Source organism: Gastrolobium bilobum, unplaced genomic scaffold (assembly GCF_033153095.1).
Source record: "Gastrolobium bilobum isolate Gb01-03AN ecotype WA unplaced genomic scaffold, APGP_CSIRO_Gbil_v1 utg157769, whole genome shotgun sequence".
NCBI classification, from domain to species: domain Eukaryota; kingdom Viridiplantae; phylum Streptophyta; class Magnoliopsida; order Fabales; family Fabaceae; genus Gastrolobium; species Gastrolobium bilobum.
In genome coordinates, this window is record NW_026899373.1 from 3,324 (window position 1) to 75,412 (window position 72,089).

Consider the following 72,089-nt stretch of genomic DNA (forward strand, 5'->3'; position numbering starts at 1 on the left):
GAGAAAACAACACAGATCCAGAAAGAGAACAAGGAGACGAGAAGAATGGTGGTGGTCCGGTCCAGAAACACCGCCGGACGCGCCTCCACGCGCCGGAGAAAGCAGCTGCGCGTGGGCTTCACTCGCGGACAAAGAGGCGGCGCGTGAGAGCGCGTGGCAAGGCTTCTCCGGCTGAAATTTTTCCGGTGTGGTCGTCCGGTGAGCGCGCACCTGTCTGTGGGTGGTTGCGGTTGAAAAGTCACCGGAAAGGGTTCTAAACGGTGAAGACAGAACTGGTTGAAGGCGGTTGGAGGTGTTTGGGTCGTTTGTGGCGGAGGAACGTTGCGTAGAATGATAGAACGAAAAAAAAAAGAAGGTCAACAGTGGTCCCCTTGGTCTAAAAGGTCCCCGGAAATTTTTTTCCGGTGGCGGCTGATGGCGGCAAGAGGCAAAGAAATTAGGGTTTTGTAAAAAAAAAAAAGACAATAGGCGCGGAAGCAGAGCCCTCAGGATCGAGAGCTCTGATACCAACTTGAAAAAGAGTTATGAAATATTATTGATTTGTATTTGAATCTGTACATAGGGGTCTCTATTTATAGAGACTTCTTGACCTAATTTTGACCTAATGGGCTTGGCCCAATATACAAGTAACGGACTAAATAAATACAAATAAATGACTACATAATTACTAATAAATGACTACATAATTACTATTTACAACATTCTCTAATATAGATGAAGGGTTAATTTTGGTGCGTTTTCTCTGGGTTTGGACTGGGTTATTGGCAGATTTGGTACATCAGCTGGGATCAGTTGGATATCACTATCCCACTGAGCTTTTGATACAGCATGCTAACCTACCATGATCCCAGCAAAGCAAGTTTTGAGCTGGGATCGGGATCATTCAAGCTTGCAGAACATGCATAAACATGTGTTTCTAAAAATCTGACTCAGGATCTTGAGTTGACAACCATGATGACATCATAATTTGAGCCTAACATAACACTGACGATTTGATTGGATGTTTTAAAATTGAAGGAAGCCTTTATTAATTACTTGTATGCTTTCAGATGATAGGATATTGTTCCCCATTCTTTATCCTTGCATTTCAATAGTATCTGAAACTACTTCCAGAACCATATTTTAGGAGTGTTACAATCTAATGTAATTTTGACGAAACAACAGTAGCAAGTTGGAAAAAATTGCGATCTAGCTGCTAATGAAAGTCAACTACCTCTGTAGAATTACAACTAACCTATAACAAGAATTGAGCTTTCTCATTAAATCCCATACTTTATTCTTATGGGGCAGGATATTGTAACAACTAAGTATAGTTACTACCAATGTTACTACCAATCAATTTTACCGTTAGATTGGTTATTTTGATCCGACGGTTCTGATTTGATACTTATACAGCCACTTTCTCTTCCCTTCTCTCTCCCTTTCTCTCTCTTCCCTTCTCTCTCTCATTATACTCTCTGCCCATCTCCGCCGCCGCTGCCCATCACCGACTCCGCTGCCCATCGCCGATGCCCTGCCGCTGCCCATCACCGCTGCCGCCGCCGCTCCCCTCTCAGATTTGTGCGCCCCTCTCTCTTCCCTTCTCTCTCTACCGCCGCCTCCGCCCCTCTCAGATTCCCGCACAAGAAACATACAAATGGTAATGCAGTTTGGCCTTCAGCCTCCATTGGCAAAATCAAATAAACCCTAATTTATTCAAGAAGTCATGATTTTTATATTAAAATTCAGTAAAATAAGCTAAAACAAAGACAGAGGCTGCTATAACATCATATCATATGCTGGAACAGGAATATAGAATCTGATTTCGTTAAGATAAATACAGCGCGCATCTAAAAATTGGCATCGAATTCTGACTGTTTGAAATATAAAGAGAATTCATCAAGTGACATCTGATTTCCTTAGATTATATACATGGGATAATACTGGGAAAAAAAAATTTCTTGTCACGCCCTTTCTAATTATATACTCAGAGGGATTAACGGCGGCAATGAGGCGGTAGAGTGAGAGGGGCGGCGGCGGCGGCGGCAATGGGCAGCGACGCGGAGTCGGCGATGGGCAGCGGCAGCAGAGATGGGCAGAGAGTATAGTGAGAGAGAGAAGGGAAGAGAGAGAAAGGGAGAGAGAAGGGAAGAGAAAGTGGCTTTATAAGTATCAAATCAGAACTGTCGGATCAAGATAACCAATCTAACGGTGAAATTAATTGGTAGTAACTAACTAACTATACTTGGTTGTTACAATATCCTGCCCCTATTCTTTTATGATTCTGTCAAAAGGCCCCTTTGGCCCTATCTGGATTTCGTACTTAGTTCCATTATAAACCATCATATCCACTAGGAGTTAATGAAATAATTTGACATGGCCTGAGATTGGTTCCCTCCATTGCTTTACATTTTTGTTTATGGCACACTGATACAGTCATACAGCAGCCTGGCTATTGAACAAGCCATCTCATTGTCTATAGCCCATCCCTTTAAAAAGGATTAATTGGTATTTTATTTGAGGGCAATTATTACCATATGTAGAACAAACTTGTGATATAAGTTTGAATTTGAGCTTAATAGAAAGAGGTAAGGTAGAGAGGTAAAGTGTAAACAGGTGTCCTCGGAAAGTTAATTAGCATCTTTAAAAAATTACAAACCCTGGTTGTACTTTAATACCGTGTTCTTAAAATTTCCTAATTTTTTCCAGGCGGCGTCATTAAAGTCATCCTGGTTATTCAATATTTTTCTCACTGTTTGGTTGAAAGAAAATAAATGTTTGTTCTTTAGGGGGCGTTTGGTACGAGGTTTTTTGTAGGATTTTCGGGAAACTGAATTTTTCTAAATTTTTAATTTTCGTATATTATCGTAAACTGAATGTGAAAATCATATTTCTGAAAATCAAGATTTCTGAACAAAATTTTTTTTTCCTCTACCAAACGCCCGTTATGGTCTATGGACAATGGAGGTTTTTGTCCTGTATGTATTCTTGTAGTGGTCGGTATAATCTCCATGTATACGGATTGCACCCTTGCCTGTACTTATGGTTACATTTTCTTCGATTTTTTCCTGTTTGAAGCTTCACATGCACAATGCTACTTTTTCCAGATCTTTAGTACTTAAAGCTGATAGATTCCTATATTATTTTCTTTGTATCAGACACCCAAAGTATATCCATATGACAATCTGCGAGTGGAGCTTGGTGGTGAACCATAGGTAGATCCAATGCAATGAGGGGACGGGAACATCTTGTTTGATATAATTGTTCTTTTTCGTTTATTTGTGAATGTAGTTCAAAATAATGGATCGTGGAAGACTTGCTGAAACCAACTACCGGAATGCAAGAGACCGAAACTGGTTTTGTTGTTTTAATATCATGCTTATGGTGGCGCTATTGTGAGGACTCAGGAGTGACCATTATTATGCTCAATTTCTGTACTCTTTTCAAAATTAAGAGTATAATCTTACAGATGCCCCCCCTCCTCTTTTGTTGTTTGTGATCTTTAAAATCCTCACCACTTTGATGAAACCTTGCAACAACACGGCCTAAACATGCTGGACCAACAATAGTTTTTTTTTTTCCCTTTCAGTGGGCTGGGTTGAGATTAAGGGTGAAAATGTGCTGGGTTGGGTTGAGCTTTGTCTCGAAAAATTTTAGAGTATGTCAAAATTTTTTAATTTGACATGACCCGATAGCATAGTATAAGTCTAAGTGTTACTCTGGCCTAGCCCATTTATAAAAACCTAAGTTTAACTGTTAGCCTGTTAATTTTTAACTTCTAAGCCGAATATGAATCAACTTTGCAAAATTCTTAAATTCTGTTATTAAAACAAAAATCACAATTTTCACGTTTAAATAAAATCATGAATCATAATAATAATTTATTACAATTTGCATTTAAGTCACTTTCACAAGTAAGATGCTCAAAGTAAATGATATATATTTTTTCAGATCTAACAATTCAATCCATATTATGTAAATTAAAATAACTGTATGAATCCAACAAATGTATCATGATGCTTGTAGTACCCATAAACTTCTCATAATCTTTTCTTCTATGCAAATACAATTCTATAAGTTGGCAAACAATTTGTAAGTGTAGAAAACAAAAAAAAACAAGATTAAAGGATTGAAAGAAAAAAAAGATTAAAAACAATTTTTTTTATACCTTTTTTTTTTCAAACCATACTTATTATGTAACTAATTTTCACCATATATTAAAGTTTGGATGGTATTTTCAGTCAAGGTAGAAGAACAATTAGCATTAATAACTTCTGCAACACTAAATGTAGATTCTGTTGTTACTGAAGAAATTGGTACAGATCTTATACCACTTCCAAGGTCGTATTGGTGGGGATCGAACTTAGATCCTTCTATTACTTACTTAGCTCACACACACCAATTGAACTAGATATTACTATGAATAATATTAATTAATTGAGAATTTGATTAATGAGATTGAGATAAGATTGAGTATTATATTTAAACTAATTGATAAATAATTAATGATTTACATCAATTATTAAATATACATTTAAAATTTCAAAACACTAAATAAATAAATAAAACTGCGCATTGGTAGACTTGTCATAATATTATATTAGATTGCGTATATTTGACAGCAGAAAAAAGAGTCATGCACTCTTGATGGTTTGTACAACTTGGCAACTGGCAAGATATTAATAATTATATGTCTAGTATTTTCGAAAATGGATTTCTCACGTGAAAATATATATGACATGATCACGTGAAAAGATCATAACTATATAAAAGTGAATCAATGGTTATGATTTGGTAATTATTTATTTTAATATTTTTTTTTTATATTTTTTTATTATCATTAATTCACCTTTATATGATTATAATTTTTTACATGATCATATTTTGTTTTTTTTTAACATGAAAGGATTCCATTATTTTCCATTCCACGATTATAAATAGACAAATTAATGTGCCCCACAACGAATGCAAATTTCGCTTTTGAGGAAATTACTGAAAGATTGTCATGTACGCGTGTCATACGACTTCTTGTCTGTTGTATGTATAAAATTTGACAATTAGTTTGAAAGAATATAATTTTAACAGTGCTAAATCAATTGGCAATATACCCGGATCGGTCAAATGAGCACTATCTGGATTTTTTATTTTTTGGGTGGGGGAATTTACATTACTGGGCCAGATCAAACTCATGTTAATGCTTGCACTATTGGTTGAAACCTTATTTTAAAAAGGAGTTCGGTGGAAGAGAATGAATATCACGAGTGCACAACAGTAGTTTGGCGTGATAATGATGGCAGAGAATGAAAATCATGATCATATATAATCCGCATAAAAAGTCAATATTACAATCTAATATTCGATATTTACGGGTGCAATATTATAATCTAATATATTTTTAGCACCGGCCGGTGCTGCCATTTTCTTTGACACTGGACTCTTAATTCGATCCACATTTTCAGCGGAAAACAAATGATTAGTCAAATATGATTATGACTCAACTTGAAAATTACGTTTCACCTGTTTTGATTGATCCCCCTCCCTCGTCCTGCATGAAGCTGGAACCATTCTAAATTTTGTCCGGACAAAGGAAAAACAAATGATAATGCACATTAATTAAATATTTAACAACAATCTTATTTGATTACAAAAGTTGTTATGAATGATCAATAACCAGTTATGATTAGAAATAAATAAATGAATAACTGTCACTTATTTTACTGAACTCTTTTCTTAAGTTGTTTTATGAAGAAAAAAAAAATGTAACTATTCTCGACCTATTCTATGAGCTCATATCTTAACAACATAATAAAGTAATAGACTAAAGAGATAATCTCATCATCATGTCACTAAGGGATAAAGGGTAAACTAATTATCTTATCCCCCAACCAACACACTCCTAGATATCAGGACTCTACACTTACAGGTAACCCTTTCTATAATAAAGGATTAAGCCTCTCAGTTACATACTCTGAATTCACTGCTCTCTTGTCTATCACTATGCATACATCTCATGTCTTTGGTTATATGCCATTATTATTGTGCATAGTAATCTGTTACCCCTTGAGGTGTCTCTTTCAATAGCGGACCTAGAAATTTTTTTTAATATCTGCACACTTAGAATAAAAGAATTTTTTTTTAAAATATATTAAAATACAAAAGAATATAAAAAAAAGGAAACTTTAACTTAATATAAAAAATGTAATCAAGAGTCAATTAAACTGTTACAATAAAATATTTTGGGTCCTCAACAAAAATTACGGGTCTCAATTTAATCTCTTGGAAAAAAAAATCTACTTGTGATCTCTCAGAATTCAAAAATAGACCTAGATAATTAAAATCATGGTCCTCTGAAATTCAAAAAGACCCACATTAATCCCTCAAAAGGACTAACATGAGTCTATTTTGGAATTTAAAGGGATCACTAGTCGACTTTTTTTTAAGAGATTAAATTGAGTCCTGTAATTTTTGTTGATGACCTAAAATATATTTTATTCTTTTTTTTTTCAAAAAATTTGTGTGTGCACTTGCACACACTTGCACATACACCGGTCCGCCACTGGTCTCTTCCATAGACTCCCATGAGCATACCGATTAAAGATACAAATGCCAACCTTTGGTTGGAAATTCATCGAACATTGGCACCATCTGTGAGAATCAGCAAACTCAGATTCCCACCCAATCATTATGAATATGTGAAACATAGTGAACAGCTAGCCGCTGCCACCCGGCATAATGGTCTGCAAGCTTGATATAACACCCCGTGTGCACCCGGTGTATTAAACATATAAATGGTAATAAGCGCAACTCTGATAAATGCGGAAGCTAAAAATTTCAATTATGAATCTTATCATATTAACTCAGTGAAGCTTTTTCAAAAATCACATGTATGTAAATTGCAATAAATAACTAAACGGAATAACCTCATAATATAAATAATGTGTCAAGTCATGGAACTACAACACATAGACCAGACATGTCCTGATACAATAATACAACTTCAGTTTGAAATAAACACAGCTTCTTCAAATGTGGCATGGACAATCCTCATGCTCACCAAATAAAGCAACAAAGTCAGCTCATGTCTCAAATACAATAACCATAAAGGTATAATAGCAAGGCAAAAATCATAATAAAATAGCAAGGTGCATGCATCATCTCAACTCAACTTTGACCTCCTGCCGCTAGAGGTCTCAATCTCAGAAGTACCTGTACCTATAAATGTGCCCCACATGGGGTGAGATCTCAAACAAGAAATGTCAGTAAGACAAGGGATTCTCAAGGATCTCTCCTCCCCAAGCTCATTTACATGTGCAATATAAGTTCAAAAATGATAATAATAGTAAAATGGCAAAATCTGTGTAATGCAGCATATGTCCATGTCATGTGTGCATGCATCCTACTGGCCAGAGAACAAAACGTAGGTATTACATACGTCTATAACCGACAGCACAATGAGTCCACCATGTACCTCACACACGGAGTTACCATCTTGCATGTGACCCGACATGCTCAGGGATTACCGTCTTGTGAGGAATACCTCACATACATATACATATGACAAATGCACTATAATAATAATCCAGCTCAACAACATATTCAATATTCATCATGTAAACAGATATATTTTCAGAAAAACACATTATGCATATAAACCATCCCTCCATGAGGTTTGGTGGAACCATCAATGGGTAAAACCTAGGACACGAAAGCTTACCTATAGTGCCAAAATCCCTATCCACAGGTTCGGTATACACAGAAACACCAACAGTCACATAATCCGACAATTGCAATCTGTTTTATATCAAGAACATTATTAATTTTTAGAATCCCAAATTTCACATCAATGGAGCAATGTTTTCTTTTTCGTTTAGTTCCTCAAGTCCCTCTTAAAGCCATAATTATAGCTTATTAACCCTCTGTATTATTCATATTCACATTTTCAACTCTAACACTGACTTCTTAGGGTATCATACCCTAATTGAGGCTTTCCTACACATCAGAACTTGTTTCTGGTCTTTCTGACAGGGGGTAATTGATTACCATGAATAGGGTAATCGATTATTCCACATGGTAATCGATTACCATGTAGAGGGTAATTGATTACCATGCGGGTAGAACACGAAAATTGCAGCTTTTTCTGCATAATCCGCGGGTTCCATGGCTTCCATGGGTCCGAGATCCAACTTTTCTTCAAACAGAAGTTCAAACCACATGGTTAAACACATATATACCATATTTTACATGAATCATTAAGGTTTTCCCTTTTCACTTCACAAAATAGCCATTTTCAAGAAAATACAAGGAGAATGGTTTATAGTTACCTATGGACCTTTGAAAACAGAAAAATGGGGAAGCTTTGAAGACTTTGTAGATGCTCCAAGCTACTGACTTGGTGGTGCACGAAAATCACACTCAAAGGTAGGTTCTTTCTTTACAAAGTTTGGTTCTTGGAGCTTCCAAGAGTGTAATCATGGTTCACACTCTAAGAAACAAGTGGTCAGCCCTCCCTCTTATGCAAACAGAAACTTAAACCCTCAAGACATGATTTTTCCCTCACAAGACTCAAGTTTTACAAGGAATGGTGATGGTTCAATGACCTAAGATTAGATAAATATGATGAAAGGTGGATTCTTGGCTAAGTTTCATGCACAAAGCTCAAGTTTTCATGAAGGAAGAGAGGTGGCAGCCAAGGGGGATCCGCCTTGGGATCAGAAAACTGACCCAGGGCTTTGTGACATTGACTATTTATATAAGTGTGCCCACTAATCAACAATATTAGTTCTAATAGTTCCGCTAATAATTTTTTTACCAAACTTTATATTCTGAACCTAGACATTTTTTTAGGAATTAAAATATTTTTATTATAATTTTTCTAAATACTTCACGGGTACGCGTTTTATATATAGCCGATATTAGTTTTGAGATCATAGCTCATTAATTTTACCCCAAACTTGATATCCTTGACCTAGATATTTTTCTAGGAATATTTATATTTTTATTATAATTTTTTGAAATACTTCGCCGGTACACATTTATCTCGTGAAGCTGAACCGATATCTGCACGATGAAAAGCGATTTAAGCATTACTTGACCTTCTCGATAATTATTCTAATCTTTCTATATTTATCCAAAGTTAATTATAAAATTATTTCATAAACTCTTAATTAAATTATTTAAATTCAAAATTTAACGGTGCATGTTCTTACACTTAAAAAAATTTGATCCTATAAGATTAGGGACAGATTTGAAAGCGTGGCAGAGTGCATTATCGTTGTTGCGATCTATGCTTAAATTTTATTCTTCAAATACAAAACCTGTCTAGTAAAAAGCTTCCCATCATTGTCTAATTGGTCGATGTTAAAGGACCTCCAAGCACGATGACTCATGGCATGTTATACAACACAAGGAGAAGAATAAGAAGCTAAATTTCATACCACCTCGAGCTCGAGAACAATATTATTGTGCATAGTGATACATTAGCCCTTGTGGTGTCTTTTCCATAAACTCCTACAAGCATACTAATCTAAGATATAAATACAACCTTCGGTTGGAAATTCCGATCCTATGGTATCGAATAAATTCCATTTAGCATTCTTTAATATTGTTAAGATATATAAAATCATTAATGTAACCTCACCCAATAGCTTAAGTTTTTGGGTCGATCCTCACCGTTCCTACTTTCTTTCTAGTAGAATTTCTTTCTTCGCACAGATAGATGGACATGTATATTGTCCACCCTTCAAGCCCACTCATGTGAAGGGGCGTGTTGAGATATATAAAATCATTAATGTAACCTCACTAACGTAACCTCACCTAACAGAACTTAAACTTTTGAGTTGAATTGGTTCTTTACAAATATTTAATCCGCCATTTTAGAGGTCAACTTTAACTACTGAATTTTGTCCATTTCTTTTTTGCGAACAACATCAAGAATTGACTTCTTCGAATTTACGCGTCTATGCAGGGTACTAGCTAGCTAGTGTCCTAAACTTCTATACAGAGAGTTTGATGAAAATGATGGTTCCTCTTTTCGTTTGATAGCACATATATTGGAGTGTCATAGATGGATATATATGTATTGAAGAAATGCTATATATTACTAGGCTAGTAATAGTTTGCTTTATATAGTTCTTATTAATTTCATCGTTTTCTTCGAGATACGCTAGCTGATCCTGCCGACAGGTTTGCCAATATACTTTGTCTTTTGTTCACGTGTATTGGCAAGATACTAATCCGCAGTCTTTATGGAAATTAAGAGTTTACTCAAAACCATGTATTGAAGTCGTTCGTTTACATTATATTAGAAAAAAAAGATTTTTAATGTACAAAAAAAAAAAAGATTTCTACACACAAATTTGTACGCAGTCGCTTCCCCAACTAATAATGTTTTAATTATGGATTAATAAGTTAATGTACTAATTAGTTGTTTCTAAAGTAGGTCTTGCTGTTGTAAGCTTTAGTATATAAACCATACAAATCAAAACTCATATTTCAATGTAAATCATATATCCTAAGGCTAGAAATCTCGAGCCCATAAGCACTGAGTGTTTTCTAATAAAGTTGATAAATTCTAAACCCTTTAATTATTAATATCAATAATTTATAATTATGTCGTTATTTATTTTGTTGCTAAATTCTTCAAAAAATAGAGATAAAATAATATCCCTCGTTACATTGCATTGGTAATTCATTAGTTTCTAGTAATATAAATTTGTCATTAGCAACTCCTAGGGAGAGTGACTCAAACTCGAAATTGAATTTGTTGCCGTAGAACTGTCAAAATGGGTCAGCTCGTCTCATTAGGTTCTAAAGAATGTGGGTTAGGGCTAAAAAGCCAACAGAGTCAAATGACCCGCAATAATAATAGCTTGCACAGGCCAAAAGCTCTATGAGCTAAAATCAACCTGCAAACCATCCAAAATTATAATTTCAATTTTTTTTTTGTATCATATTGAATACATTCAAAATTATTTTAACAAATAAATATTAACACTTTTATAAAATATTTTATACAAAATATAAATTTTTCATAATTTATTTTTAATAGAATAATATTTGTACACAAATATATAAGTGAAAATGTAAGCAAAATTTTAATATAAGTAAAAATTCAATTCAATTATCTTTGCTAAGTTTCGTTGTTAAAGAATGCCACCAAATGAAAATTTTCTCACTAGGATTGATAACAACACTATTCCTGATCAACTCTAGTAAAATTCTACTAGAGTGCTATCAGGAATGGTGCAAGGAGCGATGAAAAATGAATCTTAATACTAGTATTGAACATCTATTCTTAGTATGTTATATATTTAAAATTTAGATCATTGATTTTCTTTAACTACTACTATTATAAATTTCTTACTTATTATTATCCACAAAACTACATACCAAGGTGCATTGTACATAGTATGTTTTAGTGAAAATTTGGATGTATGGCATGCTTAGACATCAATAAATTTTTTTATTTTTACTTGTGGGTAGATGAAATTCTTTGTTGAAATGTATTATCTTTGCTGAAAATTTTATTTTTACTTATATTATGTTTATAATTTATTTTATATTTATAAATTTTTACATTTATATGTTTTAATATAATTTTTTAAATATTGAAAATTTCATGCTTAGACGTCAATAGAAAATTTAATTTTTATTGATGCATAAATAAAATTCTTTGCTGAAACATATTATCACTGCTGGAAATTTTAATTTTACTTATATTATGTTTATAATTTATTTATATTTATCAAGCAAACATTTGAGAGAGTTCCTTCTAGAGAGAAATAGAGTTCCACCACAAAGATGAGAGATAAAATTATTGTAAATCATCCTTAGTGGATGAAGTATTTGTGTGCAAATTAACCTCTTCTCTTGCACTAGAGAGATCATCTTTGTAATCCTACTGACATAATAGAAGTTTTCGTGGACTTATTGGTCTTGTGATTTTTACTCTTCACATTGAGGGGTTTTTGACATTTAAAAATTATTTTTTGTTCTCTATGTATGCTTTTGTGTACTTCATTATTTTTTCTATCTTGTGAGAGGTTTACTTCATTTTCACAAATAGAAGTTGCTCCGAACCAATCTCCTTAACCCAACACTACGGACCTACGGTGACATAAGATACTGAACATGTAATAATCCAAAAAATAAAATAAAAATAAAAAGTAAACTTATACACATACACACGTATGTGTGTTGAGAGAGATTTTGTATTTTCATAAGCGTCTTTTAAATTTGACGTGTAAATAATGCATTAATCAATTAATCGTAGAGTAATTCTCATTTTATTTTAAAAAATGATGAGGCAATAATTGAACACATATGGTCGAACTTTATCTGCGGCAAAGAATCAAATCTTTATGATTACATGTCTACTGGTGTCAGGTTAACGAAAAAAAGTGTTTATCTTTTTAAATGATACAATTTATATTTTTTCACTCTCACAAAGAGGTGGGACCCATACCTTTAATTTTTTTTGTCAACTCTTTTTTTTTTCTTTATTTATCTCTTTCTCTCTTAAAATGACACAACTTTACGTCCTTTAAAATGACACACACTTTACCCCAGGTTAATTTTTCCATAAAGCTAAATTATTAAGTATAGGTATCATTTTTTTACCTTTACCGGTTTACTATCAGTGACTGACCATATCAGGTTTGAAGTTTCCATTTTAAGGCTAAGTGATAATTGTTTTGCAGCTTTCACATGATCAGCACATGGCCTTCAGATGGACTTCTGCTGCATTGTTAATCACATTTTAGTTCAAAAGCTTTCAAATAACACCAAATATTGCAATCCCGTGTTTTTGACCGGGCTCAGGAAATATTTTACTTGTACATCTTCGCTCTTCAGCTGACATGTATATGTTGCGATTATAAAAAGGTAAATATAAAATAAAGAATAGTAAAGAATTTTGTTCAGCACTTAAGCTAAGCGTGAATCAGATATTGTTGGATTTTTCTTGCATATTCGACACCGGGAGATGAGCTGTAAGAGACAAATACAGAGTAATAAGAACAATCTTGAGCCCTCGTGTATTCGTTTTCAATAATAGATGAAAAATGACAATTACTCGTAATATCTTATGCTTTATTTCTTTTGAAATAAGGCAAACAAATGAAAATTTTAGAACGATATGCATGAAATGATTTCATCGAATATTTGAAAACAAACAAGAAGATGGTTTTAAACTTGCAGGGACATGTTATATTTACAAACTCTTATAAACTACACTAAATACGACCGGGTCATACTTTAATCATGCAGTGTACGACTGGTCGTACTTAGTGTAATTTGCAAAAAAAATTTATAAACGGATCCTATCCCTTTAAACTTTTATATATATATATATATATATATATATATATATATATATATATATAAATGGTAAAATCATATCCAAAGTTGTTATACGTGCAGCAATGACAAGTGTATGATTATGATTCTCCACATGCTTTCATCTTTTGTATGATTATAATTCCCTACATTAAATATTTTAACCTATATATATGAAAAATTTGTCTCTACTACACGTAAAGCGTTTGCAGAAAAATAGAAGTATATATATATATATATATATATATATATATATATATATATATATATATATGGGCTTATCATTTCTGCAGCCGCCGTAGATAACATTCTCTACAGCTGACACAGAAAAGTGGGCCCCACGACGTTTTTTTTTAAAAAAAAAGGATCCGGTGCCGTATCCTAGGATCCGCACGCGGATCCTGGCTAGCTGTAGGTGCAGCGGCTGCAGAAATCATTTTGCCTATATATATATATATATATATATATATATATATGAGATAAGATCCGTTTACAATACGATCAGTCGTACACTGCATGATTAAAGTATGACCGGTCGTACTTAGTGTAGTTTACAAGAGTTTGTAAACAAAAAAGTTTGTAAGTATAACATGCTCCATATATATATATATATATATATATATATATATATATATATATATATATATATATATATACACACACGGATGTAAGTTAAAATCACTCTTACACTATTAAAATAAAATTTTATTTTATCTTAAAATCAGTCATTGAATACAAGTTTTCATATCATATTTATAAAATTTTATAATAATATTAAATTATTTAGTATTCTTCGTTAATATATATAAAATTAAAGTGATATATAATTTTGAAAAATATGAAAGCAAAAATAGTTTGATTATTTTTGAATTATTGCAGTTAAATTTTTGCAGCATTTTGTTTAAATAATCAAGCTAATGGATAGTTATAATTTGACAGTTGGATCGATAAAAATATATATTGTATATAAAATTATTAAATGATATACAAATCTTAAAATCTTATACCAATGTGAAGGGCAAAAAAAATTAAAATAATGTATTTAAATTAAATAATTACGCATTTAATGTTGTTTTGTAAAAAATTACACATCTACTGCACAATGTGACGCCACTTTTGGGCGTCACATGTGTGCTCTATATATTTCCCCACCCCCTCCATTCAATTCACACCTCTTCTCTCACTCTTCATATCTCTCTTCTCCACCAACATTCCTTTATCTTTAATTTAGTATTTGAATTTTAGTTCTAATTCTATTTAAAAATGAGTTCAAATCCTGATTATGTTCGTGTTGTGTTATATTACAATGGTAGGAATGTAGAAGGTCGACGAGGTGTCATATTCGAAGGTGAAAAAAGGCCGACACGTATCCAACGCAACACAACCATTGGCGAACTGCATCAGAGAATTCGGCAGAAGTTAAGTCTTCAAGACAACCAATGTATCACTGAGATCACGACAAGGGTGTGGCAAAGTGATAAATACATTAGTTTGAAAGTGCTTGACGATGAAGACTTGGAGATGACAATGGAAGAATTTTGCAACCAGTCAAGGACAGATTTTCTAGAGTTGTATGTCGACATCGTCGCAACCGAGAATGCTCTCATACCGGTGAGGTCAGTTTATTTAAATTCTCTCCGTCTTCCAGCTTCTCTTGCCGCTCATGCGTCTTCAGTTGGTAACTTTTCTGAGGGAGATGAAAATGATCCGACTTGGGAAATGCACGACGAAGATGACGATGACGACGATGAAAATATGGCAATGGAAGAACATCTTCTGGCGGAGGATGCTAGTGCTTCAGACGGAGATGAATCTCGTGAGATGGGTGCGTCTGAAATCCCAATATTCCATCAACCAGTCGTCGCGCAAATGCCGCAGTTGAATGACGTTGCGTCTGCTCCGTTTGGTATTCCACAAGAAGGTAATTGATCTCATTTGTATAATGCGTGAATAAATAACTGATTTAATACCTGAAATAGTAAGTTCGTATTAAAAAATTATAATCCGCAATTGCAGGTGACACAGATGTTATTCCTTTTTGGGAATGAATTCCGCATTATTCTTACATTGATTGGAGTTATCAGAGCGAACAAGAATCATGTACTGATGGTTCGGTGTCTGGATCGGCTTCAATACAAGGTCCGTGGCAACTGGGTGACATGTTATTTGTCAATTAAGAAAAATCCTGTATAGCGAGGGAATTGCTATGCAAATTTCGTCGCTAATTTCATCCTCGCTACTACTTTCCCTCGCAAAATCGTTTGTGAGGGAATTTGTGAGGGAAAGTAGTAGCGAGGATGAAATTAGCGACGAAATTTTCATACCAATTCCCTCGCAATACAGGATTTTTCTAGTAGTGGAATTTGCGACAAAAAAAGATGTCCAAATGACACTTAAGCACAACCTTATTAGAGAGCATCAAGAAGCCATTGTAATTGAGAGCACGCCTGCAAAGTTATCCATGAAATGTTGTGCGTACGATCAAGGTTGTCCGTAGCGCGTAAGGGCGATCAAACCGGTGTTTCGTGAAAATTGAAAACTAACGAGATGGGGTGGAAAGTGGGGTATATATAGGTTGCACATGAGACGCCCCCTTTGGGCGTCACATGTGACGCCCCAATGGGGCGTCTTCTCCAAGGGAGAGACGCCTCACTGGGGCGTCACATGTGACGCCCAAAGAGGGCGTCTCATTGTGCAACAGATGTGTAATTTTTAACAAAACAGCATTAAATGCGTAATTATTTTAATTAATTACATTATTTTAATTTTTTTGCCCAATGTGAAGTGATCTCTACTATAACATGCATGGAAAACACACAAGTGAAAGAGCTCCCATCTAAAAACCGGAAAGTAGCAAAAGATGAAAGTATCAATCATGTTGACTTAGGAATGCTGGATTGACTGGTCTATTCTAACTGTGATTGGATTGGATGTACACATATGTAAATATATATTCCCGCACATTTAAATTAAAGCATATTTCCTTCGTCCAAGTTGATCTGCCAGCTTGTGTTGGCTATTCCAATTTCCATCCAATGGGCTCACTCATTCACATGTACTCCAAATAAATAAATTATTTAATTAAACCTTCAAACACTAAGAAACTCACCAATCCCTCCCTATAAAAACCCCATCTTATTCCTCTCTAAATCCATCCCTCACACACACCAAATCAAAGTAGCATTTTAAAGTTAGTAACTTTTAACATCTTTGGTGAAATGGCTTCCAAGACTGCTCTTCTCCTATCTCTCAATCTCCTCTTCTTCACTGTGGTTAGCTCCACCTATGTTCCATGTCCTCCACCCCCCAAAGGTCACAAACACCCACCTGTCCCAAAGCCACCTTCTTCAAAGCAACCAAGTTGCCCCAAAGACACCCTTAAGTTCGGAGTGTGTGTTGATCTGTTGGGTTTGGTGAACGTGCAGCTTGGAAAGCCACCAAAGACACCATGTTGCTCCCTCGTTGAGGGTCTTGCTGATCTTGAAGCTGCTGTGTGCCTTTGCACCGCTCTCAAAGCTAACTTGCTGGGTCTCAACCTCAATGTTCCAATCAGCTTGACATTGCTACTCAATTACTGTGGAAAGGGAATCCCCGAGGGATTCGTGTGTGCTTAAATAGGGCACTTCATCGTATAATATATAGTTTCTTCAAGTTTAATAAGTATGTCATAAGGTTCTATTTTGCCATGTTCGTTGTTCACCGTGCTTTGTACTTTGTACTTTGCTATCCTCTCTGGCACGTTCCATTTTGCCAAACAACATTTCCTTCGTATTTGATTATTATTATTATTGTGATGGTTGGAACTTGAAGACTTCTTGTCTTCCTCCCCAGCCTCACCACCAGTGTTTTGTATTCCATCTAAGAGAAATTTCTACTAATAAAATTATAAGTTTAAGCAAAGATTCATTATTTCCTCTATCAATCATTTTTCCTTTCTTTCTCCTATATATTACCTTTCTTAATTTCCATTTAAGCAGTGAAAGGGTAAATATATCTGCTGTAAAATTCTAAGTAATAAAGAGGCAGCGGCTGTTGAGTAAAACTATTCTTCAAGTCCTTTGTTCTTTTTTAAATTTTGAATCCTTTGAAAGATTAAAATGGATGGTTTCCCAAAATCTTTCATATAAAGAAGAGGGATAAAAAAAGAAGAGGGATGAAAAGAGTGTTAAATAGAACTGAAAATTTAACTAATTTTACGTGAGAAATATGTTCCAACGAATATGAAATTCTCTAATAATTACGAATAGATTGGTTGAATTTAACTAATTTCAGAAACTCAAATTAAGAAGTATTTTTTTTATTTTCATTTTTTTTTTAATTTTTGGAATTTTAAATTTTTAAAAATTTAATACAATAAAACACTTGCAATAATAAAAAAAGTCATAATATATTAACTTTAGTACGATTATAAAGGCAACGGCTTTATATATATATATATATATATATATATATATATATATATATATATATATATATATATATATATATAAAGATAGCTAGATAAATAATTTGCTATTTCGTGCGCACTACAAAGTCACTTTTATTTTCATGGCAATTTTAGGTCCAAGGTCCTATGATATTTTCAAACGGTTTCATATATGGAAAAAACATTAATGACCAGGTTAATTAATGAATGCGTTTAAGTAATCAACTAATTTTACTTTAAAATTTTTAATAATAGCATAAGGCTCACATATGTTAGTTAGATACATAAATCCAACATATATTATATATGAGAAATAATTTTCTTATGTTGTAGGAAAAAAGTTATTTCATGTAGTAAAAACAAAGTTATAAGTGGGGCCCACATGTAAGAGGAGAGAGAAAAAATAGAGGTGAGACCCACCTATCTTTTGTGTGTGCTGAAAATTTATTTCTTTAATGCAAAATGAGATAAATATAACTCATTATATATATGAGATTAACATTTCTCTAGCCACTAGAGATAAGCTTATCTCCAGCCACTTTTTTTAATTATGTATTCCCGAAAATACATAGTTATAACGTTAAAGTTGTTTTTTTCCCTTCTCTCTTCGGTCACTTTTCATAACTTGTTGGCTAACATGGTGAGAGAAAAGCAACTTTAACGTTAATTACATATTCTCGAAAATACATAGTGAAAAAAGGATGACTGGAGATAAGCTTATCTTAAGTGAATGAAAAAAATATTTTTCCATATATATATATGAGAAAAACAAATATTATGTTGCAGGAAAATTCTTAGGTCATGTCATAGAGACAATCAATTGTGAGGACCACTATTTTTAAAATAAAATAAAAGTAAAAGAATTGATGGGCCCACTTTTATGTGTCTGTAGAAAAATTGGTTGTGTCATGTGAAAAATATTACCCTATATATATATATATATATATATATTATCTTCTATTATAAGTATATGAATTTTATAAGAGTTATATTACAAGACAAGTTAGTATGCCATGTTACATAGATTCATTTTCCGTGCCTACTTTTTTTTGCTTCATAAATTGTGGGCCTGCGAAATGTTGTATTTGTAGGAAACTTACTTCCCTCTTTTTCAATTGCAGGAAAAACGAAAACCCCTAAGTATATATTGGAGGATGGAGTACTTTCCTGCTTAAAATTCTTATCTCTCCATTCTTTTGCTATGATTCTATTGCAAGGTATGATATTTGGAGTTCCACGTCGGAAAGATAAAGTTCTGATGTAAGATTTATATAGAATTTGAATTCTCCTACTTTACAAATTAGCTTTTGGGGTGCGAGGTTCTCCCAATATTAATATCGATTGGTGTGAGAGCTGGAGCTCCGAAGCGTGGTTGAATCTTACGAAAGGGATATGAGCTTTGATCTTTAGCCCGAAATCTGAGGGTTATTGTCCCCTGTTCCCGTTTTCCATTTTCTAACATGTCCCGATCGACGGGGACCTCAAAATATAAAGCAAATTGTCCAAAGAAATCAAGGCGAAGACAATGAGCCATTTGTGTGGATATGGATATACACACAATTTTTCGTTTAAAAGTCTTTTAAAATTTTATTGTGAATAATCCACTGATCAGTTTGAGTAATTCACCTTTATTTAGAAAAATGATGGGGCAATAACTCAGCATATATATATAACTTTGGTCAAACTTTATTTGCGGCAAGAATCATATTTTATGACTACATCTTTGATATCATGAGTCAGCTTAATTTTTCTAAAAAGTTAGTGAGCAAAGGTACAAAATTGTTTTTTGACCTTATGTGTGAGTTTCTCTTGACTCCAATTACCGGTTTACTATCAGTGACAAACCATATCAGGTTTCAACTTTCCATTTTAAGGCTAAGTGATAATTGTTTTGCAGCTTTCACATGATCAGCACATGCATGGTCTTCGGACTTCAGCTACATTATTAATCACATTTTAGTTCAAAAGGCTTTCAAATGAACAGCAAAGTGGCAAACTATAACAAGCCCGTGTTTTTAACTGAAATTAGGGAATGTTTTACTTGTACATCTTGGCACTTCAACTGACACGTTTATATATGCATGTAGTCTTGTAGGGATCATTAACGAGATAAAAGGTAAATAACGAGTAATAGAGAGTGTAAAACTTTGTTAAGCAAAGCGCAAATGAGATGTATGTTGAAATTTCTTGCATATTCGACACCAGGAGTTGAGCTGTACGAGACAAATACAGCGTAATAAGAACAATATATCTTTAGCCCTCGTCAGTTCGTTTTAAATAATCGATGAAAAATGACAAATAATTGCAATATCTTAAGCTTTATTTCGTTTGATATTAGGCAAACTACCGAAAATTTCAGAACAACATGCATGCGTGAAATGATTTCATCTAGTTGACAACTAACCACACTACAAAAGGAGATGCTTCCAAAGTTACGAATAAATCTTTGGTACTACTGTTGTACCTAGATTCAGTGCATTTTATGAATGAGAGCCTTACACATCAGATGAGGGAGAAAAAATTTGACAAAAAAAAAAGTATTTTAGCTGACCTGTAATATTTTCATTGATGGAATGCACTGAATCTTTGGTACAACAATAGTACCAAAGATTTATTCCAAACTTACATATATTGAAAAAAGATGTATCATTTTAAATGACACATTTTACATTCTTTTACTTTCACAAAGAGGTGGGACCCACATCTTTAAATTTTTTTTCCTTACTCTCTCTCCCATGATTACACTTTCTCTGACTTAAAATGACATAATTTTATGTCCTTTAAAATGATATACACTTTCTCCTATATTTATATATTATTTCATTCCGCGGATTTCAAGCATACTTAATTCTTCGACCAAGTTGATCTGCCAGCTTGTGCTGGATATTCTAACTTGCACCCAATGGGCTCACTCACTCACATGTACTCCAAATAAATAAATTATTTAATTAAAACTTTAAACGCAAAGAAACTCACCAATCCATCCCTATAAAACCCTCTCCCACTCCATTGCTCACACACACCAAACCAAAGTAAGAGTAGCATTCTAAAAGTTAGTAACTTTCAACATCTTTGGTGAAATGGCTTCCAAAGCTACTCTTCTACTTTTTCTCAACCTTCTCTTCTTCACTGTGGTTAGCTCCACATATGTCCCATGTCCACCACCCCCCAAAGGTCACAAACACCCACCTGTCCCATGGCCACCTTCTTCAAAGCAACCAAGTTGCCCCAAAGACACCCTTAAGTTCGGAGTGTGTGTTGATCTGCTAGGTTTGGTGAACGTGCAGCTTGGGAAGCCACCAAAGACACCATGCTGCTCCCTCATTGAGGGTCTTGCTGATCTTGAAGCTGCTGTGTGCCTTTGCACCGCTCTCAAAGCTAACTTGCTGGGCCTTAACCTCAACGTTCCAATCAGCTTGACCTTGCTACTCAATTACTGTGGAAAGGGAATCCCCGAGGGATTCGTGTGCGCTTAAGTAGGCCACTTCATCATATATATAGTTTAATTAACTCTTTGAGTTAAGTATGTCATAAGGTTCTATTTCGCTATATTCGTTATTCATCATGCTGTGTACTCTGTACTCTGGTATCCTCTGTGGCACTTTCCAATTTGCCAAAGAACATTTCGTTCATAATTGATTACTATTATTATTATTGTGATGGTTGGAACTTGAAGGCTGCTCGTCTTCCTATCCAGCCTCACTAGTCTTTTGCATTTTATATATCTACGTGAAATTTCTTCCAATAAAATTCTACATTTAAGCAAAGATTCATTATTTCCTATATATACAAATATTTCCTTTTTTCTTTTTTTATCTATTCCCTATTCGCTTTCTTGATTTCTACTTAGCAGTGAAATAATATATATGGGATGTAGAACTCTATGTAATAAAGAGACAGGCTGCTGAGTGAAATTCTACTTTCGCTTAAAAATGATAGATGAAAATGTTGGGTATATTAATAATATAAGCCAATAGTATGTTCACATATAAGCCCAATAGGTGAAAGCATGGTTATTTGGGTCAATATGGGCTGGAGCCAAATAGCTTGCATTATATCTAGGGTTTCCTAAGCTGGAGGTAACACCGTTGAGCATTTCAAACTTTGATGTTCTTGGTGTAATACTTCAAGCATCTCTAAACCCTTCTCTCTCAACCTCATAATCTTCAACCTATGTAGCACCGATGCGACACGTGACACGACACGACACAACACGACACTCCGACACATAATCTTCAACCTATGTAGCACCGAAGCGTGTCGGACACGACTCTCCCTGTTTTTACAAGTATCCGTGCTTCCTTGCCTCCAACAATCTTGAAGTATTAACTTCGTGTGTCTGATTTGAGCGAGTAAGGTGTATATTCGAAGATCTCATCGAGTGGAACTCATAATTTAAATCACTTTCGCGATTCGACGGAAGGATTTACCGGGATCTAAGTTTGAAAAAACTGGAGCCGCAACTTTTCGGTCCAGATCCCAAAAATTTCGGCCATTATCAGAAAGTTAAACCTAATGGGTTTTGTTCTACTCGTCGAGACGATCGTTTTGAGTGGTCACTCGCCTTAAACGGAGATCGGACGAAGGAGATATGGCCGTTTGAAGTTTTAGGTACACTTTTATGCGAAAAAGAATATTCATGCGAAAAAGAATATTCTGAGAGAATATTCTGTTAGTTGGGGAATATTATGCAGGGGACATTTTAAAAATCAAAAAATGTTCTGGTGAGTTTCTGACAATAGGGGTAGTCCATCTTAAGGTTTATGGGCGCTCCGAATCTGTTTTTGGGAAGTCTTTGCTTTAATTTGCGAAGTCTGAGAGATCTATAAGGTGCACCCTTTCTAACTCTTAGCTCTGATTAAAATGCCTAAATATAGTTCCTATGATATTATGAAATGAAATCATTTGATGTTATTGAATTTTATGGTTGGAAATTACATGTTCAATTTGGCATGGAAGAACATGAGATATTCCATAATGTATTAAATGATTTTGCATTTACCATTGAAAATTGTGGATTAATATCAACGGAACAAACATGGATATTTTTGTAGGGATTACTTGTTAAATTCTCTAAATATTCATCTAGCTATGACTTGTAGTAAATATAAGACGATGAAAAAGATATGAAATCACTTGAATACTTAGTTCCAAAACAAGAGGGGCTCTCCAAAGCTCTCGTAGCAGAGAAGTTCTTTGAATTCAAATTTAATACGAATTCAGTTAATTAAACTTGAGAACATAAGGAACAAGCTAAAAGATGATAAATCTGATATGTCTGATAATCTTTTTGTCGATCTTGCATTGAGTAAACTACCTACTGAATGGAGTTCTTTCAAGACTGAAAGAACAAAGTGAACTGGATAAATTAAAGAGGTTTATTCATATTTAGGATCAAAACTATTCTAGGAAGAGTTTGGAACAAATAGGACAATAAAAGTTAATTGCCTACTTAGTTTCACGTTCCAATAAACCTCAGAAGAAGTCCAAGTCACCAAAAGGTGAATCCTCTTCATAGTTAGAGGCCAAAAAGACTATCTTCAAAAGAAGAAGAAAGATAAGTGCCATAACTGTGGAAAGTGGGATCACTGGGCAGCAGAGTGTAAGCTACCAAATAAGTTAAAAAAAAAAACAACACACCACAAAATGAGGCTAATATGTTAACTAATGAACCTGAGCCTCAAGCTTTCATTGGAATGATGAAGAATGGAAAGGGCAGTGTCTCTTCTGAGTGGTGGTTGGAGAGCGGAGCTACCTGTCATACTACAAATGATAGGAATTTACTCACTAAGGTCATAGAAGTGAAAGATACAGTGGAAAATTGCAGTGGTAATGAGACAGATGTGACTCATGTTGGAACTGCAAATTTGGTGCTTTCTTCAAGTAAATTACTAACTCTAAAATAAGTTAGAGTAGTACCTTTACTTAAAAGGAAATTGATATCTTTGCTTGATAAAGATGATATGTATTTCTCAACTATAAATTTGGTGTTTTCTTCTAGTAAACTACTAACTCTAAAACAAGTTAGAGTAGTACTTTTACTTAAAAGGAAATTGGTATCTTTGCTTGATAAAGCTTGTATGCCTTTCTCAATTATGAATTGTAGAGTAACTTTATTTGTTAACTCTTGTTATTTTGGTTGTGCATTCATGATTAATGGTATGTATAGATTGAGTTTAGATACTGTGAGCATAAACCATGTGAGTTCAACTTTGATTGATCCAAAGTTGTTACATAATAGACTTGGACATGTGAACTACAGGAAAATGCAACATCTAGCTAAAACTCTTGATACTCCATTAAATGCTTTTATTTGATTTGACAAATGTGAAGTAAGTGCACAAACTAAGATCACAAGAAAACCTGTTAAGTCAGTTTCTAAAAGCACACAACTTCTTGATCTGATACATTCTGACCTTTGTCACTTTAGAAATTATATTACTAGAGGTGGTCAGAAGTACTTAATAACATTCATAGACAATTTTTCTAGATATTGTCATGTCTATCTGTTGAAATCGAAAGATGAAGTTTTTGAAAGGTTCTAGATTTTTAAGTCAAGAGTAGAAAATCAACTCAACTTGAAAATTAAGAGGTTTAGGAGTGATAGAGGAGGAGAGTACACAATGACAGGGTTCAAGGAATTTTACGCTTTGGAGGGCATAATACTTGAAACCACTGCTCCTTACTCACCCTAATCAAATGGTGTTGTTGAGCGCAAGAATAGGACATTAACTGAAATGTTAAACTCTATGTTACTTATAGCTGGCATGCCTTCCTCCTATTGGGGAGAAGCAGTTCTAACTGCCAATCACATCCTGAACAGGTTGCCGTACTCTAAATTGTCTATGACTCCTTATGAGATATGGCATAAGCGCTCTTGTATATATGATACTCTTAAGACTTGGGGATGCATTGCCTATGTAAGAATACAAGATCCTAAGAGACATAAGGTGGGACCTAGAACCATTACTTGTGTATATCTAGGAAGTGCAGAATACAATGCTGCAAATAGATTTTTGGATATATTTACAACTACGGTGATAGAATCTAGAGATGCATAATTCTTTGAGAATAAGTTTATCAAAGATCATGACTTGAGTCTTTCTGGATCTACTGATATGATTTTAGAATCTCCTATAGAATCTGAAGCAAGCCCTTCTGACACTTACCCCACATAACTGGTTGTTGAATCAGTTCCAGTTAGAGTATCTACAAGAGAGAGGAGTTCCTAAAGACTTTGGCGAGGACTTTGTCACTTACCATCTAGAGGATGATCCATTCTCCTGTTAGGAAGCAATGAGATCTAGGGAATCTCTACTATGGGAAGAAGCTATAGATGATGAAATGAGTTCTTTGCTGCATAATCATACTTGACAGCTAGTCAATTTGTCGAAAGGGGCTAAGGCTATAGGTTGTAAGTTGATAGTGAAGAAGAAACTGAATAGTGATGGATCGATAGCCAGATACAAAGCACATTTTGTAGCTAAAGGCTATAGACAACAAAGTGAAGTTGACTATTTTGGTGTCGACTCACCTGTGTGTTATCTATCAACTATAAGAATTCTTCTTGCTTTGACATCTATTGAACACTATGTAGTGCATGAAATGGATGTAAAGACAACTAGTGGATGACATGTTAATTCTTGGTTTTTGATCATTCTGTAGTGAGTGACATGAAAGCTAAATTAGCTATAGAATTTGACATGAAAGATCTTGGTATTGCAAATACCATTCTTGGTATGAAAGTAAGCTTTGATAGGCAAGTTATCTCCCTTAGCCAGGCTCATTATATTGAGCAGCTACTTTCTACATGGGGATACAGTGAGTGCAAACTGAGTGAGACACCATGTGATTATAATAATAGACTGAGTCCTTATGAAGGGATCAATGTGGATCAGTTAAAGTATTCAAAACTAATTAGTAGTCTCATATATGCTGCAAGTTGCATTAGACCTGACATAGCCTTTGCAGTTGGCATGCTGAGTCATTTCACTAGTAATCCTAGTAAAGAGCATTGGGATGCCCTCGATAGGCTGATGCGATATCTTAAAGGTACTAAAGATTATGCTTTACACTATTCTGGTTATCCTTCAATTGTGGAGTAATATTCTGATACGTCATGGTGTTCAGAAATCAGAAATAGTAAGTTCACCAGTGGATATGTATTCACTTTGGGTGGAGCTACTATTGCTTGGAAATCCAAAAGATAGACTTGTATTGCGTTGTCGTTTATGGAATCAGAACTTTTTGCTTTAGCCTTAGCCGGCGAAGAGGAAAAGTGGATAAAGAATCTGATTATGAATATTCCTTTGACTCGGCTAAAAATTAATTCTTTAAGCCTATTTTGTGATAATCAAGCAGCTGTCCAAGTTGTTAAAAATGCTCTCTTTAATTCAAAGAGAAGACATATAAGATTGAGACATGGGTTGTTGAATTATCTGAGAAAATAAGGAGTTATCACCTTGATCGATGTCAGATCAAAAGATAACTTGGCTAATACTCTCACAAAAGATATGCCTAAAGATTGATTATTCAAAACAGTGGGGGAAATGAGGTTAAAGACTGTATAGACAGGTCTTAATTACCATTTACTTACCTTTTAACTGTGTGTTTTGAGTTATCGAATCTTTCTTTTGTTGGCCAAAATGATAAGCATTGTTTATATGTTTCATCTATGTTCTTAGTTACTAATTAATTTGAATAGGGTAAGTTGTCTCATTCCAAACTTGATGAAGATAACTTAAACCTGATTCAAAGGTTCTACCTAGGAAACTTGTGTCATTCCAAACTTGATGATACAATCCAACCTGGTTGGACCATCCTTTTGGTTAAATGATCTCATTCCAAACTTGATGCTAGATTATTTGACTTTGAGGAATCAGTAATTGTGAAATTCCAAATCGAAACATTGAAATAGTTGTTTGCATAAGAAGCCTATGGGTCATGTTCTTAATTGAAACTTGACATCACATGACTAGGTTATTGTAAGTAACTTGACTATTGATTTTGTTCATTGAAACTAGACAATAGTTATTCTCTTACAAATAAACTTAAGTTGATGGCTCTTTGCAAAACAAACTATTTAGGCCTTGTTCATAATTTATGAAACTGGCTTGATGCTTATGAACATAATATTGCGATGCTTGATGAAATTAATATATGTTCTTCTTTTCCTTATGATATGATGCTAAGTCCTTTTAGTAGAACTAGACATCTTTGGTAGATTATTCAACTGATTGAATTCATAATAATATGAAATTCATACTTGATATTCTACAGAGGATGACAGAGATGAAGGAGAGCTTAATGAGAAAGATCTTGACTAAGATCACCTCCTTGATAAATAAATATATCATTTAGAGTATGTGGGTACTTGACAGTTCACCCGCTATTGTCCATTTTGATGGAGTCTATTTATTCGAGACTTACATTTTGCTATCTTTAATTTATGAACATTGTTGATTGTGAACTGATTTTGAGACTTATTTTGGATGTTGGGATTTGGATGAGTTTAGGTTGAATCTAAAACTCTAAATATTTACTTTGGTATGTTGGTCTCAGAAAAGATTCATAATAATGATGATTTATTTATTTAGATTGAAAATGACTATTGACTTTAATGTTTTACAGTTAAAATTCTTTGATTGATCCGAGTTAGTTGTCTTGGACTGGATATGAATGATTCATATTTATTTGAACATTACATTGATCACTCTATTGGATTGTGCTATATGGTGAACATAGGAGGAGATTGTTGGGTATATTAATAATATAATCCAATAATATGTTCACATATAAGCCCAATAGGTGAAAGCATGGTTATTTGGGTTCATATGGGCTGGAGCCTAATAGCTTGCATTATATCTAGGGTTTCTTAAACTGGAGGTAACACTGTTGAGCATTCCAAACTTTGATGTGTCTTGGTGTAATACTTCAGGCATCTCTAAACCCTTCTCTCTCAACCTCATAACCTCCAACAGGAAAGAATATAAAAGAAAGGAAAAAAATAAAAATAAAACATTCGTTCATTTTCATGAGAATATTTTCAGTGCTACGAATGCACTTAGTTTTCGATACATTTTTCATTCACAATGTGATAGTGTCTTATTTTTTGTCAAATCACTCTCTCACATGATCTTAAAATAAATTATTTATTAATGATTTGATAAAAATAAAACATGTGTCACATTGTGAGTGGAAGATGCAAACTAAAAATTTAGCGCTTCCGGATTACAATATAAATTTTCCATTTTCACCAACGAAATCATTATAACACCAATGATTCGGAAACTTTCAGCTAGCATCCGTTTAATTTGATGTGCATGTTCATTGGAGCTTAACGGAATATTTCTTACGATCATGTACTCGGTTCGAACAAACAAAAAGCAAATACCAAGTAAAGTAGCTAGCCAAATTTCGAGTATAGATTGTAATAGGATTATATAAATCTTATGTTGCAGGAGGACCACAGTACAACTTTCCTACCGAGACACGAGACAATGGACAGGAGGGAAAAAATAAGATAATGAAAGAGAAAAAGAATATGTGAGCCTCATGTTTTTGTTGTGTCTACAAGAAAATCATTATTTTTAAGATTTCTATAAGCCATTGCAAAATATATAAATATATATATATATATATATATATATATATATATTTATATCACTACAAGAATAAATGTATTTCGTGGCGGTTAGATTGTCTTTCTGCGTCGGTTCAAACCGCCTCCAAAATCGTTGGGCAGCGGTTATACAACCGTCGTGAAAATAAGCGTCGGCAGGATATCCACGACGGTTGGAATCAACCGCTGGAATAACCGCAGAGAGGTATACAACGACGGTTTGAAAGGCGGGTATGACCGCTACATACCACTGATCAAGTTTCTCTGCAAGACGTATTTCGCGACGGTTGCAAACCGCCTCTAATTTAAAATTATTATTTTTAAAATAAATTTTAATTATTAAAATTTTGAAAATCCAAATTATTTTAATTTGAATAATAGTGATTTATTATTATTTTATTTAAATATTATTTCAAAAAAATTCTAAATTTTAGAAAATTTAAAATTTAATTTGAATAATAGCGATTTATTAATATATTTGTTATTTTAATTAAATATTAGTAATTTGAAATAAATTTTTATATATTAAAATGTGGAAAATTCAATTATTTTAATTTGAATAATAGTGATTTATTATAATCTTATTATTATATTTATTATTTTACTAAAATATTATTTCAAAAAATATAGTAATTTTACAAAATATTAAATAAACTTTTATATATTAAATATTTCGAAAATTGTAATTATATTAATTCCTGTAACAGCTTCAATATTTCTCCTTCTATCTACTATTTCATTTCTTCGAATCCTAAAACCCCAAACCTGCCTCCACCACAGTTACTTCCTCTACCACAAAACGAAAAACAAAATAACCTATACACTTGCCTGCTAAGAAAGGTAGAGACTATGGCGATTCTTAACCTATACACCACAGTTAAAAACAGCTTAAAAATAAAAAATAAAAACTTTTTCCTCTCTTTTAATTAATCACAAGAGCATAATGCGCATACACATTTCACGCACACGGAATAAGAACATGACAAAACCAATTTCATCATTTTGAAACTAATAAAAAGATTCAATTTTTTATAAAATTAAAAAAAAAAGACCTATACACTTGCCTGCTAAGAAAGGTAGAGACTATGGCGATTCTTGTAAGAAGCTTGCTCTAGTTGAGAGCCCCCCACCTGTTATGAGATGAGCAGCGAATTAGATTGTAGATTACAGATGAAAAAACCAAAAACCCTAGAGAAAGAGAGTGAGAGAGAAACAGAGAGAAATCGACAAGAAAGAGAGAGAGAGAGAGAGCCAAACAAGGTTGTGCACTGTAGTGTTTTGGCAAATAAAGAACAGGATGCAAACACGTTAGAGAGATGTTTATGCACTGTATTTTGGCAAACAGAGCGACGGAGGTTTTGTGAAAAAAGATAACTAAGGGGGAGGTTAAGTGAAAAGGTTTGGTGAAAAAAAGTAACGGGAGGGAGCGGGCAAATGAAAAGGTCGGAGGGAATTGGGAGCGGGTAAAGAAAAATAGAATCAACTGTGTTTTATTTTATTCATTTAAAAATCATTTTTAGTGCATTTTAATTATAATGACTTTATTAAAATTACTTTTTATCCCTTTTATAGTATTTATTTCAAACAAAGAATAGGTTTTATTTTTTAAAAGAAAGAATTTTAAAGTTTTTCTAAGGAAAATAATTCATTTGTATTTTATATTTACATATGAAATACCAATTATTATTAGTTAAGAAAAAAAAAACATCAAAAGATATATAATTCAAATATATTATATTTAAATAAAAAATATATTTTGAAAATATTTTGTTAAATTTAATGTATTAATCACAATTAATGTACCAACCACAATTAATGTACCAATCAAAATTGATTGTAATTGGTGCATTAATTATGATCAAAATTGATTGTGATTGATACATGAGCCGGCAATATCAACTCAGGTTTTTTCACCTTTTTGCCCATCATTAATTATTTAATAACCATTTTGCCCCTTATTGTAAAATATCTAATAAGGGGCAAAAGAGTGAAAAAGCCACCAACCTCATCCATATATTTGTCTTTTTTTGCTGAACAAAGAATTTGATAATTATGGGAAATATTTGAGCCACTAATTAATGTATGTTCTTTTCTAATACGTGTATTGAAATTTTATAATTGATTAATGTACTAATCACCAATCACAATTTGTGTACCAATGGGATTAACTTTTGGTTGTTTCAATCACAATTAATGTACCAATGAGCAATCACTGCGGAAGATCATAACTTTTGATTTGGATATCCAAAACAGATAATTTTTTATTTTATTTCACTTAAATTTCCAAAATCTACGCAATGACACCTCATTTGGCATATTTTATCCCTCACAATTTTTTTTGAATTTATAAGAATGGTATCACAAACAATTAATGTACCAATCATCAATCACAATTAATGTACTATTGAAAAAATCAATTGGTGATTGTTACATTAATTAAATAGCCTTTTTCCTCTGTTTTCTTTTTTTGATTGTGACATTAATTCTGATCGGGCAACATGATTGTGCCACATAGCGCACCAAGTTCTCTATCCTGATAGCAAACTCAGTCCAGTCGTAGCAAAGTTCAATGTGTGGCGGTAAATTTTACTATTTGTGTGGTAGTTTGGTATATAAATGCCAAAAACATGGCACATTAGTCAATGTTCCATGAATTAAGTTTTCATCATTCCAATTGATAGCCCATATATTAGGGCAAGTATAGCACTTATGTAACCATCATTTAAAAAAATGGATATTTAAATTTGATTATGAATCAATTCAAATAGATATAAAAAAATTATATTTTGTTATCAAAAAAAAAAAAAAAAAATTATATTTATATAGATTAGTAAAAATCAAAAATTAGATGCTAAAAAAATGACGATTTTGTTGATTCATTTTTGATCGAATGGATATATATTATTGAATTAGGACCAATGCTTGAGAATAGAATTAATAATGTGCGCGCATTTATATAGGTATCCAATTTTGTTCATATATCATAATCATATATCTTACGATAAATAACAGAAAATATAATAGATTTCCGAATTTTAAATAGCCGATACATACATATCCTAACTATACTGATTAGAATTTAAACAAAAGTGTGTGATATATATTATTAATAATAGCCTATCACAAAGAATTTAATGGCACAGTGGTTGTTGTTATTTAATTCTTACAATGTATACCGTGTTCAAATCCCGTTATCCACAATTATGTTTAAATATTTTTCACATTTCCCCAAACCGTCGCAGAATGCCATAAACGGTCGTGAATCTCTTTATTCCACGTCAGTTTCAAAATGTCGTGAAATTAAGTATTCTGCGTCGGTTCAAACCGACCTTGAAATATATATTTAGAGGCGGTTACCAACCGCCTCAGAATAACCGTCGTAGAATTATAATATTCAACTACGGTGGAGTCAAACGTCATCATAACCGTCGTCATATTGTATTCTGCGACGGTTTGCCCCTAACCGTCGTGAAACGTCGGTCGCGAAAAACACATTTTCTTGTAGTGTATGGATAACAACATTAAATATAGGGAATCATAACCATACAAAAGATGAAAACATTAAGTATGTGGAATCATAACCATACATCTGTTATTACTGGAATTGAGCGAGTAATAATCATAACCATACGATAGGTGAAAACATTAAGTATGTGGAATCATAACCATACATCATTAAGTACGCATGAAAAAATGATTTTACTATATATATATGGAAAAATATTTTCTCATGTCGTAGGAGAGTTGTTTTTTCCTACTAGTGACCCTTCGATTTTCGTGCAATATTTTCTTTTGCTTTTTATTTTTTAATAGATGTGGGCCCCACATAAGATGTGTCTACAGCATGAGGAAATTTTCTCCTATCGTATGAGAAAATCGAAACCCTATATGTATATATATATATATATATATATATATATATATATATATATATATATATATATATATATATATATAGGGATAAGATCCTTTGACACTGGTGTCAAACTTTGAAATTTGACATCAAATACTAACCGTTGATTTCTGCCAATCAATGATTATCATTTATTGGGAATCAAACATATTAATTAACTATTAATTTACAATAAATGATAACCGTTGATTGACAAAAATCAACAGTTAGGATTTGATGTCAAATTTCAAACTTTGACATCGGTGTCAAAGGATTCTGCCCATATGTATATAAACTGTAGATTGTAAGTTCAATATCTTTTATTTTTAGAAGCATCGTGAAATATATATGTAGTGATGGAGTCAGAGGGAGATAGGGAGGCGATTGCCCCCCTTCACTTTTCAAGATCGACTAATATACTATTACCTATATAGTATGAGTGAGAATATTCTAACTACCAAAAATTCTCACTGCTAACTTACTACCCATCACATCACCATTGGATCAAAGAGAGAAAATGTTAAAAAAATTTTTGAAGAGAGAGAAAATATTAATCTAATGGTGATTAGGTAGGTAGCAAGTTGGTAGTGAAAGATTTTAGTAGTTAGAATATCCCTCCTTATATAGTATATATTGTTTGTGCAATAATGTTTGACACCAGATATCATTCAATTTGCTATATATTTTTTTTTTTTTGGTATCCAATTTGCTATAATTTTGTTAAAAGGTAATGTTTGAATTAGTTCAAAAGATAAAAGAATTGAATATAAAATATTTTGGAAAGATATATAAGTAAATTTGTACAAAGTAGATTTAAACATAATAAAGTTAGTTTTATTTTCTAGTCAATCTAACAAATATTTGATTTTGATGACTATCTGAATATCTATAAATAATAATTAAATTAGATAAGATAAGAATAATTGAATAATAAGGATTTAAAAATTGGATAAAAAGATAAATCTAAATGGGAAAAGTATTTCTCTAGTCATCTCCAGTGAGTCTAAAATGACGTCGTTTTGAGTTGTAAGATTAAAAAATTATAATGATGAAGATTAATATAACCTTGCAATAAATTAGAAATACAAAAATATCTTAATTTTTGTCCCAAAATGACATTTGGGCTCAACAAAGATAATTTATCTCCCTTGACTGAAGAAATATGTTACCCAATTTAAATAGGATAAATTTGTTTTCATTTTCTAGGATGCCTATCAAATTATTAATATATAATGATAAGAAGAATATAATAAGAATTTAAAAATTAGATACAAAGTAAATTTAAATATGATAAAATTTATTTTATCTTCTAGTTAATCTCAAAATATTTGGTCTCTATTTAAACGTCAATATATTATAAATAAATAATTTTATTTTGTAATCAATCCAATTAATTTGAGTATTAATATTTATATTATGTAATTTATATATTATAAATATTTCTATTTAAGTATATACTTTTTTGTTTTAATTATAAATTTTAAAATACATGTAATTTTTCCCCTCACAAAAAAAATCATAACTCTGCAATTATATTATATTTACATGTATATATGAAATTATTGGGTTCTGAATGTGATTGGTCGTCTGCATGTGCAAGCTTAATTATTAATTTCATTTATGCATTGGAATTTTTTTCTCCCTTTCTCACTTGTGATTTATGTAGCACCGATACTGACACGAGACATGTGACACGATACGACATGACACTCTGACACATTAATTCTAAAAAATGTTAGATTTCGACACGTTAGGACACGTTTTGATATTAAATAATATTTTTAATTCATGTAGTGTATATTATATTTAATATTCAATAATTTAACAAAAAAAGGAAACTAAACTTATAATATTCATCAATTTTGCAAAGAAACATGAGATATCCCAAATATTTATATTAAACTAAATAAAATGGTAATCATAATCCAACGAATCTAATAGTTGGAACTAAAAACGCAACGCAACTTTTGAACCTTTTTTTGAATTTCTATAATGCGTGTTGAAGTGTCGGAGAGTGTCGAAAAGTGTCAGACACGATACGTCAGGGTTTTTGAAGTGTCGGTGCTTCATAGCTTGTCATTGCTTGCCTGACCATGTTTGATATAGTCAAATTCGTCAACGACATATGGCAACTCTTAGAGAATTTTTTTTGTTACAACAATATTTACAGCTGGGCACTAACCAGTGGCGGAGCCAGGCTCTAACCGGAGCCCGGGCCAAAAAATTATATGTGTATTTAATTTTTTTAATTTTAGTTAGTTCATATCATAATATATTTAAATTATATTAAATACAAAACACCTGAGCAGGAAGCTTAAAAAAGAGTTATAATTTTATTAAGTATTTTTTAATTTTATTGAATATATTTTAATTTTTTTATATAAATAAAAATTGAACACATAACTTAATACAACTTACCCAAATCTCTTATCAAATATATTTTAATTTTTTGATAGCGCCAAATTATAATTAATTATATAATTATAATAAGTATAATTTGTTAAAATATAGCTCGGGCCGAGGTCACACCCAGGTAACACGTGGCTCCGCCACTAGCACTAATAACCTATGTTACACAAACACTTCAAAAAAATTGAGGAGTCATGTTCAACACTTCCCGATTCTTCGATATTCTGACACGTTCCGACATTTATAATATTTAAAATTTCATTACATATTATGAAAAAAATTGATTGATGTTTTACGAAACTGATATAATAAAAACTAAAAATGAATACCGAATAAATCTCTCTGGAGAGTATAAGAGATTTTCAATTAGAAAATATGATAGTAAATATTTATATCTTATGTTTCTTTGCAAAATTGATGGGTATTATAAGTTTAGTTTTATTTTTTTTTAAATTATTGAATATTAAATATAATATGCACTACATAAATTAAAAAAATTATTTAATATCAAGATGTGTCTTAACGTGTCAAAATCTAACATTTTTTAAAAATTAACATGTTAGAATATCGTGTCATATCGTGTGTCGTATTAATGTCGATGTAACCTAGCTAAAAACTATTTTATTAGGGACATTTATTTTGGATGTATGTTTTTTAAAAGAGAAATTTAATGAAAATGAGCGCGGAATAGATATATAACCACAAGCACGTGGATCAACTAAACGCTCATGATTTAAAACAGAATATATAAGTGGGAAAAGAAAAAGATATATTTATAAATGAGTTTATTGTTTTCTATTTTCGCTATAGAAAAAAATTTCTGACACGTTCACATAAAAATTTCTGCCTACCAATCTTTTCTCTCTCTTTTCATTTTTATGTGACTATAACAGTAGAACTTTAAAAACTTTTTATGCTATAGAAACATTTTTCTTTTTGTATTATGGCACTTCTGAAACATGATATGAAGATCGGGAAAAGCACCATTTTAAAGTTTTTGGACAAAAGAATTGTCCAGTTAAAGTTGATTGGATAAGTTTTTCCAAAGTAATGCAGTCAAACATGTCGCCTATGCTGACGGGACTAGTCCCGTCACTAATACTGACGGGACTCGTGCCACGTCAGTGCCACGTAGGCAATCCAATTACCGTAAATCTTATAAGACCATAACTTGTGACTCGGGTATCCAAATTAGATGATTTTTTTTTATTTCACATAACTTTTTGAGATCTACGCAATGATACCTCATTTGACATATTTTATCTCCCACAAACATAGTTTGAATTTGTAACAATTGTATCACAATCACAAGAGTGTTTATCCATAAGACTATGTTTGTGGGAGATGAAATATATCAAATGAGGTGTCATTGCGTAGATCTTGAAAAGTTATGTGAAATAAAAAAAAATTATCTGATTTGAATACCCGAGTCACAAGTTATGGCCTTCCGAAACTTTACGGTAATTGGACGGCCTACGTGGCGCTGACGTGGCACGAGTCCCGTCAGTATCAGTGACGGGACTAGTCCCGTCAGCATATGTGACATGTTTGACTGCATTACTTTGAAAAAACTTATCCAATCAACTTTAACCGGACAATTCTTTTGTCCAAAAACTTTAAAATGGTGCTTTAGCCTATGAAGATCAAGCCGTGTCACGTGAAAAAAAATTCTATTTTACCCGACCTCGTTAAGGTAGAATTTGGAAACAGTGACCATTTTACCATTGTTGTCCAAAAGAATTACCAGACTGCCACGCCAACAGTAAATTTTGTCAAAATACCACGTGTCATATTTCGTTATACTGTGTAGCGAAATATGTGTGCAAATAATTCGCTACACAGTGAAATATGCCACATCAAAATCAAAAATGCCACGTGTCAAAATTGAAGAAATTCGCTACATATGGTAGCGAGTTTCTACAATTTTGACACATGGCATTTTTGGTTCTGAACAGTCTGACGTGGCATATTTCGCTACACTGTGTAGCGAATTATTTACACACATATTTCGCTACACAGTGTAACGAAATATGCTACGTGACCTTTTGGCAAAATTTACTGTTGGCGTGGCATTCTGGTAATTTTTTTGGCCAACAGTAGCACTTTGGTCACTGTTCCGTAGAATTCAATAAATCTACTTTTGAATTAAATTACAATTTTTCAATGTATTTATTATATATAATTTGCTTTAAATTATAGATGTTAAATAAATATAATATATAACGATATTTGTGATTTGTTACTATTTTGAGTACAAATGTATTTGATTTTTCACTAATTTAATATGATGTTAATATTGGATACACATTAAAAGTCTGAGATTAAATTATTATATATTTTATAGTTTTTTTTTTCGTTGGCTATATCGAGTAATATTTTCAAAATATACTAATTGTAAACATTGATATATAATTTAAAATCCTAATAAATCATAATTTTAAACTAAACAAAACATTTTTTCAATTAGATCTTCAAATTTTCTTATACTTAATTATGACTATCTTTTCTTTAAATAAAATATAAAACTTTTTTTTAGCAATATTGACTTAAAATTTTGGGAGAGGTTATAGTTACTACCTCTTTTTCTTACTACCTCTTACTACTAAATCTTAACCGTTGAATTCCGCCAATCTAACGGTTATAATTTATTGGAAATTAATAATTAATTAATAAGGATGACCCAATAAATTATAACCGTTAGATTGACGGAAATCAATGGTTAAGATTTATTAGTAAGAGGTAGTAAGAAAAGAATGTAGTAACTATAACCTTCTCCTAAAATTTTATAGGTAATATATAGTAAGTCTTGAATTTTGGATACCTGACTCATATGATGATAATATCACGTTGATAAAAGAAATAAAATACCAAATTGATAGCTAAACAGAAAGTATCGTTAGTGTGGAATATTATTACAATGTAGATCTAAAATATACGTTAATTATTGTGTTAGGCACATGCTATAATTTTTCTTGAGAGAGTATGATTATGAATTTGCATGGGCAGCTTCCCGTCTGCGTGTCATTTTCTGCCAATTTGCGATCTCTCTTTTATTGGGATTAACAGTGCGAGAAAAAAAAATGTGGCCGAATTTCTTGTTATGACAATTGATGTACAACGTCAACGCGTCTCATGAACTTGGAGATTTTCAGAATTTAGTTAATGGTCTATTATCCTTAAAGTGAGTCGTTATTTACTGTTAACACTGTCACTAACAGCATTTGGCTAGACATGGATCCATCTTGTTTTAGAAAATAAATGAACTTTAAGCATAGTCGATTGAATTGTATGCGACTTGCGAGCAACGTCAAATCAATTGCCGGATATCATATAAAAGTAAACTATACTTTATATACAGAACAAATAAGTACTGCTAGTGCTTTTCCGTTTTTGCAAACCCTAATTTAATTCTACGTGAAGTATATATATATTTTTGGTTAAATGCTTTTTCCTATTTAAGCTTTAGAAAAGGAATCCCAAAGAGAAGCGGAATATGCAAATATGTGATAAAAACAAAGGGATACTGGTACAGTGAAATGGAAATCTGTGAAACTGCAATACTGGTTTGAGAACTCGAACTAGTTCACGGATTGTACTGAACTAGTCACGGACTCACTCTGGAAATCACAAAACCACCAACAAAACTCCAAAAACTCCAATTATCTCTCTCTCACTAGAAGCCTCGGAGGATGTTCTACACAGCTGCCATGTTTTAATTATTTACTAAGTTGAAAATTATATTCTAGCTGGTTCAATGAAAGCTGGATCAAACTCAGAAAACTGTCACCGCCTCACCGATTGCTCTGACACATAAAAATTCAGCTGCTATATATACGGGATTCATTTACATACACATAAAAAAAGTACGAGTATACATTTTCTTTTTCGTATATGTATTTCACACACTTTTATGTACGTAAGAAATAAAATTATTTCTTACAACATAAGAAAAATTAATTCCTATATATATAAGGATAAGAACCTTTGACATTTGTGTTAAATTTTGTGTCAAACTAAAAAATTTGACATCAAATTTTAATTGTTGATTTTCGCCAATATAACGATTATAATTTATTGGGTCATATATATATATTTATTAATTTATTAATTCATAATAAATTATAACGAAAATAAAGTTTGACACTATATATATAGGATCAAACCCCATATATAGAAAAGCAATAAGAAGAATTTAGTTTTTAGCTAGCTAGGTGATGAATGATTACTAAGAAACCCAAAGTCATGTCTTCAAAATCAAAAATCAAAGCTCTGTTCTTCATCTTGAAGATATTCATGTTGAATGCTCTACCAGCAATATATGCTTGTGGTCCATGCACTCAGCCACATCCACCGTACCACCGACCGGGTTATCCCAAACACCCGCCGCATCACGGAGGAGCCCACCCCAAAGTCTCCCCTCCTCTGCCGCCAGTCATTATCACCCCTCCAATCATATACCCTCCGCCACGCGGTGGGGGTGGCGTTCCTGTATTCCCTCCTCCTCAACGAACTTGTCCAATTGATGCCCTAAAGCTGGGGCTTTGCTTGGATGTGCTTGGAGGCTTGGTGCATGTGGGAATAGGGAACCCAGTGGAGAATGAGTGCTGTCCACTGATCCAAGGGTTGCTTGATCTTGAAGCAGCAATTTGTCTTTGCACCGTTATTAGTGTTAACCTTCTCAACCTCAATATATTCCTTCCTCTTGCACTTCAACTTCTAATAACTTGCGGGAAGACTCCTCCACCTGGTTTTGTTTGTCCTCCTCTCTGAGCACCGCAAGCACTTCATAGTTCATGCTTAGTATTATCAAGGCTAGAAACTACTTACTACTAAATTACGTGTGTTTTTCTCTTCTATTAGGGTTCCAGTTGGTTTGGTGTAACTCTCATCTCACTATATATATATATATATATGGGAAAGATATAAATTGGTGTAAGAATAATAAGTTTTATATCCTTAGTCCTTGATATCATGTATATCTATGGACTATAATTTATTAGTCATCAGAGCAGGCAGATGAACGACTAAAATTAGTTAAGTGCAAGACTTATTAGTATTACACTGATATAATTTAATTCTCCCTCGTATGTTTTCCTGTTGTGAATTTGAGAGTTTTGTTGTTTGCTACAAAGCCCGCTTAATTTGTAATAAAACGACTGTTCTATTATCTCCTATATCTGTCCCTCATAGAACACGTACACACATTTGCATCAGGGTTTAAGTGAAAATGTATGTTTCAATTGGGACATATCATGACCTTGATCTACATCATTTTTAATATTCCTTTAATTTTTTATTGCATTATTTTACCTAGAATTTTATATTTTTTCTTATATTCTTTCTAAATGTCGCTAAACTAATGTGGTTACATGACGTTTTTCTCGTAGTGGGGGTGGGCCAACTCAACCTTTGTAAATGGATTGAAAACAACACTTCATCCCAATATGTAGTGGAACCTGAAGAAGATGTAGAGATGGGCTTCTTTGCAAACCCATGCACGCTTCATGTTATGGGATTAATATCCTAAAACAACTGCATCATCTAAAGGAACCTGATTACCTGAGTTTCCATGAGCTAGAGAGGGAGATGAATTAGGTTTTATTATAATTTCTGGGCTACCTCTAAAACGTCCTTTAAAGAATTTTTTTCAATATTTGGCGGCAGAAAGAAAATAATATAAGATTAAACAACATAAAAATTACTTCTTGACCAATTGTCATTCAACAAAATATATTAGCAACTCCTATATTTTATATAGGCTACACGCGCGGCTACAACAATCAAAGAAAAAGGTTTATCCATCCCACAAGTTAAGTGTTTTTAACAGTGATTGATGATCGCTTTTTTTTTTTTTTCGTAAATATGATTGATGATCTCTAGTGTTAAACATGATCAATTGTATTATTGAATATTTTTTAAAAAAAAAATTAACCTCGCATATCAATACAACTTGTCTCGCACCTGATTATTTTTTTTTTTAAACCGCAACCGATTAATTTAAACTCAGCCTTTTACAGGACGAGCTGTAATCAATGTTATTAAAATCAAGTTTTTAATAAAAACGGAAGGGAAATAGTAGAAAAGTAAATCGTATAAACGACATGAAAATGTAAAGTTTCTACTACTTATAAGGTCAAGATAGTTTATACTAAGGTCAAGATACAAAATTATATATATATATATATATATAAGTTATTACTCAAAATTCAATGAACAACTTTGTTATGGACCCATATAAGGGGTCCATTAAGTAATAGGTCTAGCAAGGGGCAAATCCAAGATCTGAATCAGTGATAATCATGGATATATATCTATAAAGGATACTAATCCTAATGCAACAGCATAGTGAGCAGGCCTGGGCCCTTATCAGAGGCATCAAAGGCTCATCCACACTACCCACAGGTAACCTCTATAAATACAAGGTAAATCTTAAATGTACGTTACGCTCTCTCTCTCTCTCTCTCTTATTGTTATGATGTCACTGTGCGCGCACACGCACCGCATCGGCTAACGCCGTTATAGTATTCTATGCACAGTGATCTGCTTGACACAAGAGTATCTCCTGCATAGATACCCTGGAGAGGGCACTAGATCCAAGAGAAACATACCAGCCCATTGGCCTGGACATCTCTGTCCCAAGGACAGAACAAACTTCATATTTAAAAAATATAAGTCACATTACTATAAGAGACACAAGTCCAAAAATAAAAAAAGAGTTTAAAAACTCCTATAACCAAGTTTCAAAACATTAAACGAATAAAGTTTAACAATTCCTAAATAGAAATACAGCGGCTAGCATGAGAGTTTTTTTCTTCTTCAGGTAACTAGAAGAAGATATTGTGCATTTGATTTGGGGAAAATTGAAATATGATTTTTTTTTATTTAATAAAGACCAAGTTATGGATTAAAAGTTGACCCGGTTCAATTTTTGTTTAAGTAAAAACGTAAAAATTGCGTTTGTACCAATTTTACACAGAGTTTTTACTAATTTCAACCGATGAGAATTTTTACTTGTGTTTTAACACGTTTCACTTTTTGTTTTTAACAACAATAGTTGTTATAGGCTATGTAGCACCGATACGACACGCGACACGTGCCACGACACGACATGACACTCCGACACGTCAATTCTAAAAAATTATGGATTTCGACACGTTGGAACACGTTTTAATATTAAATAATTTTTTAAATTTATATAGTGTATATTTCATTTAATATTTAATAATTTAACCAAAAAAATGAAACTAAATTAATAATACCCATCAACACGTTATACAGATGGAAGCTTTAATAAAAAAATAAGAACTGGGAAGAGAGAGATATATAAAATCAGATAGCTAGAGACATCAAATCATATTAGAGAGAGAGAGAGATCAGAGAGAAGGAAATACAACAAGAGCGTAATAGGAATTGACAACAATGATGCTGAGATGATCTCTTATCTACTTAAGGGAAAAAAAGATAAAAAAATAAAATCGATATGCATGATCAAGTGGAAGCTTTATTAATATATTTTAATTTAAAAAAAAATTAAATTTTTTTTACGAAAATGCCATTTGACCGTGTCGGACACGATCAAATTCGCGTGTCGGAATGGTCAACGTGTCGGAAAAAGTTGACCGCGTGTCAGACACCGTGTCGGAGCGTGTCGCCGTGTCGGAGCGTGTCGGACACGACTCTCCCTGTTTTTGCAAGTGTCCGTGCTTCCTTGGTTATAGGTTAACCGTCTAAAGTAATAACCCAACCCAATAAATTTAACAAATTAAAAAAACTGTCCCGACATGTCAAAATCAGTGTTTAAAAACCTGGCCCGGCCATCGACCCGGCCGAGGTCAGGGGTCACGGAATCACGAGTTCAACCGCGGGGTCACGGGGTCACTATGCTGACTCAATTTTATATATTAAAAAAATTTAAATATATATATCCTATATGAAAATATTAAAAAGTAAATCACCAATCATCAAAGATTAAAAATATACTTAACATAATTCACTAATTACAACCACAAGTCAATATTACACAACCTAAGTAAAGTATCAAGATAGCAAAGTACAAAACTCATATTCTAATGATACCAAATTATCAAGATACCACAAGTCTAGGTCGCTCGGAGAGAAGAGAACTATTAGATTTAGGCTTGCAAGTTTTTTTATTTTATTTTTTTAATAAAACGACGTTGTTTCATGTAATTTTTGTTTAAAAAAAGACACATGCAATGACCCTCTTTGACCCGGAATTCACTGAAACCCGCTGGGTTTTGGGGGTCGGAGGAGTTGATGTGCATATAGGTCCAACTTGTGACCCCAACTCTCAGAAAGAAAAGATCAGAGTTGATCCGGGTCAACCCGAAAGGCGGAATTAGGGGTGTTCGCGGTCTGGATTGGATCGATTTTGGAAGCAAAATTCATCTGATCCAATCCCTTCGGTTTGATCATGTAATCATCCATTCGGTTTAGATTTTTTTTCAAATCCGATCCGATCCAATCCAATTTTTTTCGGTTTGGATTGGATCGGTTTTCAGTTTTTTGAATATCCTAAAATTAGTTTCATGATTATTGTGCAATTAACATTTTTTGTATATATTGGCTTTGTAAAAAAAAAATTTGAAATACAAAAATATCAGTAAACAATACTATAGTTGATGAGACGTGACTAAGTTTTTTTTTGGGTTTAGTTGATGAGTTAATGGGTCTTGAGTTTAGAAACTTTTGGGCTATGATTGAAGAAAGGACAAGTAGGTAGAGGATAATTAATATATTGGATCGGTTTGGATTGGATCGGTTTTCGTCGGTTTTCATCAACCCATCCGAAAACCGATCCAATCCAATTAAAATTTATGGTTTTTTTCGATTTTTGATTTTTCGGTTTTCGATTTATTCAGTTATCGGTTTTTCGGTTCGGTTTTCGCGGTTTGAATCGGTTGATGAACACCCCTAGGCGGAATGGGATTTTAAATCACTGGGCAAAATTGTTTTATCAATATGATGCGATTTGCTCTAAAGATATCAATTTTTTGTTTTAAATTTTATTTTTTATTTTAATTATACTCATATTATATTTAATAAGCTATAATCTTAACAATATGACCTTTTATGGAAATGCAAAAGCTTTCAATTTTCACGTGATTGTCTTCTATATTCTTCGGAATTTTGTTCATGGAATATTGGCAAATAGATGTACCAAAAAAAATAAAAAATTATTTGCGAATAGACCCACCTGGCGTGGAATCATTTACTTTTGTCTTTTGTGTGAAGTACGAAATAAAAATGAAAAGAATTCGGCTCGTCCCACCTAAGTGAGAAGTATATGCTTTTTTGTTTGTCACGGGACAAACAGTGCTTCGAAAATTGAAAAGCTAGTTGCCATAAACTTCAACAAAACCGATACACCAAATTGTCGACAGAAGAAAGCATTTATGTAACAAAACGAGGGTAGTTTAATTGGTGTATAGAAATTGAGTAGGTGATGATAAGAGTATGTATTTAATTATCTCTAATATTATATTTGAAAGAAATTTAAAATTTTTAATCTGTCCCAAATTTTGAATTAGTCCATAAAAAATATATGAAATTATCAGAGGATAATCTAAAAGAAAAAAAAAGAAAAAAAAGCAGTGATGTTAAATCAGGACCGAACTTGAACCACAGCCATTTACTAATTAGGTTCAACCATTTGAATTTATTAATTGAATTGAATGATGTTATAGAAATAATTAAAACAAAATAACGTAAAATATAAAGGTTTTATGAGAAATGAAATTTTTTTGAATAATCATGATGAGTGGATTCAATCGGTAAATTCAATCTAATTTTAATTAATTTTATTCACAATAATCTAACCATTGATTTGATTTGAAAGCTGAATCATAACCGGCTAGACATTTTATTCAAGCTTAAACCGGTTAGAATGCTTGATCTGATCTGGTTTTGACAAAAATTCAGCAAACTAATAATAAAAAGTTTGATTTTTAATTGCTTGCATGCAATAAGTCCAAGGGAAAACGACATACTAGATGCCAAACGGTTTCAGGATGCAATCATACATTTGTGAAACCGTTCTAATTAACATCTCCCCCACCAGTGATCAAAAATCGTGCAAGTGGTCTATCTTAAAATTAGGGTAAATGGTTCAACAATGTAATAATGTGATGTTTTTGTAAAGTTCCTCAGTCATTCAACCAATACTTGATTAATGTATAATATTTTGTTTTCCAAAAAAAAGAGAAGAGAGAGTATAATATTCCATATCGTGAAACATATGGTAGCTAGAACTAACGCATTAGTAAGTGCCTATGTTAGCTTTCCTTTTTATTCTTTTTCTGAAATTGTTTCCCTTTATTGGGCAATGGAGGAAAGTTAGAAAGGGAAAGCTAATTGATAGAGATACAATATAAGCCGATAATAAAACTTTCAATATATATATATATATATATATATATATATACCACCAAGTACCTGAATCACCTGATTAATTAAGGGTTCCATTAACTTAATTAGTGGTCTTGAGTTCGAATTCTTAAAAACACAGTTGTGTTAAAATTTAACAGGGAGAACTTTGCTATGAACGTGATCCTACCCAGCTCGAATCGAATTAGTCGAGTAATCGATAAATCGATATATATATATATATATATATATATATATATATAATGATTTACCTAATCAGAGGGTGACTCGTTCATCAAAAAGATAAAAAGAAAAAGCAGAAATAAATTAAGAAGGATTTGCAATATAATCATTTCTCAATCAAATAAATGTAACACTAGTTCATCATTTTTGGTTCCCTTGTACATAAGCAAGCATCGGGAAATTCATTTATTGTGACACTCTGACGAGATAAAATTAACAAACACTGAAGCGAAGGAATAACGAGCAGTTAATCATCCATGCACGTACAAGAATCACACGCTGAGCAATGGGATTTGAAAGATCAATGGAAAGCAACAACTAACAAACACGAAGCAAACGAAGATACACGGTGATATGTTGTGTTGTGTATAGGACATGATTAGGCACATTGGAAATCACGTGGAACTTTCTTTGAGCAAACATTGAGAAGCAAGCTGAGTGAGATGGGAAGGTTGAGGTTGATGCCTAAAATGTTTGCTTTGAGAGCAGTGCAGAGACACACTGCAGCCTCAAGGTCAACAAGGCCTTGGAGGAGGGAGCAGCAAGGGGTCACAGGTGGTTGACCCAAAGTGACGTTCAGCAACCCGTTTAGCACGTTGGCGCATACACCTAGTTTGAGTGCGTCACGTGGGCACGAGCCACCTGAAGGGTTAGGATTGGGGTTTGGGTTTGGGTTAGGCCTTGGGTTTGGGTTTGGACCAGGGCAACTATAACTACCGCAAGCAGAGACAAGTGCAAAGAAGAGGAGGTTGAGTGTGAGGAAAAGAGCAAGGGTGGAATAAGTTTTTGAAGCCATCTTATATAAAACTCTTGTAGTAGCTAGTATACGTTTATATTCTTCAACTAATGGCTCGCAAATACTTAGTATTGCTAGTTAACTACTAGAGCTTTTAAGAGAAGAGTGTTTGTGAATATGGGAGTTATATTTGCCGTGTTTATATAGTGGTCAGGGTGTTTATTAAGGGCCAAGGGGGTTAGGGGGATGATGGGTTTATAAAAATTTAAACGGGCTTGGGAGGTATTAAGCTAATGAAATGATCATGTGTGAACATGAGAGTTTTAGCTGGCAGAATAAACCCTTAAATTAGGTTTTGGATGCTCGTGACTTGGGAGGTGAAGTGGGGACTGACATCAATATGTGGATCCATAGCAAAGTTTTGCTGCTACTTGATTCCACCTTAAGATATTTGGAATCCATATTATTCAAATGCTAGCTTTTGCATGTGGAATGGCGGGTCCCATTATTAGTGTCAATCATGGTCGGGGAAAATTAATCATCAAGATATTTGAATAAATCTTTACCTCTAGCCCAACAATTATAAATGAGGTACAAATTTATCTCTTTATTTATTTGACAACGCATAACCTTACGCTAAGCACTGGGTGAACATGAGGGTTGCCCGACTATTAAACCCCATCCCATACCAGTTCTACCAGCACACAGAAAAAATTGATGGCTCCAAGACTCCAATAATCACGAGTACATACAAGAAATTGATGGGACTCATAACCCTATCAAAGAAAATAAATATTCTCATATCACATTAATTTATGTGAGACAATCTCAATTATCTTAAACCAATTAATGACGAGGAGAGTTATATTAACAAACTCTTTTTTTTTTTTACAAATTTACAAATTATACTATGTCTTATCGATAAAATTTTACTCAAAAATATCTTATCAATAAGACATAATAAAATTTGTAAAAATTTATAAAAAAAAAATTTATAAATATAACTTTTCTCGTTATTATTATATTTTTCTGATTCTTTATCGTTAGATGTTGTCATAGTTATTCATTTGTGCATAAATGATAGGAAAAAATGTTTCTGCAGTTAATGCAGATAAATTATCTGCATTTATTCCTAAAACGACGTCGTTTTAGTATTGGAATCTTAAAAAATTATAAATATAAAGACTATTATAACCCTGAAATAAATTAAAATTACAAAAACACCATGATTTCCGTTACAAAACAACGTCGTATTGGCTTACTGCAGATAACTTATCTGCAGTAATTACAGAAAAAGGGAACCCTAAATTATATTATAAACTTCGTGTCACATCATGGCAACTTATAACGACAAACTTAGAGGTGGAGTCAGGGAAGAGTTAGGAGGGACAATCACCTCTTTAAGTTTATCAAATTACAGGGTTTGATGTTTCTCGTATTATAAGAGAGAAAATTATATTCTACACATACAAAAAAATGTGTTGAGTCATGTGAAAGAAAAGAAAAGAAAAATATAGATCTTACATATTTTTATGGGGTATGTTTTTCTCATGTTACATGAGATAACATACCCTTCCTACTCATACATCAAAAGTTGTGCTAGCATTTATTTATTTTTTTACTTTTTTTTAAAAGAGTGGGTCTCACATGCTTTGTGTCTATAGCATGAGATAACAAGTCTCCTACAACATGAGACTTGTATTTCCCTACTTTTATATGTGCATATGTAGCAAATAATTTTATCTCCTATAACGTGATAAACATAATCATAGATTATATTATCCTTGTTTTTCTTTATATTCAAAGAAAACTTTGAGAATTATTCAATCTTAGATACATACCAACTCACTTTCGTGTTGTCAATTTTATTCTCTCAGCTCCTCACTATATTTTCGGGTTCTGCCATTAGACACATGCAGTCCCTCTCAATCCCGCGTCACATGACCCGTTTTGTTTGGAATTCGGACCCTCCATCTCCCTCCACTTACTACTGGGAAGGCTGTTAACGGGCCGAGACGAACTGAGCTTTGGTCTCAAGAGATTAAGTCTGTGTTTAAATATGTTAGCCTAATCAAGCATGTTACCTATTATAAATATAATTATCGGCTTGTGGCCTGACTTATTTACAAAAAAAAGCTTGGTTTAGCGTGTTAACCTGTTTAAAAAAATAAGAGAACAAAAATTTATCCAAACAGAATATACAATCAACAACACTAGTAATTTCATAAATATTCATAAATTCAATGTATATCCAAACAACATAATATAGAACAAAATTATTCAAAAACTTTGTTTAACTAATAAAATGGGGTGAAATGGATTGAGAAGAAAAAGATGGCTATTACAAATAGTATAAAATATATATATATATATATATATATATATATATATATATATACTAGGCCAGCCTAAGAGTTTCTAAGGCCGAACTTTTGAAGTGGAGCCTGAAACCTTTTTACTAAACGAGATTTTATACAAATTTAAACCTGATGCTAACAATCAATTTTAGACATATAAATTCAGATCTTCATGAACCGAGCCAAAGACCCCTGATTCGTTTATCACTCGTACCAGTGAGTAATGTGTATTCTAAGTTCTAACAACCCACTAAATGGTCACATTACCTATGGGGGATAGCTATTACGTACAATGTTGGAGGCATGCGTGTGTAAACATATTCCGAATGTCAACGAAGCCGGCAATGCTTCTCTAGGACCCTTTTTTATTTTGTCGTTGTATTTATTTATTATTTTTTAAAGTAAATTAGTAATTGTGGATATATATATATATATATATATATATATATATATATATATATATGTGTGTGTGTGTGAAAAACATTTCTCAAGATAAGTTTATCTCCGGCCACCCCAAAACTACGTCGTTTTGATTATTTATTTCCTTATATTTATTGATTCACCTTTGAATGGTTATGATTCTCTTTTTCTCTCTCTTCCTTTATCACTATTGATCCATCTTTGTACGGTTATGATTTAATAGCCGGAGATAAAGTTATCTCCGGCAGCTTGAGAAATGATAAGCCATATATATATATATATATATATATATATATATATATATATATATATATATATATATGTATCCTTTGACACCGGTGTCAAATTTGAAGTTTGACATCTCATCTGAGAGCAATTAGATAAAAAAAGATCAAAAACTCTTATTTGTAAACATGTGACACCAATGATCTTTTTTGATCTAATGGCTCTCAGACGAGGTGTCAAAAGAATCCAAAACATGATGTGCATTATTATTTATATATAGCATGGAAAGTTTCATGGATCGAAATAATTATTATTTAAGATTTTTTTACAAAAATAAAAAATTATTAAATATTTTTAATTACAAAAAAATGTATATTGCAGACTACAAACAAACCACAATGAGTGTGTTTAGCTGCTCCCTTAATTCTCGTTTTGCTTAATGGGTGTGTTTATTGAAGCTAAGGTTTGGATTTACGAGTTATTTTCTTTTTCTATAATCTGTTTGTCCAAATGTCAACTTCAAGATAACCAATTTCTTGATGATTTTTTAATACATATATTGAAAAAGAAATTATTTTAAATTTTAGCACAAATTCTTTCAAACTTTTTGTATTTGGTTCACATTTTAATATATTACTTTTATTTATAATATAAAAATTTTATTTTCGTCCCCACCGAAAAAAATTCTAAGTCAGCCACCGGAAGTGGAGCGATGAGTTAAGAACTGACCAGATCAATAATAGTTATGAAAAAATTAACTGGTTTGGGAGCATTAATAGTTAGGGAAAAGATTCGTTTACAATTTTTTTTTACAAATTACACTAAGTTTGACAGGTCAGACATAATATAGTTTGTAAACAAAAAATTTATAAATACAACCTTCCCCTAATAATTATATAAAAGCATGAGTTTTAGCTGGCAGAACAAACCCTTGAATTAGGTTTTGGATTCTTGTGAGGTGATGTGGGGGCTGACATCAGTCATTTGATGTAAGGGTGAAAGTGGGCAGGGCTGAGCCAAGCTTAATTTGTCCCGAAAAGCCTAAGCTTATCTAAAAAAATTTCAATTTGGCTTGGCCCAAGCCTAGTACGAGTCTAACTGTTAGCCTGGCTTGACCCGTTTATAAAAAAACAAATGGCCTGACCTAGCCCGTTAGCCTGTTAAATTTTAACTTCCAAGCATAACAATGAATCAATTTTATAAAATACTCAAATTATGTTGCTAAACCAAAGATCATAATTTTAACGTCCAAACAGAATCATGAATCACAACAAAACTCATACAATTTGCATTTAAGTCAATTTCAAAAGCAAACTGCTCAAATTAAATAACATATACTTCATCAGATCCAACAAACAAATCCATACTACGTAAATTAAAATAACTACATGAATCTAACAAACACACCATGATGTTTGTAGTAAGTATAACATCTCCCAAAAACCTTTTAATATATTCATATACACAATCTAACATGCTAAGATGTTGGTTCCTCCTACATAAGAAATAAAGTCAGATTTCTATTAAAATATAATCGAATATAATTAAGTTATAAATAATTGCAATTGATTAAATTTATATCTTTTGTTTTTTCTTCAAGTCATACTTATTCTATTTTATTTAAAATAAATAGTACAATATAGGCCGGCCCGCAGGCTTATAGGTCAGGCCTTGTGAAAGTGAGCCTACGGCCTTTTTATTAAACAAGCTTTTTCAAGGCTCAAGTCCGGCCTATTTTACGAAATATACTAGATCTAGTCTGACCTGACGTAGGCCCTGTAGCCCGGCCCAGTCCAGCCCACCCCACCGCTAATTGGATGCATAGTAAAGTTTTGTACCTAATGAGCGACTCGATTCCGCCGTTACATCAATGGAATCCGCAGAATTCTTCAAGCGCTAGCAAGTGGAAATGTGGAATTGCGTGTCCCATTATGTGTTTTTCTATTTTCTCTAGCTAACTAATTAGTTAATCATATTAAAGAATTAGGTTTAAGAAAGAAAATATTGAACAAAACCAAGCGTTATTCATCATGATAGGAACAAATATGTCTGTTTATTATACCTTGTGGATTATTGTGTTCTAGTAGAATCTATTAATGATCCAATATATGTATAAAGTGTTTATCGAAATTATTGCTATTCGAAAATCGAAACGCTTGATGCCATAAGTTCAATAAAACCAATGTACATCTATTCAAAAAAAAAAAAAAAAAAAAAAAAAAAAAAAAAACCTGTGTACCATACTCCATACAACAAAGTAATAAAGTAGTTTGATTTATTTTTAAATAAGTAGTGTAATTTTTATTTTATTTTTTGAATAAGTAGTTTGATTTTATTTTATTTTTTGAATAAGTAGTTTATTTTTTTATTCCTTATTTTCTAGTCCAACGGAAAAAGACATACTAGATGCCAAATGGTTTCAGGTATGCAATCGAACATTTGAAAGGTAAAATATATATAAACCATTATATAATTAACATCGCTCCCCGTTTTTTTTACTTTGTGTAGAATGAATGAACTTAATAATTTTAGCCAACCACATTTCAAATTGATTCCTCACTTTTTAATCGTTTCATTAATAGTAGCTAGAGAGCAGAAGTCGTACAGAATGGTCCATCGTAAATTGAGGGGGAATGGTTTAATCAGAGTTTTTTTTTCTTGTGTTTTAAATAGAATAATAGCACATGCATGGAGTGATATATTCACGGGCTCATTCGTAGGAATAAAACTGTAGTATCATGGTCACACTAAGGGTTTAGTGTAATGAAACTATTCTAAATATGTACTCCAAAAAGTATACAGAGTTAATTTTTTTTTCTCTTTTTTAAAAAAATTTGTTGGTTGACGTAAAAAGTTAAATTAAAATAATTTTAATATTATAAGGAGCATGTTATATTTACAAACTTTTTTGTTTACAAACTCTTACAAACTACACTAAGTACGACAAGTCATACTTTAATCATGCAGTGTGTGACCGGTCATACTTAGTGTAATTTGCAAAAAAAAAAAAAATTGTAAACAGATTTTATCCCATATTATAACTATGTATAATTATAATAGTAATGTGGCGCCACCGACCATGGTACTAAAGTTTTATTCCATTGGTATATATATGCCTGTTTTTGCTACCCTGTTTATTCTTTTTTCGTCTTGTTGGGCATTGGGCGAAAGTTAGAAGGACCAAGAGATTTACCTGATGATCAGCTGCGGATCTTATTCACCGAAAACACAAATAGAAAATGCAGAAATAAATTAAGAATGATTTGTAATATAATCATTTCTCAATCAAATAAATAACACTAGTTCATTTATTTGGTTCCAAAATGCAATTACGTAAGTAAACATCGGGATTTCATTCATTGTGACACTACTCTGGCCATAAAATAAACACTATAACGAAGGAATAACGAGCAGTTAATCATGACGCACGTACAAGAATCACAAGCTGATGAATAGAATCGGCGAGTAAAAAAACAAAAAAACAATGGAAAGCCACAACTAGCAAACACGAAGCAAAAGCAGATACGGTGATATTATGATGTGTTGTGTATACGAAATGATTAAGCACATTGGAAATTACGTGGGACTTGCCTTGAGCAAACATTGAGTAACAAGCTGAGTGAGATGGGAAGGTTGAGGCTAATACCCAAAATGTTTGCTCTGAGGGCAGTGCAGAGACACACTGCAGCCTCAAGATCAACAAGGCCTTGGAGGAGGGTGCAGCAAGGGGTCACTGGTGGTTGACCCAAAGTCACATTCAGCAACCCATTTAGCACATTGGCACATACACCTAGTTTGAGTGCGTCACGTGGGCACGAGCCACCTGAACCATTAGAGCCACCTGAACCGCTAGAGCCACCTGAAGGGCTAGATCCACCTGAAGGGCTAGAGCCACCTGAAGGGTTTGGTCTTGGCTTTGGCTTTGTGTATGGACCACTGCATGTTTCGCAAGCAGAGACAAATGCAAAGAAGAGGAGATTGAGTGTTAAGAAAAGAGCAAGGGAGGAACAAGTTTTGGAAGCCATCTTATACTCTTGTAGTAGCTAGTGTTTGTGTTTTCTTTAACTAATGACGTACTCACAAATACTAGTTAACTAGTAGAGCTTATGAGAAGGGTGTCTGTGAGGATGGGATTTATTTGCTGGGAATGGTGGTTTGTTTATATAGTGCTCATGGAATCTTAATTGGAGCACCAAGTGGGGTGATGAGTTGGGTAAGTACTGAACTGAACAGTAATTATTAATAAATTATATCCAAAAAAAAAATAAACCGGGTTGGTTGAAATTGAGCTAATGAAGTAACCAGGTAGCATGAGTTTTAGCTGACAGAGTGGCCCGATGAACTAGGTTTTGGATGCTTGTGAATATGGGAACTGGCAACAATCGGTGGATCACAGTAGATTTTATTAATATTTATACAAAAAGATAAAGGAAAAACTATTTTTGGCCGGTTCAAATAATTTGTCTGTCACTGATACAAAAAAAGCAGGAGCCTTTTTATCGATGCTGCAGAAAAATGTGACCCAAAGATAAAATAAAAATAAGAAAATAAATATAAAAACGAACACTTCAACATGAAAGTGCTCTAATTATAATTTTTATGAAAGAAGTAAAATTTATTGAGTAATAAAATATAAATTTATTTTATTATTATTATATGCACACACATGAATTATCCATGAGCTTTTAACACCAAACGTATAAACTTAAGAATTATGATGTATATAATTCAGCGTGAAGACAAGCTTGAGCTTATTTATGTAATAAAAAATTAGAACTTTTTTTTCTGTTTTTTGTTGTGGTAATTTTTTTCCTATCACACTCACATAAAAATGAGTGGGTCTTATTACAAAGAGAAGAGAAAAAAAAATTAATGGGACCTTACATGTCAGATCATGAATTAATAACTGGATTCAATCTCCAAAAAATTCCAATTATTTTTGAATTTTCTCTTTTGAAATATGTGAGTGTGGCAGATAAATTTTTTTTGTAAGAAACATTAAACTCATAAATCAAACAACATTTAACTAGAGTTCAAATAGTTGGCGAACAATATTGGAAAAGTTGCGAATAGCGAGAGAAATTTACGAGGGAGAAATTCCCTTGCAAACTGCAACGGAATTTGCAAGGGAAAGACAATTGCGACGGAAAATAGGCAAAATTTTCGTCACTACAACACCGTCGCAAAATCCGTTACAGTTCTGTCGCAATTCCGAGGAAATTAAATCCCTCGCAAAAATCATAAGTCTATTACATAAACTAGCGATGAAAAATATTGGCGACAGAAGTTCTCTCGCAAAATCTAGGATGAAAAATTACAACTGAAATTTCATAATTTCCCTCGCAAATTGTGAGGGAGTATATTCCCTCGCAAAATTCAAAAATAACATATAAATCAAATTTAAAAGGGACAAGAGCATAAATTGGGAAGGTGCCTTTATAGGTAGGAGAAGACTACTATATAGAAGAGATGCAATATGCCTATGATAAAAAGTGGAAAAAGTGGTTAAATGTGTCGCCGCATCCTTTGTGACAGACATTAAGTGCGCGTAGTGACAATAGTGTCTATGTTAGCTCATTTTATGAAAGATAAAAGTCTAGAGAAATTTAAGGTGTGTGTACAAATGAATGATGTTGGTTAAATGAAGTCATACACAAATTTAAGGTACAGATACAGTCATAAACAAATTTTGGGAGAAGAAAGGCCATAATTAAAGGTATAAATGGATGATGTTGGTTAAATTATAGACATATTACGGTCCATATTCAAAAATCAAAAGGTTTGACTTAGGCATATTAATCTATTTAAATCTATCATGCCTTAAAGATCTATCAAAAATTTAAAAAATTACAAAAAATCATATAGTTTTTATTTATAATTATTTAAATAATTATTTTGTTAAATATTAGGTCGACCTATTATTTATATGTCAATTTTTTTAAAAATAGGTCTATAACTTATTTTTTAAATAGTTTTTATTTAAAATGTATGCATATTCTATTTTATTAAATATTAGGTCAAATCTAATATGACATAAGATAAGTTGTAAATCACGAATGATCCATCTAACATATTAGCAACAATGATGAAATATTTACATATATGAAATAAAGGGAGATTTCTTGTACTTGCATAGTGAGAAGAAAAACCTTATTTTATTTAATTAGATATGTGTTTCATATGTATAACATTTAAAAAATAATTAAAATGGATGATAATGATAATCAAAGAAACTAATGAAATACATATTCAATGCTAAAACAAAAAAAAATCATTCCAATAAATTTATGAGGGAAGAAAGACAATTATTTATCAAAAACCAAATAAAGACGTACGCACATAAATATATTATGCAGTGAAAAATACTAGTAACAAAATCTTTAATATTCTCTTTATTTAATAATGTTGTATATTGAATCCACTAACAAAAAAAGTTCAGATTATTTATTGAAATATGCCTGCAATTTTATCAAATAATAATAAAAGCATTTAAAAAGTGTTAAAGAATATATTATTTTCGGACTTTTTGACTCTTTCGTCCTTCATTAATTAATTAATAATTATTTTGTCCCTTATTCGAAACTATCTACCAATCTCCCCATATTTAATCGATTAACTTGAAGATTTAATCGATTAAATGGTCAAAACTGACAAAAATGGTCGACTTGAAGATTTAATCGATAAAATATCCCTCTTAATCGATTAAATCTCCTTCTTAACTGATTTAATCGATTAAAACTTATATTTAATCGATTAAATATACCAAATGAGCGTGAAAGCATTGATTGATTGCGTTTTGTATTTAATAGAAGCTGATTGCGTTTTGTATTTAATAGGAGTTGAATGTGTTTTGTATTTAATAAGAGCTGATTGCGTTTTATCAGGAGTTGCCATTTTACGAGTTGGTTACAGATTGTCACCAATTCAAATTTATTTGTAATTTGTAAATCTGAGCCTATTTTATGGGCAACATCTCAATAAAATGAGTAAATATATCAAATGAGTGTGAAAGCATTGATTGATTTTGTTTTGTATTTAATAGGAGCTGATTGCGTTTTGTATTTAATAGGAGTTGAATGTGTTTTGTATTTAATAGGAGCTGATTGCATTTTATTAGGAGTTACCATTTTGCGAGTTGGTTACAGATTGTAAAACGCAATCAACTCCTATTAAATACAAAACGCAATCAGCTCCTATTAAATACAAAACACATTCGATTCCTATTAAATACAAAACGCAATCGGCTCCTATTAAATTTGGTATATTTAATCGATTAAATATAAGTTTTAATCGATTAAATCAATTAAGAGGGAGATTTAATCGATTAACTTGAATATTTAATCGATTAAATCTCCAAGTCAACCATTTTTGCCAGTTTTGACCATTTAATCGATTAAATTTTCAAGTTAATCGATTAAAGAGGGGCAGATTGGTAGATAGTTTCGAATAAGGGACAAAATAGTTATTAATTAATTAATGAAAGGTAAAATAATCAAAAAGCCCTTTTCTCGGCCTTTTGGCTACGATGAAGAATATATTATTTATTATTTATTTTATTGAAAATTTATGAACTTTAGCCAACCTTAGAGAGGCATTACTTATCCGTGCATATAAAAAAGTCTTTCATTAATAGTTATCATTGACAATATCATTTCCTTTGTAATTAGTTTATGCATCGGTACTGACTGATATTATAATTTAGTTAAACCTTTTTGGTACTGACTGATATCTTTTTGCAGTTCCTTTCAAGATAGGCAATATCATTACATGTAATCAATCTCAGCAATTGTTACCAGAAACATAGGCAGGGCAGGGGAAACTATAATTTCAATACCTATGTTATATTTTTATTCTCGCCAATTTGTTTTCATCTGCGTCACAAGATCTTAAGGATTGAAAAAAGAAACCAGAGAAGCCTAGGAGCCTAGAATAGGAGCCTAACAAGCTGAAGCCCAGTACGCACTGAAATTAGCTGCACTGCTTTGGTTGATTCGATATTCAACGTTTTTTTTTTATATCAGAATAAAACAGCTTCGTTTGATAATTCCTTTGTAGACAAATCTGTAATTATCAACTTGATATTTTCCCGAAGATTGATCCAATCCAGATTAGCCTGTGACTGTGACTGCTAATTACTATGCAAATCAAAGTTTTCCACGCGTTTTTGGCCATGACATATTCTAGATATGAAAGCTCTTCTACTAATTAAGCTTATTTTTTATAATATAATAGCAATCATAAGTATTAATAAACTAGAGAGTCACACGCCAGTACAAAAATAAAAAGAATCAGAAAGAAACAAATTAGAGAGTCACGGGCTTCGTTTAACCAAAACGGACCCCACCACTACTTCCCTCTCTTCATTTAAGAATTCAACGCTGAAGGTCTCAATGTCAAACGGTTGAAGCATGTGAAGTGCGTTAAGCAACCTAATTTCTTTTCAATCACGCTACTTCTAGTAAAATTTGGATGGCTCCAAAATGTGTGGATGTGATGGGAAAAAAAGAGAAAACAACAATTACATGCTTAAATGATAATCAAATTACGTTAATTCTAATTGAGTTTTGTATCCTTTTAACCAAATTGTGTCTCGTCATTAGTTGTAGTTTTCCACCGATGGTGAAAGGTAGGTTGACAAACCAACCTTGTAAGTCGGCATCTTTCATGTATTTTACCTACGAAAAACAACCAACGATTATTATAGCAAAGCTTAAAGAGTCCATTCGGATTTTCTTGCATTTCAAGAATAGACAAAAATTAAAAAGATAAGACTAAAAATGGTTATCAATAACCAGATCGATATATCTTATGTGTGGACCATTTCTTGTTTTCCACTTCTCAAAATCACATCACTAAAAGGTTGATGGTGCATGAAAAAGTTGTTAGAAAAAGGATTAAACCCCACTAATTAACTTGAAGATGAAGCAACCCTTGACACCACAAGAGCCTAATTTCCAGGTTTAATTATGTCTTACATGGATTATTTCATTCCCCTCCATCTAGAGCTTAATTTTTTTTACGAAGTTCGCGAGAAAATAGGGATACGAAAGAGTTAGAGAGATAACTTGCTATTTATTGATCGTTATAAATACAATAAATACACAAAATCTTCAAATTATATAGGTTTGAACTCTCTCTAAGCATATCCTTTCCTTGGTCTAAAATAGGAGTGTTGACAAAATTGAAATAAATCAATTGAATCGTCTAAACCAAATCCAATTAACTCAATGCCGGTTTTCCTTTTTATTTTCTTCTTTTTTAAATCTATTCTTTCTAGCACGATTCGATTCCAGTTTGAGGGTTCAAGAGAAGAACCAACACCCCGCGCCCAACAATATGCATATAGACAATATGATACTTATATTCTTCTAACCTTACCCATTTTGTTTATCTGTATACAGCACTTGTTGATATGCTATTTTACTTTAGCGGCTGTTTGGTTCAGGTTACATGTGAATTTCTCTAGTCATTCATGAGTGACATTGTGAGTTATCTTCGTATGGTAAAAAAGAACTACAAATATACCCATGAAACACGGTTGCCCAGCCATTGACAAAAGCGTGCAAATTAAAAAGCAAGAAAACTACTGTGCCATTTGACCACTTTGAATGTGGTATTTCAATAAGCATATCTAAATGGCAAGAAGTGGATTAATATTGTGACAAAACTACCCTCTCGACGAGCTCGTTTAATATGCTCCGGGAGAAGAAGCTCTCATTCCAAAAATAGTAAAAAAATGGATTGAGATGGAATTTTGAAAAAAGAAAAGGGTATAAATAGAAATTTTTTTCCTTTTTTAGTAAAGGATCATGAAATAATATTGTGGGCCTGGAGCACATTAAAAAAATCCCCTCTCGATGTCCTAGTACTGAGCAAAGTAACGCTCAACTACCCTCATCATCTTTGTAACATTAAAAAATTTAAAAAATTTAAATAAAGGTTATTTTCTTCATTAATACCAAATTTTCTATCTATATCTTATTTTCAACCAAACATAGACTCACAAGATTTAACTTAATTTTTTAGTAACATTTTGGTCAACCAAACAATTTTTTAAAAAATTTCCTATCAAACTTACTTTCCTACCATTTTCTTAGTAATTACAAATTTACCTATTTAAAAAACATTTCTCTTGTACCAAACGTTCCGTTCTTGTAAACTATTGGACGTTAAAGTACGTAACAGGAAAAAAAAACTTGTGACCGTTCACTCAAACTATCAACCAAAAGAGCAATAATGAATTAATTATTGATCAGACTTAAAACAGAATCAAACTTAGAGATTTAGTTGAAATTTTTTTTACATATTCCCCTGGTAAATTTGATTTGAATTTGCGTTGTTCAGCTGAGATGATGGACTGATAGGTTGATCTATGATCTAAGGAAAATTAACTGTGTATGGTTTAAGACCAGTCAGTCTCCCTGTGGCTGGTCGATCGGAAGTACTGTGCGGTGAGTTCCATCGTGTATTGCAGTGGAAAGACGAGTGATGTGCTCATCTACAAAGTGCTTAGAGGCAAGAGTGCATCAACTACCCCCACTTCCCTTTTCAAATTCAGATGTTTGTATGTCTATGACATGAAACAAGAAATGTCACGCAACATCATATTCATAAAATTCTAATTTTATATTATATTTTTCTTACACAATAGTTCATTAAACTTAAGAAGTATATGATGAATAGAGTAAAGAATCAATTCAACTCAAAAGATTAAATTTATAAGTGACAAGCCTTCAATGGTTTATATATTATATTTCTCTAATGCACCTCCTTACACAAAAACGTTTTAGGCTTGAAGCGTTGATATTGCACGTACCCATTTTTTTTGTTCTACCTTGTACAATTAACTTAATTCCACTAGAGAGTGGAGGCGGAGATATTCGAACTGATGACCCCTCGGTCACAGAAGCTTTAATACCATGATAAGCCACTAATTTAACTCAATAGCTTAAGCTTAAGCTGATGGGTCTTCAATAGTTTTATATTATATCTATCACAAAAGCTTAAGTTTATAAGTGATGGGTCTTCAATAATTTTATATTATATTTATCTAACACAAAAGTTTAAGTTTGTAACTGATGATGAGCCTTCAATGGTTTTGTATTATACCTCTTTAACACACGGGCACACCTACCGTTGTTAAAAAATTTCACAGTTAAATATTTATTAGAAGAGTGGGGCTGCGAAAATCAAATTCATGACTATTTGATCACAAGTTGTGATACTATGTAATGCAATAAATTTAACGCAACAAAATAAGCTGTTAAGTGATGTCTACATTAATCATTTTATATTTGACTTCTTTGGCACCCCTTTTCACAAATACTTTTGGCATGGGTCCGTCATAGTTCAGAGTGGTCTAAGCAAAAGGGTGAGAGTGCAAATGGCTAAAGCTTCTTAACTTGGGATAGGAACGTGATGCATATAAATGGTTGTCAAATTTTCTAGAATGGGGAGTTGTCACCAAACGATTTTGGCTGGTGAGTGAGTGTAGTGCCAGTTATGTGGAGAATCATGTTGCAGGTAATGAAAGATGATTATCTTGAGAGAAGAGGAGATATTATGTGATACGGACAGTTTGTCCTATAAGGAGAGGGAAAAAAGAACGGTATAAAGGACTCAAACTACTATTTCAGAACATGAGCACTCCTATTTCCAAGTACTTATTCAATATAATAATTAGTAGTTTGTTTTGCACGGTGGGGTAGTTTGAATCAATTCTACAGGATACTTGCAATGCCAATTAAAAAGAAAAAGTTTATGGGTCTAATTACCATTAGTATGTATAAATGAACACCACAAGTTAGCCAACTTAAGTAATCATATATTAAACGCGAGCTTTTGAAATATATGACTCAGAAATTACTAATTTTTTTCTTGCGAACCTGAAAATTATTAATTACAAGTAGTGTCTTAATATGTAATTATCTTCTAAACAAAAGAAAATATCCACAGCTAATCACAGCTTGTTTTTGTTTCCTTTTTAAAATTTTAACAAGCATATATAAATATTTCATTTGTTATACAATGTCAATTCATCTAAGCATACAAAATTGTAACAATACATCCTTAAAATTCTACATGAGTGCACTAATTAATCTCGGTAATATTAACGTTTGTCCTAACAGGTAACTGGGTAAGACCTTTTAATAAAATGGTAGTGGGCTATATAATATTATAGTACGAAGAGCAATTCTTCATTGGGTTGTGGTGATCAAGTACCCCAATGGGGAATCATATTAAAATAGTTTCATCATTTGGTAATGGAAAGCCCAAATCAATCTATTGGTCTTACAAGTGCCGTTGTTGGACATTGCATAAATTGTCCATATTATGTACTTCTCTATATTAAAAAAAGAAGATCCAGGCAAGCCCTACCACTGAGAATCAAATCACGGGCCGTTTCCAGCGCACGCATCGTGGGTGAAGTTCACGGGAGTGCTACAATCACATGCCAATTTGTCGATATAATAATATATCTATAAAGCGAAAAAAGATAAACAAGCATGGCTTTTGAATAATTAATAATGAAATATTTCCTATTGGCTGGTTCCTCAAACATAAAAACTTGTGACATACATTCTTTAATCTCGGGCAAAAAACACACTTATCTTTTAACACTATTTATAACCACGTCCCTAATCACTCCTCCTTCCCACAAATATTACAGCATTTCATTGCTAATTTTCTTTGGCCAATTTTACAGTGAAATAATGGCTTCTTCTGGGTCTTCAAATCTTGCTCTCTTTTTAGCCATCAATTTGCTTTTCTTTGTCATGGCAAGTGGGTGCTACTTTTGTCCACAGCCCAAGCCTAACCCAAACCCAAACCCATTCCCTTTTCCAAATCCGAGTCCTGCTACCAAGGGTTGTCCTAGAGATGCACTAAAGTTCGGGGTATGTACCAATTTGCTTAATGGACCAATTGGTGCAGTGGTGGGGTCACCACCAGACCATCCATGTTGCTCAGTGCTAGAAGGATTACTTGATCTTGAGGTTGCGGTTTGCCTCTGCACAGCCATCAAAGCTAACATTCTTGGCATTAACCTTAACATACCAATTTCATTGAGCTTGCTCCTTAATGCATGTGAGAAGACTCCACCCTCTGACTTCCAGTGTGCCTAATTAAGCGTCATTCTTAGCTCACTGCTTAAATGCGTTTGTTTATTTTGTTGTGCCCTTTATGTTATGATCAGTATTGTTTGCTCCGTGCTAAGTAATTCATTCAATTACTGAGAATTCAGGTGTATTTTGTAACTCTAATTTCTAGTTGCAGTATAAGGAATGAAACGGTTTGGCAATGAAAAATAATTTTATGAAGTCGTTATTAATTATATATATATATATAAGGGAGAAAAAAAATTAAAATAGTGTATAAAAATTATGTGGAGTTTGAGAGTTAATTATGGATATTGCACTGTAAGTATTGAAATGGGATGGCAACAAAAAATAAGGAATCGCAACTAATTGTATTTATATCAAAAAAATGAAAAAGCTAGGAAATAGTCTGCAAAAACGCCGATATTTGTTGCATCCCATGACGTTGGGCTAACTGGAGATAAGCCCAAACGTATTAGAAGGAGGCTCACTTACTTAGCAAACTATTTTCAATAGTCAATTTAAGTTTACTTTAATCAGCTTTATTACTTCTGGTTGTTGTAATAAGAAAATAGTGGGAAAGAAAATACATTGTAAACAAAGGAGGTATTAATGGCCCAAGAGGGGCGGGAATGAAAATGAAGAAAGTTTGGACAATTCTCTCTCACCCTCCTTACTCTCTCTTACTCTTCTTTTTCTCTCTTACAGTATTTTCAGATCTTGTGCTTACAATTGGTGTTTTCATTCTGTCTCATCCCTTTCTATGGCGGAGAACACAGGTATGAGAGATCTTCAACAACGTTTAGATACCTTAGAACAGCAATTCTGTGCTGCTGAATTAGTGCAGGAACAACAATACATTGCACTTAAGGAATCTAGCTCTCAATTTCGAGAATTGCAAATCCAGATGCAAGATTCTCAAAATCGTCTTCATCAGGATCTTGCTCATTTGATTGAGATTCAGCAATCTTCCCCAAATGGCAGAGGAATTTTGGGATCTGGCCCTTTCACTGGGTCTACTTCTGGATCTGATGCTCACAGATTCCGTCAAGTCCCCAAATTTGCATCTGGCGATCCAACCACTTGGATAATAGTTGTTGAACATTATTTTGCATTTTACTAAGTTCCTGTTCCGGATCGATTAAACTTAGCAGCATTTCATTTGAACGATCCTGCAGACAGTTGGTTCTATAGGGCTGATCAAAATGGTCTCATGACAGATTGGCAAACTTTTTGTACGGCATTACAATGCCGTTTTGGGCCTTCAAAATTCGAGGATCCTGCAGGAGCCCTCGCCAAAATTCAACAGACTGGGTCGCTCTTAGAATGTCAATCATGTTTTGAGAAGCTGGTCAGTAGAGTATCAGGTCTTTCTGATACTCTGATTCGTAGCATTTTTATATCAGGTCTCAAACCCCATATCAGACGCCTTGTTCTCACCCAACGACCCCAAGATTATCATGAAGCATACTCATTAGCTCGAGTTTATGAAGACCAATGGAATGACACTAAACCATCTCGTTTATGGACCACTTCACCCAAACCACTTTTTACCCATAATTCTAACGACATTACCTCCAATACTGCCAAATCTGCCACTTCCACCTCCAACCTGATCCCAGCTATACCCATTAAACGACTTTCCCCTACTGAAATGCAACTAAAACGAGAGAAGAATTTATGTTATAATTGTGATGAGCCTTATTCGTTTGGTCACAAGTGTAAAGGGCGTGCAACCTTATTGTATTTAGAGGGAACCGATGAGGATCCAGGACCAGATACATGACCTTTGGTTGATGAACCCATTAATGATAGCATCTCTCCAAAAATCAGTTTTAATGCCCTATTTGGTCACCACAATTCCAGATCCTTTCGTCTCATAGGAGGGACAATTAAAGGCAAAGCAGGCCAGATCTTGGTAGATGGGGGTAGTACCCACAATTTTATCACTGAGCGTATGGCCACATTCTTGAATTTGACAATGCAGCATATCGCTCCCTTTCAAGTCCATGCAGGCAATGGTGACACGCTGCAATGTACTGCCTCCTGTAATCAGGTGCCCTTGAATTTACAGTCCAATTCCTTTATGGTTGAGTTGTTTATTCTAGATCTCAATGGAGCTGATGTGGTTTTAGGGGTCCATTGGTTAGCTACGTTGGGCCCTATTGTGACAGACTATTCCCAAATGACTATGTCATTCAATCATAATGGATACAAAGTGCTTCTTAAGGGGGACAATTCAATAACTCCAGCTCCTATCACCAACGCCCAACTACACAAACTAATGACTCATGACTCGGTTTACTCCTGTTTTATGTGTCTTACCAGCTCAGTTACCAAACCACATAGTACACCACCAACAACCCAAATTCCATCATCAATTCAAACCATTTTAGACCAATTTCAAGATGTATTTCATACTCCTAAATCCCTACCACCTGACAGACCATCTAATCATCATATTAACCTTACCCTTGCATCCAAACCAATCCAAGTTAGACCTACAGATATCCTCATTTCTAGAAAATGAAAATTGAGAAAATGGTCAGTGAAATGTTAGAAAGTGGACTGATTCAACCTAGCCAATCACCTTTTAGTTCCCTAGTTCTATTAGTTCGCAAGAAAAATGGCACTTGGCATTTTTGTGTTGATTATTGAGCGCTCAATGATATCACTGTGACTGAAAAATTTCTTATTCCCACAGTGGATGAGCTATTAGATGAATTACAAGGAGCTCAGATATTTTCCAAATTGGATCCCGTATCGGGCTATCACCAGATTAAAATGGCTCCAGATGATGTCCACAAGACTGCTTTTAGAACGCTTAGTGGCCATTTTGAGTTTCTGGCCATGCCCTTTTGGCTATCAAACGCACCATCTACATTCCAGGCCACAATGAATCATGTGTTCACGGGCCTTTTAAGATGATTTGTTGTCATTTTCTTTGACGACATTCTCGTTTATAGTCCCTCCCTCCAGGAGCATGAGAACCATTTATTCCAAGTTCTCCAAATCCTCAGACGACACCAATTCTTTGCTAAACTAACAAAATGTGCATTTACTGTGCAAGAGATTACATCTTTAGGTCATATTATTTCAGCTGCAGGTGTGTCACCCGATCCATCTAAAGTATAAGCTATCAATAATTGTCCCATTCCTCAAACTGTCACTCAATTAAGAGCCTTCTTGGGGTTATCAGGATACTATCGTCGTTTCATTAAGGGATATGCAATGGTGCCAGCACCACTGACAGATCTATTATCTAAGGATGCCTTTGTCTGGTCTATTGGGGCTACTCAAGCTTTTAAATCACTATAGCAATTAGTTACTAATGCCCCAGTCCTAGCTTTACCAAATTTCACACTACCGTTTGTACTGGAAACGGACGCATATGGAGTTGGTGTAGGAGAAATGTTGTTACAAGAGGCTCATCCTATTGCGTTTTTCAGTCGTAAGCTTTCCAAGCTCATGCAGTCTAAGTCTACCTACCTCAGGGAAATGTATGCCATCTGTAACACCCTGTGTATACCCGGTTTGTTATCATGTCATCGTATTAAGCTACGCTTAATTAAAATTGTGGAATAACTTTTTCTTTTCAATTATGACATCATTAATATTACCAAGTTGATTACTTAATCTTTTTCATAAAACATTGCCTGTATGTAATTGCAATAAAGCTAAGTACACTGAATAACCTCAATATATATATAACTGTGAGTTTCTAAGTCACGGAGCTACAACACCTAGTCCATACCATAATCTTGATACAATTATACAACTCAATACTAAATCAGCAAAGTCAACACAATGTGGCAAGGGCAACTCCCATGCTCACCAAATAAGGCAACAAAGCCCAACAGAGTCTTAAATCAAACAACATAATAACAAATAAATAGCATGTTAGCATCCAACACATATTATAACAATAGATATCTAACTCAGCTCCGGCCTCCTGCCGCCCGAGGTCTCAACCCCTGAGTTACCTGAACCTGAAATATGTGCCCCAAACGTGGGGTGAGATCTCTAAACAGAAATCTCAGTAAGGCAATGGGTCCTCAAGGATTTCTCCACCCCAAGCTCACTTACATGTGCAATATAAGTTCAAAAGCAAGAATATAATATAAGTTCCAAAATCAGTGCAATGCAACAGAATAATCATGTCATGTGAGTCAACTATTCTACTTGCCAGAGAAATGCAGGATTTACATACGTCTATTACCTACAGAATTTACATGACGTTGGGCTAGCTGAGGATAAGCCCAAACGTATTAGAAGGAGGCCCACTTACTTAGCAGACTATTTTCAATAGTCAATTTAAGTTTACTTTAATCAGCTTTATTACTTCTGGTTGTTGTAATCTCTGTTACACGGACATGTGAATTTTTTTGAAATTTACGTGTCGGACACGCTCGGACACGCGGTCAACATTTGGGGACACGCGGTCAACTCTCCGACACGTTCCGACACGCGGTCATTATTTGGGGACACGCGGTTAACATTTGGGGACACGCTCGGACACGTTTTTTTTTTTTTTAATTTTTTTAAATCTTAATTTTATTTTGTTAACTAAATATAAAAGATATAATTTATAAATTAATTTTTTTCTGTTATAAAATTTGACATTAAAAATTAACAAACTACGAAAAATTATTTATATTTATATTATGAAATTTAAATATTTAATTGGTTATATGACTTATTATGGATTCTTATATGTATTAAATATAAATCATATTATATATATTAAAAATTTTATTTAATATCAAAACGTTTCCCAACGTGTCCAAATATGACATTTTTTAGAATTAACGTGTCGGCGTGTCATGTCGTGTCCCATGTCCCGTGTCCGTGCATCATAGGTTGTAATAAGAGAATAGTGGGAAATAAAATACATTGTAAACAAAGGAGGTATTAATAGCCCAAGAGGGGCGGGAATGAAAATGAAGAAAGTTTGGACAATTCTCTCTCGCCCTCCTTAGTCTCGCTTACTTTTCTCTTTCTCTCTCACAATATTTTCAGATCTGGTGCTTATAATATTCATAATATATTTTTTGGGTAAAGGATTTTTCCAGTCAATGGAGATAAATTATCTCCGGTGAGCCCAAAACGACGTCGTTTTATGGCGAAAATTAAGTTATTTTTGTAATTTTAATTTATTGCAGAGTTGTATTAGTATTTTTTATTATAGTTTTTTAATCTTATAACCAAAAAACGATGTCATTTTGGACTTACTGGAGATAAAGTTATCTCTAGTAACTGGAGAAATACTTTTTCCTATATTTTTTAGGGGGAAATATTTATCATTTTAAAGGATAAATTTTGTGTTATTTTAAATGAAATAATTATGTTTTTTTTTGTATATTTATTAGTTTTTTATGTTTTCTCTTCTCTATAACAGTGTCCTTTTTTTATACTCTTAATCTTGTGGATGAGAGAATGTAAAATACGAACAAATATGTATTAATTATTTGAGAACAGTCAATCTAATTGTGTTGATGTGTTGTTTGAATTGATAAATTCAATTTTGTCTAGGCACATCAATTTTAAAGATATACTTGTAAAAAGTTTTTTGAAAAATTTGAAAACACCTTTCACCCTCCATCCTTAGTAAAGAAGTCACTTGCTTAACATATATGTGTACCCAAAAAACATTGAGCAGAGCCCAAACTCAAATAAACCCAGCCCATACTTGATTCCTTGAAGCTAAACTTGGACAACAGGGGGAAAGGCATTGATGGCGGAGGGTGATTGTTTAGCTGGAAATCCAAATCTCACCATTTTCTTGTAAATCCTAAGGGCAGCTAGAACTGCATTCCATTTTAACGACCCATGTAACACAGTGTTGTAAGTTGTAACAATTACAAACCGGAACACATTGCAAGCTCACAATGGCCCTGCCTTTTCTCGTTCTATGGGTTTGTGAAATTTGAAAGCCCAACCTTCATGACTTGGCACTTTAGATTTTCGACTCTATTTTTTTATTTCTTTTTTCACATTTTTAGTCTTGTTTATGGGCTGAGTGTGAGCCCATTCGAATTATTATGAATTTTTTTAAAATGGGTTTTTGTAAGATTTAAGACATTAATCCCTTGTGTCCTTTCTTGTTTGGTCATTGAGTATTATGAATCTGGTATGAGTAATTTCAAGTGTAATAGGTCGAACATTTTTCTCTTTTCTTATTAGGTTACGCTTTCCAGTTTGAGTATTATAGTTAGTAGGTTTTTTTTTATCAAAACAAATTATATGGAAATTAATATCGATAAAACTATGGAAATTCTAATTTAAACATAATTCTAATTTAAACCTATGTGAAACCTGAAAAAAAAAATCAAAAAAATTGAATTGTTTGGGAGTTAGGGGTAGATATGTTTCTCTCTGTGTGGGTAGCATGCCAATATAATAGTGATTTAGTAAGATAGAGGTATGAACTAAAGCATAATAATGGAGTCACTGGGTATTGTCTCAAACGAACTGCGAGAATCATGGGGAGATGTGAGAGCACGATGGCTCCGGAATGGCTGTAATCTGGTAGAATAATAATGAAGAATGATTGTATAAAAAATGCCTCCTAAATGAATAATATCAATGTTGTTAAAATCAAGATCTTAAGTAAAATCAGATGAAAATTAAAAAATTGTAAAACATAAAATCGTAATGTAAAAAAATCGTAAAAGCGTTTGAAATATTAGCAAAATCGTTTTGATGGAAAAAAAAAATCATAAAAACATAAAATTGTAATGATAAATCAAGATTTTAACAACAATGAATAATACGAGTATTTAATTGGGTTGGAGACCCTTTAGTGTGTATCATACTTGAGTCTAACCGTTTTTCCTTGTGTGTAAGGCAAGTGTACATAGGAGATCGGGATCAGGTATAGCAAGGGAGAAATCGTCCCACTTTAGGGGTGCATATTTTTAGCCCATAAATTAGGCCTTTAATCGCTGGCCAGAAAATTGGATCGATATTGCCGGTCCATGAACATAGAATTAAATCTTATACTTGGTAAGTTTGTATCTCGAATGATAATTAATAGAAATGGAAATGACGGGAGGTGAAATGGTATCTATTGATAGAGGTGTAAATAAGCCGAGCAGCTTGTCAAAGGCTCAAGGTATGACTTGTTTTAAGCTTGGTTTGGCCTGTCTTATTTAATAAATAGAATGGGCTCAAGCTTAAAAAAAGTTTGTTTAACAAACAAGCTTAAACCTAATTTAATGAGGCTTGACTTGAAAGCCCGTGAGCTGACCTAAAATATTATTATAATAAATAATATATTTTTATTTCACTAAATCTTTAACTCTATTTTTGTAATTCTATTTTTTTTTACTATTGTCTTTAAATCCACAAGCAACTGGCCAAACTCAGACACTCTTTCTCTATTCTTCTTTAAAGATTGTAATATAATAAGTTTACGAGTTTGGACAACTTATTCTATTAATAATGAAGTTGTCACTCATCATAGGTTTTTTATTTTATTTCTTTTCTGGATTGCAAGTGGCGTCTATCTCACATTCTCTTGGTGTATTAAGTCATCATAAGCTGAATCAATGTTTAAGAAAAAATTGCGAAACTCATTATTTAATCTTAAAATATATGTGGACTGAATGAGTTCTGTGATTGTTTTTTCTCTGATGAAGGAATACAGAGTTTGATACATTTATAATCTCAATATTTGAATATACGTGAGTTTGGAAAAAATACATTTTGTAATTATAACTTAGCCAAATCATGTTCAAGCCAAGCCTTTAATTTTTTTATAAACCAGTCAAGTCAAACTTAGAATTTTGGTCATACCAAGCTATGCTCAAAATATTATATTTTTTATACGTTTGACTTGTTTAAGTTAAAGTTTGACTTAGCTCAACTCATTTACACCCCTATATACAAGAGAGTAAATTGCTTTGCAAATTAGATATGAAATGGATGGAGTCAAGAGCTTAAGGGCCATAAAGCACGTAAGACAGGGATTGAATCAGTATGAGTGTTTTTCTTGAAATAAAAATAGTAGTAATCACATAACAAAACAATTTTGAAGTCAATATCATTGAAACAAAATTTTAATTCAAAACAAACAATATTTTTTCAAATGAACATCATGATAAGGTGTTGTGTATAAAATCCTAATTTGTTTCACCATCTCAGAATTTTATTCAAATAAATAGCTATTTATTAAATTTTCACTTCTTTCTTAGGAGTACTAAGACGAATTCTAATGCAACATTTCTATCATTATTTATAATTATTTTGGTATACCATTTGATAGAAAACATATGGTCGAAAATTCTATAATATGTTATGTGCAATAACATATTATTGTAGATTAGCTTTATAAAAAAAAGGTACAAAAACAGTTTACTAAGAAATTCATATAAAAAATACCAGGTAATTAAAAGAAATAATATTTTCATATATATAGATGAAAATTTGTTTACTAATTCTAAGACATTAAATGTGAAGAAAAAAAATGTAACAAATGATACCATAGTTAAATAGCAGAAAATCTATCAATAAATTAAATAAAATTATCTATGGTAATATTTCCGATTGATACTCATTTGTTTAATTATTGCTCAAAATCGTACCTAATATTCATGAAAAGAATCTAACAATAAATTTAGAAAAGTAAATATTAATTGAAAATAATCATTATTTTCTTGTCTTACAAATGCTAGGAAAACATTTTTTTTTCGGTTTCAACTGGGAAACAGAATTTCGCTTCAACTTGAAGGAAATCTTAGATTTATGCGGAAGCGGTTTAGGACCTAGTACATTGGTATGCTTACCGAATCATCCTTGTTTCACAATTACCTCTCGGTGCGCAGGTCTCGTGTAGAATCTTCCCTTGTAGGATTCCTCTTCACGAACAGCTCACCTCAGTGCCGCAGCACGAACAACCTCCTTGAAGCTGGACTGTGGCAGATCTTCCAAACTATCTCTCGAGGAGGAAGGGGAAGTGTGTGGGCACTGATTAGATTATGAGCTTGCCTCTTTCTCACAAAGAAGACCTTAGAGGCTGATGACTTAAGAGGTACTATTTATATGGGTTCCAAGAAACCCCTAGCTCATTGGGCTCTAGGTTCCTTGGGCTCTTCTCATACTAATAACCCATTTGGGCTTTAGTAAAAGAGCAAACCCAACAATCTCCCACTTGCTCTTTTGGATACAAACTTGAGTCGTAAAACCCAAGATCATGTAACCCATAAGTCATCATCTATCCGAAAAATACCCCATCCCTTGTCTCAAGCTAGCTTGGGGATCTACCATCTGTTATTAATCAAGGCTCCTGATAATCAACAAATGATTATCTAATTCGGTGCTACTCCACTAAAAGCCCGAACTTGAACTCCAAGATTAACAACACTTATAACATGAATATGCATCGCCCCTTTGTAAAATGTCTATAATGGATTGACAAGTTTTCTGTAACTCAATCAATTATTTATTCCATTGACTATGATAGTTTCTCTAATGGATTACATGCACTGGCCAGTGTCTTTAATATCCAAGTACTGAAACATATCAAGGGGACATATCCTACAAATTCCATGTTGTTTATCTCATAAATACCGATAATCAAATAATCTCACTCCCAAAATACCGAGTTATTGGCCGTCAATAGATCGAACCTCACTCGTTGGTAAATCAAAGAATGAAAACTATTTGATTACCTATTTATAATAAACTCAGGATTAAGAGCAATTACATAACTATAGTTAACTAGAGATTTGATACCTTATGACAGAAAAACAACCTTAATCAAATCTCTCCTTGATCCTTTCAATGTGAATGTTAACTCACACCAATATTTTACAATGATTCAGACAAAACCATTTCATAAAATATTGCAGCCTAAATAAAGTGCCCAACTTTATTTAACAGCTGTGAATCCATTCATCAATTGTGAGAACCTATGATCATGTCCTCTATGAACGTATCCATATGATCATATACTCCACAATT

At 32.9% G+C, this 72,089-nt stretch overlaps 6 protein-coding genes across 11 annotated transcripts; 4 read left to right on the forward strand and 2 right to left on the reverse strand.

Moving 5' to 3' along the window:
• The first annotated feature begins 16,490 nt into the window (after positions 1-16,490).
• On the forward strand, positions 16,491-17,047 carry LOC133290007 (putative lipid-binding protein AIR1B). 2 transcript variants are annotated; one of them, XM_061488046.1, is made up of 2 exons: positions 16,531-16,626; positions 16,705-17,047. In XM_061488046.1, the coding sequence occupies exons 1-2, from the start codon at positions 16,533-16,535 to the stop codon at positions 16,926-16,928; spliced, it is 318 nt and encodes a 105-aa protein (XP_061344030.1). In that variant the 5' UTR covers positions 16,531-16,532; the 3' UTR covers positions 16,929-17,047. The 2 variants fall into 2 exon arrangements, with proteins under 2 accessions (XP_061344029.1, XP_061344030.1); XM_061488045.1 differs by having other exon boundaries at positions 16,491-17,047.
• Positions 17,048-20,814: 3,767 nt separating this feature from the next.
• LOC133290009 (putative lipid-binding protein AIR1B) lies at positions 20,815-21,216 on the forward strand. Of its 2 annotated transcripts, XM_061488052.1 has the most exons (2): positions 20,821-20,914; positions 20,993-21,216. In XM_061488052.1, the coding sequence occupies exons 1-2, from the start codon at positions 20,821-20,823 to the stop codon at positions 21,214-21,216; spliced, it is 318 nt and encodes a 105-aa protein (XP_061344036.1). The 2 variants fall into 2 exon arrangements, with proteins under 2 accessions (XP_061344037.1, XP_061344036.1); XM_061488053.1 differs by having other exon boundaries at positions 20,815-21,216.
• A 17,688-nt stretch (positions 21,217-38,904) lies between these two features.
• LOC133290011 (36.4 kDa proline-rich protein) lies at positions 38,905-39,432 on the forward strand. Its single transcript, XM_061488055.1, has one exon. It carries the CDS (start codon positions 38,905-38,907, stop codon positions 39,430-39,432), a length of 528 nt encoding a protein of 175 aa, XP_061344039.1.
• A 6,238-nt stretch (positions 39,433-45,670) lies between these two features.
• On the reverse strand, positions 45,671-46,087 carry LOC133290006 (14 kDa proline-rich protein DC2.15-like). The gene is made up of 2 exons (XM_061488044.1): positions 46,009-46,087; positions 45,671-45,933 (listed from the first exon to the last, which is right to left on the reverse strand). Exons 1-2 carry the CDS (start codon positions 46,085-46,087, stop codon positions 45,671-45,673), a joined length of 342 nt encoding a protein of 113 aa, XP_061344028.1.
• Positions 46,088-52,577: 6,490 nt separating this feature from the next.
• Positions 52,578-53,054, reverse strand: LOC133290008 (14 kDa proline-rich protein DC2.15-like). Of its 4 annotated transcripts, none has more exons than XM_061488051.1 (2): positions 52,967-53,054; positions 52,578-52,852 (listed from the first exon to the last, which is right to left on the reverse strand). In XM_061488051.1, exons 1-2 carry the CDS (start codon positions 53,052-53,054, stop codon positions 52,590-52,592), a joined length of 351 nt encoding a protein of 116 aa, XP_061344035.1. In that variant the 3' UTR covers positions 52,578-52,589. The 4 variants fall into 4 exon arrangements, with proteins under 4 accessions (XP_061344035.1, XP_061344034.1, XP_061344033.1 ...); XM_061488050.1 differs by having other exon boundaries at positions 52,964-53,054; XM_061488049.1 differs by having other exon boundaries at positions 52,922-53,054.
• An 8,688-nt stretch (positions 53,055-61,742) lies between these two features.
• LOC133290010 (14 kDa proline-rich protein DC2.15-like) lies at positions 61,743-62,153 on the forward strand. The gene has a single exon (XM_061488054.1). It carries the CDS (start codon positions 61,743-61,745, stop codon positions 62,151-62,153), a length of 411 nt encoding a protein of 136 aa, XP_061344038.1.
• Positions 62,154-72,089: the final 9,936 nt, after the last annotated feature.

Coding starts and splice junctions, on each gene's coding strand:
- LOC133290007 (XM_061488045.1), top strand. CDS start 16,533: ATGGCTTCCAAGACTGCTCTTCTCCTATCTCTCAATCTCCTCTTCTTC.
- LOC133290009 (XM_061488053.1), top strand. CDS start 20,821: ATGGCTTCCAAAGCTACTCTTCTACTTTTTCTCAACCTTCTCTTCTTC.
- LOC133290011 (XM_061488055.1), top strand. CDS start 38,905: ATGTCTTCAAAATCAAAAATCAAAGCTCTGTTCTTCATCTTGAAGATA.
- LOC133290006 (XM_061488044.1), bottom strand. CDS start 46,087: ATGGCTTCAAAAACTTATTCCACCCTTGCTCTTTTCCTCACACTCAAC. Junction 45,934..46,008: donor TGCACTTGTCTCTGCTTGCG/GTAGTTATAGTT, acceptor CTAACCCTTCAG/GTGGCTCGTGCCCACGTGAC.
- LOC133290008 (XM_061488048.1), bottom strand. CDS start 53,054: ATGGCTTCCAAAACTTGTTCCTCCCTTGCTCTTTTCTTAACACTCAAT.
- LOC133290010 (XM_061488054.1), top strand. CDS start 61,743: ATGGCTTCTTCTGGGTCTTCAAATCTTGCTCTCTTTTTAGCCATCAAT.